This window comes from Petromyzon marinus, chromosome 46 (assembly GCF_048934315.1).
Source record: "Petromyzon marinus isolate PM22_M1 ecotype Great Lakes invasive population chromosome 46, UKy_Petmar_22M1.pri1.0, whole genome shotgun sequence".
Lineage (NCBI taxonomy): Eukaryota > Metazoa > Chordata > Hyperoartia > Petromyzontiformes > Petromyzontidae > Petromyzon > Petromyzon marinus.
The window spans coordinates 3419176-3491264 of record NC_133712.1 but is presented as its reverse complement, the minus strand read 5'-3'; the positions used below and the strand labels follow the sequence as shown (position 1 = coordinate 3491264).

The window sequence follows — 72089 nt, the reverse complement described above, 5'->3', positions numbered from 1 at the left end:
CACAATAAAGAGCGGAGTGCCGGGCGGCTAAAATGCAGCAAGTTGGCACAGTCGCGTGCACAGCTGGTGCATCTGCCCCAGTCATTGCAGTCAGTCAACCCATGGCACCTGGCTCTGTTCCGTGAGCTCCTGTTAACGAGCCTTCGACACTGCACGTGGCTTCGGAGTGCACCTGGCCTGAGACAACCGCCGTGGTGATGTCACCGCCACTTACTGGCATATGGCACCTGTTCTTGTTGTTGGTAATAGTGGTGGTGGCTGATGATTGTGCTGGTAGTAGTGAGAGTGGTAGTGATAGTGTTAATGGTGGTGCCACTCATAATGTTTTGATGTGGATGGTGATCTGGATGCTGGTGATGATATGGATATGGTGATAGTAGGTTGCATTGTGGTAATAGCATTGGTTAGTATGATCCTGATAATGACCAGGCTATATATACGTACGCCAGACAAGACAGGCTTTACGTAAGTATGCCAGCCTGAACACAATATACATACGTACGCCAGGATGAACAGGCTATACATACTCATTGGTTTTTTCGGTAAAGTCACGTATGTAGAAATACAATAAATAATATAATTTTATTGTATTTCTACATACGTGACTTTACCGAAAAAACCAATGAGTAATTTTATGCAGTCACGAAAGCTTTAATACTTTATTAGGCTATACATTCATAGACTTTCCTGAGCTGCCTATACGCACGTACGCCAGAATGAACAATATACTTATGTACACCAGCATGAATAGGATATATGTACGCCATCTTGAACGGATATGCTTTTGCCAGTATCAACGGCTATATGCACCCTAGTCCATGCCATTGCTGTTTGATGCAAGACAGAGAGGGAGTGCTGGCTTGTTGTAACGTTGTGCTGTTTCTGTGAGATTGTGTTGTTGCTGTGACGTGGTTTTGCCGTGATGTTGCATTGCTCTGGCGTTGTGTTGTGACGCGTGTCGCTGCTCTAACATGTTGACATCGTCGTTGCCGACGCAGGGAGCTGCAGGGCGTGCTCGCATGCTGCAATCCCGTGCCGCCCCTCTTGAGGCAGAACGCCAATGAGCTGTGGCAGCTCGTCAAGCAGGCACGCCTCGTCCCGCTCATCAAGGTGAGCGCAGAAGCGGAGGCGGCTCGGTGGAGCAGCGAGGGGTTCATAATGGACAGCCACGGTTGAGATACGGATGAAGGATAGATAGGGCAAGAGAGTCGGAGAACGAGAACAGAGACAAAAGAGTGGGAGACAGAGACTGAAAGTCATAGGGGGAGAGGGATAGCAAGTGGTCAGAGGCAGAATGTTCATAAATAAATATAATCAAACATTTAATATGATCTTGATTTGAAGCTTTCGTGACTGCGGGAATCCATACTCTTTGGTTCTTTCGGTAAAGTCACGTAGGTAGAAAAATATTAGATCACGACGTTTCGATCGCAACACAAGCAATCGTCATCAGGTGGGACAACCACACCAACTGCTGAAGACAGCAGTGGGACAACCACACCAACTGCTGTCTTCGGCAGTTGGTGTGGTTGTCCCACCTGATGACGATTGCTTGTGTTGTGATCGAAACGTCGTAATCTATTGTTTTTCTACCTACCTGACTTTACCGAAAGAACCAAAGAGTATGGATTTAATATAGGTGGTGACTGGGTGGCTCCTGGGGCCAATACTGGGTCAAACACAATGATCCGGCACTGTTTCAATAATATTTTTTTAACTTGTGACACACTGCACATTATTCGCTCACTCGAAGCGAGAGAACGACTCAGAGGCGTGAGGAGGAACCACAGACGAGCGGGAAAGGCTACCAGGGGGTGAGCCTGTGCCAAATTTCCCCCCAAACTTTGTGGTCGTCTATATATGAAGGTGTTATCAACCAATTAATGAGTGTTTACATATGCGAGGGAACCGGAGTTCCTGGAGAAAACCCACACATGCGAGGAGGCAACAGTCGATCCCATACAGAACGAATAGATGAAGTCAACCTTTGCTGTACCCCCTTCTAGCAGGCCATGCTATGACACCTGAAAAGCAACGGGAAGGGAGTTTAACAACATTTGTGTGATCCACCCACCCTTGTTGCCTCCATAGTGCTGGGTTACAGGACTTCGCCACCAACACCACCCGGCTAAGATCCTAGGTTTTGGATCTTGGGAGTTTCAGCCACCCGTGGTTAAACGACGTTCACAAATGTAGCGAGTTGATGGTCACAACCAGGCACAAGAGACTGCAAAAATAATGACTCGTTGCAGTAAAGGTTGCGTTTGTTTAATAATCTTTGCTGCTGTTCCCGCAGAGCGAAACGCCCATCAAGGCTCCATCGAGAACATTCATCACCTGGACAGAGGTGACCAGAGACAAAAACTCATCACACAAATGCCATCTTTACTTTCGATTATAAACTCGACATCTCATTTTCTCATCCGGCACAGAACTCTTCATTTGTGGTTCTTTTTTTTAATTCCACGTCCCCAAACCGTCGTGACAATGAGGAGCTCAGTTCATGTCCGTCCTTAGAGTGTGAATAATGTTACGATTGTCGTGTAGGTTGACACCCCTGTGTGATTTTGTTGGTTCATTGCCTGACCCTGACAGTACAATCTAGATGTTTCAATCCCCCAAAGGTGACATTAATGGTATCATTTGTATGCCCACCCTAGTGTGGCACTGATTGTTCAATCAATTTTCTTCTGTGTTTTGACAGCGATTGGAAAACCCTCTCTTGTGTCCTCACGATGGCTTATCATTGGACGACAGGCAGCCAATCACAAGGCACGGTACTGAAGGTAGCTCACACTTAGTTGTGCTGGTTATATCGGCAAAGCTCATGATATGGATTATATATTTTTTATTCGTGACCAGTGATGTGTACACCTAGCCTGTCACGAGTAAATTTCATTTTATTGACATGAAAAAATACCGTGCTGTTTTTTAATATCACACTTATAATTTGAGTAGTAATCATACAAATAATTGCCATGTTCTGCGTACAAATTAAACATAATTTAGTGAAATAAATAACAAGTAATGTCCTGACTGCATTTACAGTGGGGCACAAGCAAAATAACAAAATACTTTTCAGTAACATTGTCCTAAAAGTAAAACTTACATAATAGGTGATGTTTTAAGCAATGACCCTTCTTTGGCTGCTGCGTGTATGTGCGTATTATTTCTGTGACTATCTTTGCGTCTATGTCTGTGTTCAATTGCGTGCATTTCCATTCATATGTGTGTGTATTCATTCCTGTATCTCTGTTAACGTGTCTTTATTTGCCTGTCTGCATGCGTATGTCTTGTGTGTCAGCGGTTGCAACAGGTGTGTGGCCCTGTATATTATTGCTTGTGTGTGGGTGTGTGTGTTCACGTGTGTATTGTTCAGTCTGTATCTCTGTGCATCTTCTGTGCTAGCTTATGTCTGTATGTCACTAGAGAGCGGCTGTGCAGTGGTAGTGTGTAGTGGCACGATCCTGATGGCCTAAGTTCCATTCCCGGTCACGACGAACAGCAGTAGTTTAGCTGGTTAGCGTGCTGCACTATTAACCTGGCGACCCAAGTTCGATTGCTGCTTATGGCCAACACCGGTGACGAATATCTAAACCGGTCCTGGGGCTCCCTTAGATTAATTCAGCCTTAAATGAGTACTCAGTGCGTGTAAAGCATCAGCACTGGGGAGACAAAGGTGGCTGGGTGTAGTGTTGGTCCTCCCATCCCCTTCGTGTTCTGTGCTGACCTTCGTAGATGCTCGCTAACAGCACTTGCCCTAAAAGTATTTTCAAAGCTATATTGAGGATCTTTGACTTTTGTCTTTGTGTGGTGCAGTGGAGGGAGCACGGAGGGCGGTGCCTGCCACGCGCCCGGTCCTCACCCTGTTTGACGTGAGCCCAACATCCTCACACGACCACAACCAACCCATGTCTCATCTCCCACACCGCTGGCGAAAGCACTTTGTGTGTGATCTCGTGTGCTGTAGCTTTCTGTACCGTGCTGTGTTTGCTGTGTTAGCCATCATGTGCTGGGGCGTTCTGTGTGTTCTCTTGTGTGCTGTCGCATTCTGAGCTGTGCTGAAATTGCTGTCATGTTGCTGTAGTGCGCTGCGATGTGCTGTAGCGCTCTGCGCTCTGCTGTGGTGTGCAGGACAGCGAAGAGCAGCAGAACGAGGCTCGCACTGCTCAGAGCTCCACGTCCCAGATGAAGGCAGCGCGTGTCCTGCAGACGTTCGTCAACCCCTTTGGCATGGTGAGACATGGGGAGACAGGGACATGTGGAGGCACAGGGGTAGTTGAGTGGCATTGAGATACATGGACTTTGAGACACGGGAATTACAAGGACACCAAGACAATGCAGCGATACAAGCGACTTAGGGACGTGGGGAACACACAGGAGGCATGGTAAATGAGAGACAGATAGGAGGCATAGAGACACAATATTAGCACAGGGTCACACGTGACACGGGGTCACTTAGGATTTGGATAAAACGGTCTTTATTGACGCACAAATCCTGGAAACATGAAGACGTGGGGACTCGAGGAAGTGATTGAAAATAAAAAGTTCGCTTGTGCATCTGTTCATGTGCTTGTGCTTGCAGTATCTACCATCCAGTGACGGGAAATCTCTGCCATTTCAAGAAAAGAAATTGGATCCTAACTCAAAAGTGTTTGAGTTAACACGTGATTGTTGTGTGCTAACATCTTGCTCACATCTCCATCATCATTATCTCCATCATTCCATTTCACAAACCACTTGTGCGGATGGGTGCTGAGTGAGCAATTTTAGTGGTTTGGTGATTAATGTGGTTATTTGAGTGCATGTTTGAGCAGATGAGTGGGTGAATGAATGGTTGAGTGAGTGCTTGTGTAGGTGAGAGAGTGTAGTTGAGCGCATGAGTGGTTGGATCGTTGAACGAGTACCTGAGTGGCTGAGTAAGTGAATGAGTGTTTAAGTAGTTGACTGAGTGAGTGATGAGAACCCGTTGAGTGCTATCTCATCCGTCTCTGTAGATCTGTAGTCGCTGGAAACTGATGAAAGCGCCAGAGAAACCAAAGAAGAGCTCGGCACAGCCTGCAAAAGCCAAACACGGTGAAGGCACACACACACCATGAACACAGAGACATGCACTAATCCAGCAGTCGCAAACACTTGCACGTGCATGTGCACACACACACACATGCAGACACGTACAGAAGTCGAGGCGTTGCTCACAAACACACGACAAAAAAATCGTTTCACCTTTAACAGACTTGGGGCAAGTGCTGTTAGCAAGCGTCTCTGAAGATCCAGGATTACACGAGGGGTGGGTAGTCAACACCAGGCTCGGCTGCCTTTGTTTCCCCAGCACTGATGATTACACATCGTGCCCGGTACTCATTTAAGGCTCCGTCGACCTCGGGGAGGCCCAGGACTTGATCAAATATTTGCCATTGCTGTTGATCGCAAGCGGGAATTGAAATCAGGTGACTGGGTTTGCAGTGCATTAACCAGCACACTACTGCACGCACGCGCCATGAGTGACGGATCCCCGTGTCTGCAGCTAAGAAGAAGATGAAGGTGGAGCTCCCTCAAGAGGAGCCGGTCGCCGTACCGACTGTGCGAGACCACAATTATCTGAACCGGTCCTGGGCCTCCCCTAGTTTGACTCGGCCTCAATTGAGTACCTGGTGCGGTGTTTAAAAACATTGCCGCTTGGGAGACAAAGGCGGCCGGGCGTGGTGCTGGCCACCCAACCCCTCGTGTGCCGTTTCGGCTTTCATAGGTGCTCTCTAACAGCACTTGTCCCAACAGTCTGTTAAAGCTCTACGGGGGATCTGTGTTTGTTGTCTGGGTGAGTGCCAGCATGTGAGTGTGACATGTGTGGTCGTATAATATCGAGTTGTGATGTGCGGTTGGTTTGTTGGGTTGTGCCGTCTGTGTGCTTTCGTCCCGCTCGACCGCCTATCTGCCTCTTCTACTCTTGTTTGTCCGCCCACCGTTGAGCGGCTATTCCTGTGCGTGGCCCCGTAGCATCACTCATACCGTTCCTTCCTGGGCATCACCTGCCTCATGCAAATCTCGACGCGCGAAGAGGACTTCATTATCGACACTGATGCTGCGCGACGACCTGCACATCCTCAACGAGGCCTTCACCAACCCCAACATTGTCAAGGTGAGAGGCACGCGTGCACGTAGACATGCATAAACAAAATAATCGAGTGAGACAGCAAAACAAGGAGAGAGACATCCCTCTCCCTCGCCGACTTTGTAGCACGACGCCTGGGTCCCTCCAGCTTGCTGCCAATGTATCATTGCACTGCCTGCACACTCGATATGAATGCCATTGGGTGAATGTTTACAACAATACATTGCACTTGTATTGCACCTAAAGCGTAACAAACATCTCGGGGCGCAGAATTACACGGGGAGAACAGGGGGGAGCAGAATTTGTTATTTATTTAAAGCTTTCGTGACTGCAGGGATTCATATTCTTGGTTCTTTCGGTAAAGTCACCACGTAGAAGGGCAACAATAAAACAATTAAAATATAAAACGATACAATTCTTGCTGTGGTTTTCACACCTGATGATGATTGCTTGTGTTGCAGTCGAAACGTCGTGAGAATTGTATTGTTTTATATTTTTATTGTTTTATTGCTTCCCTTCTACGTGGTGGTGACTTTACCGAACGGACCAAAGAATAGGAGGGAGCAGGTCGGACCGAGCAAGGGAAATAGAGAAAGGAAGCAATTAAGGGGGGCTGGCTGCAGCCATGCCTTGTTGACAGCGGCGGCGACGATGGTTACTAGGGACGTTGTAACCATATCTTGAGCACCGGCCACGTGAGAGGCGTGGTGCTTGACGCGGCGACGCAGTGGCGCAGTGATTGCCACGGTGACGTGGTGATTGACGCTGCGGTGTGGCGGGGGCGCAGGTTTTCCACGGAGCGGACTCGGACATTGAGTGGCTGCAACGTGACCTGGGCCTGTACGTGGTGGGCCTGTTCGACACGCACCCAGCGGCGCGCTCCCTCGGCCTCGCCAGAAACTCGCTCGCCCACCTCCTCATGCACTACTGCAGCCTGTCTACCGACAAGCAGTACCAGCTGGCTGACTGGCGCATCCGGTACGCACGCCGCACTTGCTCGAACCTTTGCATACGCGCGCGCATGCACGGGCTAACTTGTACACACGTACAAAAACAAAGGCAAAGATCCCCTGTATAGCCTCAACTAATTGTTGGGGAAAGTGCTGTGAAGGAGGGGGTGGGTGGCCAGTACCATGCACGGCCGCCTTTGTCTCCCCAGTGGTGATGTTTACACACCGCTACACCAGGTACTCATTTGAGGCTGAGTCGAGCTCGTGGAGGCCCGGGGCCGGTTCAGATAATTGTCACAGGTGTTGGCCGTGAGTATAAATCGAACTCGTTTCACCAGGTTCATAGCACAGGGTGCTAGCCGCTACTCTAATGCTTACACATTCACATACAAGGACAAAGATCCCCCGTGTCGCCTGAATAGGCTGCTGAATCTAGTTGGCCAGGGTGAGGAATTGAAGTCCCATCACTGGGTTCATAGAACAGTACATATGAAGCACTTTCACCCCCCCTCCCCACTCAAGTTATCTTAGCGAGCCCCTATTAAGGCTGGCACAATGTTTGAGAGGGTAATGTGGTTAGCATCATGCCTGACCTCCTTTGTTTCCCCAGTGCTGATGTTCATATCTTATACTAGGTGCTCATTTAAGGCCCAGGTCCGATACTGGTTTTTATATCACTCCCAAATGATGTTAGCCTTCACCGGAAATGAAACATGGGTCAACAGATAAATGTTGCAGGACATTAACATCTGCGTCTCATACACACTCGCATGCACACACGCACAAACAAACACATACACACTCACAATTGCATACACACGCACACCAACACTTGCACACATCCACGTATGCACGCACACAGACACAGGCCTCTCCTGCCAGACATGCTGCACTATGTGCGTGCCGACACGCACTACCTGCTGTACGTGTACGACCGCGTCCGCGCCGACCTGCTCACCAAGGCGCTGGGCCGACCCAACCTCCTGCAGCTTGTGTGGGACCAGAGCCGAACTGTGGCACTCAAGGTGAGTGGTGCGTGGGCAATGGCTGAGCCAGGATTTTCAGGTGGAGGGGGGCAACCCCTCCAGCAATGAAAAAAGATAGTGTTAGTAAGTAAGGACTTGTTCCTTGGTTTTTATTTGACGCGTAGTGCGGCGATGGCGCAGCCATCGATCGAGGGTCGAGTTCGAACCGCGTTGTGTGATCGGCATTGCGCTCGCTGAAGGTGTTGATGCCTTCAGGGAAGTCGTGTCCTGTATACGCGACTGTGCACAATTCTGTGAGTCACTTATAACTGCTTTGCCGTTACTTATTGCCAATTATGGACTCCGACTATTGTCCTATCATCTCATCGAGTCCCTGGCACGTAATAATATGCTACACAGTGGCAGTGGGGGTCGCAAAATGCCGATTTATTACCAATAAACCCCAATGATCCGATCTAAATTAGGGATTTCGATCGGATCATTGGGGGGGCACGTGACACCCCACCCCCCACTGGCTCCACCAGTGAGCAAGTTACAAGCCTATCTTTGTAAGCAAATCCACCACTCTCACTCTTGATCGGGAAAGTTTTCCCACCCCTCCAAAAATATTGTTTATTCCCTTAAAAGGCCTCGAGCAATAATCAAAGAATATATTTATCTTTTTAACTAGATCAACGAAGTGATATGGTTCATGGTGTAATGTGTGTAGACTATTGTCCTATCATCTCGTAGAGTCCCTGGAACGTAATAATATGCTACACAGTGGCAGTGGAGGGGGTCGCAAAATGCCGATTTATGTTCAATGTGGTGACTCGGGCCCGCCGTACCGTTTTAATGTTCATGCATCCTAATTAGTGCATTCGCGATAAAAATTCCCACTGGAAACATTGGTTACCGACTTTCAGAACTGGTAATTGATGCTGAAAACAATTGCCAGTTAACCGATGATCGTTTTAACAACCCTGGTAATTATTGCTGCCGCTGTCACTACTTGCGTGGTTCCATCTCCCTCTCTCTCCCTGTGTGCGTGTGTGTGTGTCTCAGTGCTACCACAAGCCGGTGTTCACCGAAGACTCCTACCTGGAGCTGCTGCACAAGCACAAGCAGCCACTGGATGTGCAGCAGAGCAGCGCCGCCCGGCTCCTGTACGCCTGGCGCGACCGCACGGCACGCACCGAGGACGAGAGCACGGGGTGAGAGCGCCCGCGGCGCTGAAATAGCCGTGTACTGCACTGCATAGCATAGTGCAGCAAAGCACGGGACTTTCCGACAGCGTAGAATAACACAGCAAAGGGAACAACACCACAGCGTTCAAAATATTTATCTTGATTTAACAGAATATTTATTTAAACTGGAGGAATCCGATGAGCTATGAACTCTTTATCACAGATGTCCAGAGTAGCGAAAAATGTATGAATATAAAGCATATAAGTACAAATTGCATAATTACATTAATTACTGTAGATTTTTTAACACTCAATGCACTCTAGTGCATGGCAGCAAAACAACAACAAAAACGATCCAAGACCGCACCAAAACAACACACAGTCCAAATTTTTATTTAAAACTTTCGTGACTGCAGTAATTCATATTCTTTGCTCTTTTGGTAAAGTCACATTGAAGGGAAACAATAAATAATAAAATATATATAAAACAATAAAAATTATCACGATGTTTCGACCATAACACATTAAAATGGAAATATCGATACACGGGTGTTTTATAATATAGCACAGTAAAACACTGGGGTGTACGACGCAGCACTTTTTAATTTACCTGATCGCGATCCTGAACCAGTTGTAGAAACTGCACATTCCAGTGCCGTAGGTCAATGGTTGCGTAGTACGATTACTGTAGCTGTTGCGTTGTTGGGCTTGTACGGCCTGTGTGATTATTGTTATTGCTGCGACGTGCATAGTGCCCTGGCCTGACCGGTGTGTGTTGTGCTCCTGCTGTCACAGATACGTCCTCCCAAACCACATGCTCATGAAGATCGCAGAGGAGATGCCTCGGTAAGCCGCGCACGGTGGTGGTGGGGCCGGTGGTGGCAGGGACAGTTGGGATTGTGGTGCGAGTGATACCCATGATGGTATTGACAGTGGTGGTAATATTCGCCCTCCAATAACAACGAAGGGCAGAGGAGCGATGCTCACAATACAGAGCGGAGTGCCGGGCGGCTAAAATGCAGCAAGTTGGCACAGTCGCGTGCACAGCTGGTGCATCTGCCCCAGTCATTGCAGTCAGTCAACCCATGGCACCTGGCTCTGTTCCGTGAGCTCCTGTTAGCGAGCCTTCGACACTGCACGTGGCTTCGGAGTGCACCTGGTCTGGGACAACCGCCGTTGTGATGTCACCACCACTTATTGGCATATGGCGCCTGTTCTTGTTGTTGGTAATAGTGGTGGTGGCTTATGATTGTGCTGGTAGTGAGAGTGGTAGTAATAGTGTTGATGGTGGTGCCACTCATAATGTTTTGATATGGATGGTGATCTGGATGCTGGTGATGATATGGATATGGTGATAATATGATGGTGATGATGAAGGTTGCATTGTGGTAATAGCATTGGTTAGTATGATTCTGATAATGACCAGGCTATATATACGTGCGCCAGACAAGACAGGCTTTACGTACGTATCCCAGCCTGAACACAATATACATACGTACGCCAGGATGAACAGGCTATACATACATAGAGTAACCTGAGCTGCCTATATGCACGTACGCCAGAATGAACAATATGCGTATGTACACCAGCATGAATAGGATATATGTACGCCATCTTGAACGGATATGCTTTTGCCAGTATCAACGGTTATATGCACCCTAGTCCACGCCATTGCTGTTTGATGCAAGACAGAGAGGGAGTGCTGGCTTGTTGTAACGTTGTGCTGTTTCTGTGAGATTGTGTTGTTGCTGTGACGTGGTTTTGCCGTGATGTTGCATTGCTCTGGCGCTGTGTTGTGACGTGTGTCGCTGCTCTAACATGTTGACATCGTCGTTGCCGACGCAGGGAGCTGCAGGGCGTGCTCGCGTGCTGCAATCCGGTGCCGCCCCTCGTGAGGCAGAACGCCAATGAGCTGTGGCAGCTCGTCAAGCAGGCACGCCTCGTCCCGCTCATCAAGGTGAGCGCAGAAGCGGAGGCGGCTCGGTGGAGCAGCGAGGGGTTCATAATGGACGGCCAGGGTTGAGATACGGATGAAGGATAGATAGGGCAAGAGAGTCGGAGAACGAGAACAGAGACAAAAGAGAGTGGGAGACAGAGACTGAAAGTCATAGGGGGAGAGGGATAGCGAGTGGTCAGAGGCAGAATGTTCATATATAAATATAATCAAACATTTAATATAATCTTGATTTGAAGCTTTCGTGACTGCAGGAATCCATACTCTTTTGGTTCTTTCGGTAAAGTCACGTAGGTAGAAAAATAATAGATCACGACGTTTCGATCGCAACACAAGTAATTGTCATCAGGTGGGACAACCACACCAACTGCTGAAGACAGCAGTGGGACAACCTCACCAACTGCTGAAGACAGCAGTTGGTGTGGTTCTCCCACCTGATGACGATTGCTTGTGTTGCGATCGAAACGTCGTGATCTATTGTTTTTCTACCTACCTGACTTTACCGAAAGAACCAAAGAGTATGGATTTAATATAGGTGGTGACTGGATGGCTCCTGGGGCCAATACTGGGTCAAACACATTGATCCTGCACTGCTTCAATAATATTTTTTTTACTTGTGACACACTGCACATTATTCGCTCACTCGAAGCGAGAGAACGACTCAGAGGCGTGAGGAGGAACCACAGACGAGCGGGAAAGGCTACCAGGTGGTGAGCCCGTGCCAAATTTCCCCCCAAGCTTTGTGGTCGTCTATATATGAAGGTGTTATAAACCAATTAATGAGTGTTTACATATGGAAGGGAACCGGGGTTCCTGGAGAAAACCCAACAGTCGATCCCATACAGAACGAACAGATGAAGTCAACCTTTGCTGTACCCCCTTCTGGCAGGCCATGCTATGACACTTGAAAAGCAACGGGAAGGGAGTTTAACAACATTTGTGTGATCCACCCACCCTTGTTGCCTCCATAGCGCTGGGTTACAGGACTTCGCCACCAACACCACCCGGCTAAGATCCTAGGTTTTGGATCTTGGGAGTTTCAGCCACCCGTGGTTAAACGACGTTCACAAATGTAGCGAGTTGATGGTCACAACCAGGCACAAGTGACTGCAAAAATAATGACTCGTTGCAGTAAATGTTGCGTTTGTTTAATAATCTTTGCTGCTGTTCCCGCAGAGCGAAACGCCCATCAAGGCTCCATCGAGAACATTCATCACCCGGACAGAGGTGACCAGAGACCAAAACTCATCACACAAATGCCCTCTTTACTTGCGATTATAAACTCTACATCTCATTTTCTCATCCGGCACAGAACTCTCATTTGTGGTTCTTTTTTTTTATTCCACGTCCCCAAACCGTCGTGACAATGAGGAGCTCAGTTCATGTCCATCCTTAGTGTGAATAATGTTCCAATTGTTGTGTAGGTTGACACCCCTGTGTGATTTTGTTGGTTCATGGCCTGACCCTGAAAGTACAATCTAGATGTTTCAATCCCTCAAAGGTGACATTAATGGTATCATTTGTATGCCCACCCTAGTGTGGCACTGATTGTTCAATCAATTTTCTTCTGTGTTTTGACAGCGATTGGAAAATCCTCTCTTCTGTCCTCATGATGGCTTATCATTGGACGATAGGCAGCCAATCACAAGGCACGGTACTGAAGGTAGCTCACACTTATTTGTGCTGGTTATATCGGCAAAGCTCATGATATGGATTATATATTTTTTATTTGTGACAGTGATGAGTACACCTAGCCTGTCACGAGTAGATTTCATTTTATTGACATGAAAAATACTGTGCTGTTTTTTTTAATATCATACTCATAATTTGAGTAGTAATCATACGAATAATTGCCATGTTCTGTGTACAAATTAAACATAATTTAGTGAAATAAATAACAAATAATGTCCTGACTGCATTTACAGTGGGGCACAAGCAAAAATAACAAAATACTTTTCAGTAACATTGTCCTAAAAGTAAAACTTACATAATAGGTGATTTTTAAGCAATGACCCTTCTTTGGCTGCCGCTTGTATGTGCGTATTATTTCTGTGACTATCTTTGTGTCTATGTGTTCAATTGCGTGCATTTCCATTCATGTGTGTGTATGCATTCCTGTATCTCTGTTAACGTGTCTTTATTTGCCTGTCTGCATGCGTATGTCTTGTGTATCAGCGGTTGCAACAGGTGTGTGGCCCTGTATATTATTGCGCGTGTGTGGGTGTGTGTGTTCACGTGTGTATTGTTCAGTCTGTATCTCTGTGCATCTTCTGTGCTAGCGTATGTCTGTATGTCACTAGAGAGCGGTTGTGCAGTGGTAGTGTGTAGTGGCACGATCCTGATGGCCTAAGTTCCATTCCCGGTCACGACGAACAGCAGTAGTTTAGCTGGTTAGCGTGCTGCACTATTAACCTGGCGACCCAAGTTCGATTGCTGCTTATGGCCAACACCGGTGACGAATATCTAAACCGGTCCTGGGGCTCCCTTAGATTAATTCAGCCTTAAATGAGTACTCAGTGCGTGTAAAGCATCAGCACTGGGGAGACAAAGGTGGCTGGGTGTAGTGTTGGTCCTCCCATCCCCTTCGTGTTCTGTGCTGACCTTCGTAGATGCTCACTAACAGCACTTGCCCTAAAAGTCTTTTCAAGGCTATATTGAGGATCTTTGACTTTTGTCTTTGTGTGGTGCAGTGGAGGGAGCACGGAGGGCGGTGCCTGCCACGCGCCCGGTCCTCACCCTGTTTGACGTGAGCCCAACATCCTCACACGACCACAACCAACCCATGTCTCATCTCCCACACCGCTGGCGAAAGCACTGTGTGTGATCTCGTGTGCTGTAGCTTTCTGTACCGTGCTGTGTTTGCTGTGTTAGCCATCATGTGCTGGGGCGTTCTGTGCGTTCTCTTGTGTGCTGTCGCATTCTGAGCTGTGCTGAAATTGCTGTCATGTTGCTGGAGACACAATATTAGCACAGGGTCACACGTGACACGGGGTCACTTAGGATTTGGATAAAACGGTTTTCATTGACACACAAATCCTGGAAACATGAAACGTGGGGACTTGAAGTGGTTGTAAATAAAAAGTTCGCTTGTGCATCTGTTCATGTGCTTGTGCTTGCAGTATCTACCATCCAGTGACGGGAAATCTCTGCCATTTCAAGAAAAGAAATTGGATCCTAACTCAAAAGTGTTTGAGGTAACACGTGATTGTTGTGTGCCTACATCTTGCTCACATCATCATCTCCATCATCATCATCATCATCTCCATCATTCCATTTCACAAACCACTTGTGCGGATGGGTGCTGAGTGAGGAATTTTAGTGGTTTGGTGATTAATGTGGTTATTTGAGTGCATGTTTGAGCAGATGAGTGGGTGAATGAATGGTTGAGTGAGTGCTTGGGTAGGTGAGAGAGTGTAGTTGAGTGCATGAGTGGTTGAATCGTTGAACGAGTACCTGAGTGGCTGAATAAGTGAATGAGTGTTTAAGTAGTTGACTGAGTGAGTGATAAGAACCCGTTGAGTGCTATCTCATCCGTCTCTGTAGATCTGTAGTCGCTGGAAACTGATGAAAACGCCAGAGAAACCAAAGAAGAGCTCTGCACAGCCTGCAAAAGCCAAACACGGTGAAGGCACACACACACACACACCATGAACACAGAGACATGCACTAATCCAGCAGTCGCAAACACTTGCACGTGCATGTGCACACACACACATGCAGACACGTACAGAAGTCGAGGCGTGGCTCACAAACACACGACAAAAACAAAAATCGCATCACCTTTAACAGACTTGGGGCAAGTGCTGTTAGCAAGCGTCTCTGAAGATCCAGGATTACACGAGGGGTGGGTAGTCAACACCAGGCTCGGCTGCCTTTGTTTCCCCAGCACTGATGATTACACATCGTGCCCGGTACTCATTTAAGGCTCCGTCGACCTCGGGGAGGCCCAGGACTTTATCAAATATTTGCCATTGCTGTTGATCACAAGCGGGAATTGAAATCAGGTCACTGGGTTTGCAGTGCATTAACCAGCACACTACTGCACGCACGCGCCATGAGTGACGGATCCCCGTGTCTGCAGCGGAGAAGAAGATGAAGGTGGAGCGCCCTCAAGAGGAGCCGGTCGCCGTACCGACTGTGCGAGAGCACAATTATCTGAACCGGTCCTGGGCCTCCCCTAGTTTGACTCGGCCTCAATTGAGTACCTGGTGCGATGTTTAAAAACATTGCCGCTTGGGAGACAAAGGCGGCCGGGCGTGGTGCTGGCCACCCAACCCCTCGTGTGCCGTTTCGGCCTTCATAGGTGCTCTCTAACAGCACTTGCCCCAACAGTCTGTTAAAGCTCTACGGGGGATCTGTGTTTGTTGTCTGGGTGCGTGCCAGCATGTGTGTGTGACGTGTGTGGTCGTATAATATCGAGTTGTGATGTGCGGTTGGTTTGTTGGGTTGTGCCGTCTGTGTGCTTTCGTCCCGCTCGACCGCCTATCTGCCTCTTCTACTCTTGTTTGTCCGCCCACCGTTGAGCGGCTATTCCTGTGCGTGGCCCCGTAGCATCACTCATACCGTTCCTTCCTGGGCATCACCTGCCTCATGCAAATCTCGACGCGCGAAGAGGACTTCATTATCGACACACTGATGCTGCGCGACGACCTGCACATCCTCAACGAGGCCTTCACCAACCCCAACATTGTCAAGGTGAGAGGCACGCGTGCACGTAGACATGCATAAACAAAATAATCGAGTGAGACAGCAAAACAAGGAGAGAGACATCCCTCTCCCTCGCCGACTTTGTAGCACGACGCCTGGGTCCCTCCAGCTTGCTGCCAATGTATCATTGCACTGCCTGCACACTCGATATGAATGCCATTGGGTGAATGTTTACAACAATAAATTGCACTTGTATTGCACCTAAAGCGTAACAAACATCTCGGGGCGCAGAATTACACGGGGAGAACAGGAGGGAGCAGAATTTTTATTTTTATTTAAAGCTTTCGTGACTGCAGGGATTGATATTCTTGGTTCTTTCGGTAAAGTCACGTAGAAGGGCAACAATTAAATAATAAAAATATAAAACAATAAATTTCTTGCTGTGGTTTTCACACCTGATGATGATTGCTTCTGTTGCAGTCGAAACGTCGTGATAATTTAATTGTTTTATATTTTTATTATTTTATTGCTTCCCTTCTACGTGGTGGTGACTTTACCGAAAGGACCAAAGAATAGGAGGGCGCAGGTCGGAGCGAGCAAGGGAAATAGAGAAAGGAAGCAATTAAGGGGGGCTGGCTGCAGCCATGCCTTGTTGACAGCGGCGGCGACGATGGTTACTTGGGACGTTGTAACCATATCTTGAGCACCGGCCACGTGAGAGGCGTGGTGCTTGACGCGGCAACGCAGTGGCGCAGTGATTGCCACGGTGACGTGGTGATTGACGCTGCGGTGTGGCGGGGGCGCAGGTTTTCCACGGAGCGGACTCGGACATTCAGTGGCTGCAACGTGACCTGGGCCTGTACGTGGTGGGCCTGTTCGACACGCACCCAGCGGCGCGCTCCCTCGGCCTCGCCAGAAACTCGCTCGCCCACCTCCTCATGCACTACTGCAGCCTGTCTACCGACAAGCAGTACCAGCTGGCTGACTGGCGCATCCGGTACGCACGCCGCACTTGCTCGAACCTCTGCATACGCGCGCGCATGCACGGGCTAACTTGTACACACGTACAAAAACAAAGGCAAAGATCCCCTGTATAGCCTCAACTAATTGTTGGGGAAAGTGCTGTGAAGGAGGGGGTGGGTGGCCAGTAGCATGCACGGCCGCCTTTGTCTCCCCAGTGGTGATGTTTACACACCGCTACACCAGGTACTCATTTGAGGCTGAGTCGAGCTAGTGGAGGGCCGGGACCGGTTCAGATAATTGTCACAGGTGTTGGCCGTGAGTAGAAATCGAACTCGTTTCACCAGGTTCATAGCACAGGGTGCTAGCCGATACTCTACTGCTTACACATTCACACACAAGGACAAAGATCCCCCGTGTCGCCTGAATAGACTGCTGAATCTAGTTGGCCAGGGTGAGGAATTGAAGTCCCATCACTGGGTTCATAGAACAGTACATATGAAGCACTTTCACCCCCCCCCCCTCCTCAAGTTATCTAAGCGAGCCCCTATTAAGGCTGTCACAATGTTTGAGAGGGTAATGTGGTAAGCATCATGCCTGACCTCCTTTGTTTCCCCAGTGCTGATGTTCATATCTTATACTAGGTACTCATTTAAGGCCCAGTCAGTCTTGGGGGAGATCCAATACTGGTTACTATATCACTCCCAAATGATGTTAGCCTTCACCGGAAATGAAACATGGGTCAACAGATAAATGTTGCGGTACTTTAATATCTGCGTCTCATACACACTCGCATGCACACACTCACACACAAACACATACACACTCACAATTGCATACACACGCACACAAACACTTGCACACTTCCACGTATGCACGCCACACACACACAGGCCTCTCCTGCCAGACATGCTGCACTATGCGCGTGCCGACACGCACTACCTGCTGTACGTGTACGACCGCGTCCGCGCCGACCTGCTCACCAAGGCGCTGGGCCGACCCAACCTCCTGCAGCTTGTGGTGGGACCAGAGCCGAACTGTGGCCCTCAAGGTGAGTGGCGCGTGGGCAATGGCTGAGCCAGGATTTTCAGGTGGGGGGGGGGGGGCAACCCCTCCAGCAATGAAAAAAGTTAGTGTTAGTAAGTAAGGACTTGTCCTTTGGTCTTTATTTGACGCGTGTGCGGCGATGGCGCAGCCATCGATCGAGGGTCGAGTTCGAACCGCGTTGTGTGATCGGCTTCGCGCTCGCTGAAGGTGTTGATGCCTTCAGGGAAGTCGTGTCCTGTATACGCAACTGCGCACAATTCTGTGAGTCACTTATAACTGCTTTGCCGTTACTTATTACCAATTATGGACTCGGACTATTGTCCTATCATCTCATAGAGTCCCTGACACGTAATAATATGCTACAAAGTGGCAGTGAAGGTCGCAAAATGCCGATCGGATCATTGGGGGGGCACGTGCCACCCCACCCCCCACTGGCTCCACCAGTGAGCAAGTTGCAAGCCTATCTTTGTAAGCAAATCCACCATTCTCACTCTCGATCGGGACAGTTTTCCCACCTCTCCAAAAATATTGTTTATTCCGTTACAAGTCCTCAAGCAATAAATAAAGAATATATTTATCTTTTTTACTAGATCAACGAAGTGATATAGTTCATGGTGTAATGTGTGTAGACTATTGTCCTATCATCTCGTAGAGTCCCTGGAACGTAATAATATGCTACACAGTGGCAGTGGAGGGGGTCTCAAAATGCCGATTTATGTTCAATGTGGTGACTCGGGCCCGCCGTACCGTTTTAATGTTCATGCATCCTAATTAGTGCATTCGCGATAAAAATTCCCACAGGAAACATTGGTTACCAACTTTCAGAACTGGTAATTGATGCTGAAAACAATTACCAGTTAACCGATGATCGTTTTAACAACCCTGGTAATTATTGCTGCCGCTGTCACTACTTGCGTGGTTCCATCTCCCTCTCTCTCCCTGTGTGCGTCTGTGTGTGTGTCTCAGCGCTACCACAAGCCGGTGTTCACCGAGGACTCCTACCTGGAGCTGCTGCACAAGCACAAACAGCCACTGGATGTGCAGCAGAGCAGCGCCGCCCGGCTCCTGTACGCCTGGCGCGACCGCACGGCACGCGCCGAGGACGAGAGCACGGGGTGAGAGCGCACGCGGCGCTGAAATAGCCGTGTACTGCACTGCATAGCATAGTGCAGCAAAGCATGGGACTTTCCAACAGCGTAGAATAACACAGCAAACGGAACAACACCACAGTGTTCAACATTTTTAACTTGATTTATCAGAATATTTATTTAGACTGGAGGAATCCGATGAGCTATGAACTCTTTATCACAGATGTCCAGAGTAGCGACAAATGTATGAATATAAAGTATATAAGTGCAAATTGCATAATTACATTAATTACTGTAGATTTTTTAACACTCAATGCACTTTAGGGCAAGGCAGCAAAACAACAACAAAAACGATCCAAGACCGCACCAAAACAACACACAGTCTAAATTTTGATTTAAAACTTTCGTGACTGCAGTAATTCATATTCTTAGCTCTTTCGGTAAAGTCACGTTGAAGGGAAACAATAAATAATAAAATATTTATAAAACAATAAAAATTATCACGACGTTTCGACCATAACACATTAAAATGGAAATATCGATACACGGGTGTTTATAATATAGCACAGTCAAACACTGGGGTGTACGACGCAGCACTTTTTAATTTACCTGATCGTGATCCTGAACCAGTTGTAGAAACTTCACATTCCAGTGCCGTAGGTCAATGGTTGTGTTGTACGATTACTGTCGCTGTTGCGTTGTTGGGCCTGTACGGCCTGTGTGATTATTGTTATTGCTGAGATGTGCATTGTGCCCTGGCCTGACCGGTGTGTGTTGTGCTGTTGCTGTCACAGATAAGTCCTCCCAAACCACATGCTCATGAAGATCGCAGAGGAGATGCCTCGGTAAGCCGCGCACGGTGGTGGTGGGGCCGGTGGTGGCAGGGACAGTTGGGATGGTGGTGCGAGTGATACCCATGATGGTATTGACAGCGGTGGTAATATTCGCCCTCCAACAACAACGAAAGTCAGAAGAGTGATGCTCACAATAAAGAGCGGAGTGCCGGGCGGCTAAAATGCAGCAAGTTGGCACAGTCGCGTGCACAGCTGGTGCATCTGCCCCAGTCATTGCAGTCAGTCAACCCATGGCACCTGGCTCTGTTCCGTGAGCTCCTGTTAACGAGCCTTCGACACTGCACGTGGCTTCGGAGTGCACCTGGCCTGAGACAACCGCCGTGGTGATGTCACCGCCACTTATTGGCATATGGCGCCTGTTCTTGTTGTTGGTAATAGTGGTGGTGGCTGATGATTGTGCTGGTAGTAGTGAGAGTGGTAGTGATAGTGTTGATGGTGGTGCCACTCATAATGTTTTGATGTGGATGGTGATCTGGATGCTGGTGATGATATGGATATGGTGATAGTATGATGGTGATGATGAAGGTTGCATTGTGGTAATAGCATTGGTTAGTATGATCCTGATAATGACCAGGCTATATATACGTACGCCAGACAAGACGGGCTTTACGTACGTATGCCAGCCTGAACACAATATACATACGTACGCCAGGATGAACAGGCTATACATACTCATTGGTTTTTTCGGTAAAGTCACGTATGTAGAAATACAATAAATAATATAATTTTATTGTATTTCTACATACGTGACTTTACCGAAAAAACCAATGAGTAATTTTATGCAGTCACGAAAGCTTTAATACTTTATTAGGCTATACATTCATAGACTTTCCTGAGCTGCCTATACGCACGTACGCCAGAATGAACAATATACGTATGTACACCAGCATGAATAGGATATATGTACGCCATCTTGAACGGATATGCTTTTGCCAGTATCAACGGCTATATGCACCCTAGTCCATGCCATTGCTGTTTGAAGCAAGACAGAGAGGGAGTGCTGGCTTGTTGTAACGTTGTGCTGTTTCTGTGAGATTGTGTTGTTGCTGTGACGTGGTTTTGCCGTGATGTTGCATTGCTCTGGCGTGTTGTGACGCGTGTCGCTGCTCTAACATGTTGACATCGTCGTTGCCGACGCAGGGAGCTGCAGGGCGTGCTCGCGTGCTGCAATCCGGTGCCGCCCCTCTTGAGGCAGAACGCCAATGAGCTGTGGCAGCTCGTCAAGCAGGCACGCCTCGTCCCGCTCATCAAGGTGAGCGCAGAAGCGGAGGCGGCTCGGTGGAGCAGCGAGGGGTTCATAATGGACAGCCACGGTTGAGATACGGATGAAGGATAGATAGGGCAAGAGAGTCGGAGAACGAGAACAGAGACAAAAGAGTGGGAGACAGAGACTGAAAGTCATAGGGGGAGAGGGATAGCGAGCGGTCAGAGGCAGAATGTTCATAAATAAATATAATCAAACATTTAATATAATCTTGATTTGAAGCTTTCGTGACTGCGGGAATCCATACTCTTTGGTTCTTTCGGTAAAGTCACGTAGGTATAAAATATTAGATCACGACGTTTCGATCGCAACACAAGCAATCGTCATCAGGTGGGACAACCACACCAACTGCTGAAGACAGCAGTGGGACAACCACACCAACTGCTGTCTTCAGCAGTTGGTGTGGTTGTCCCACCTGATGACGATTGCTTGTGTTGCCATCGAAACGTCGTAATCTATTGTTTTTCTACCTACCTGACTTTACCGAAAGAACCAAAGAGTATGGATTTAATATAGGTGGTGACTGGGTGGCTCCTGGGGCCAATACTGGGTCAAGCACAATGATCCGGCACTGCTTCAATAATATTTTTTTAACTTGTGACACACTGCACATTATTCGCTCACTCGAAGCGAGAGAACGACTCAGAGGCGTGAGGAGGAACCACAGACGAGCGGGAAAGGCTACCAGGTGGTGAGCCTGTGCCAAATTTCCCCCCAAACTTTGTGGTCGTCTATATATGCAGGTGTTATCAACCAATTAATGAGTGTTTACATATGGGAGGGAACCGGAGTTCCTGGAGAAAACCCACACATGCGAGGAGGAAACAGTCGATCCCATACAGAACGAATAGATGAAGTCAACCTTTGCTGTACCCCCTTCTAGCAGGCCATGCTATGACACCAGAAAAGCAACGGGAAGGGAGTTTAACAACATTTGTGTGATCCACCCGCCCTTGTTGCCTCCATAGTGCTGGGTTACAGGACTTCGCCACCAACACCACCCGGCTAAGATCCTAGGTTTTGGATCTTGGGAGTTTCAGCCACCCGTGGTTAAACGACGTTCACAAATGTAGCGAGTTGATGGTCACAACCAGGCACAAGTGACTGCAAAAATAATGACTCGTTGCAGTAAAGGTTGCGTTTGTTTAATAATCTTTGCTGCTGTTCCCGCAGAGCGAAACGCCCATCAAGGCTCCATCGAGAACATTCATCACCTGGACAGAGGTGACCAGAGACCAAAACTCATCACACAAATGCCATCTTTACTTGCGATTATAAACTCGACATCTCATTTTCTCATCCGGCACAGAACTCTTCATTTGTGGTTCTTTTTTTTAATTCCACGTCCCAAAACCGTCGTGACAATGAGGAGCTCAGTTCATGTCCGTCCTTAGAGTGTGAATAATGTTACGATTGTCGTGTAGGTTGACACCCCTGTGTGATTTTGTTGGTTCATTGCCTGACCCTGAAAGTACAATCTAGATGTTTCAATCCCTCAAAGGTGACATTAATGGTATCATTTGTATGCCCACCCTAGTGTGGCACTGATTGTTCAATCAATTTTCTTCTGTGTTTTGACAGCGATTGGAAAACCCTCTCTTGTGTCCTCACGATGGCTTATCATTGGACGACAGGCAGCCAATCACAAGGCACGGTACTGAAGGTAGCTCACACTTAGTTGTGCTGGTTATATCGGCAAAGCTCATGATATGGATTATATATTTTTTATTCGTGACCAGTGATGTGTACACCTAGCCTGTCACGAGTAAATTTCATTTTATTGACATGAAAAAATACCGTGCTGTTTTTTAATATCACACTTATAATTTGAGTAGTAATCATACAAATAATTGCCATGTTCTGCGTACAAATTAAACATAATTTAGTGAAATAAATAACAAGTAATGTCCTCTTCTTTGGTTCTTTCGGTAAAGTCACGTAGAATGAGAATAAAATAATAAATTGATAAAATAAAATAACAATAATATTCTCACGACGTTTCGGCCACAACACAAGCGCTGTCCTACCAGACAGTCTCGCTCCCTTCACCTGATGAAGGCCGCTTGTGTTGTGGCCGAAACGTCGTGAGAATATTATTGTGTTATTTTATTTTATCAATTTATTTTTTTATTCTCATTCTACGTGACTTTACCGAAAGAACCAAAGAAGATGAATCATTGCAGTCACGAAAGCTTTAAATCGAAAAGTAATGTCCTGACTGCATTTACAGTGGGGCACAAGCAAAATAACAAAATACTTTTCAGTAACATTGTCCTAAAAGTAAAACTTACATAATAGGTGATGTTTTAAGCAATGACCCTTCTTTGGCTGCTGCGTGTATGTGCGTATTATTTATTTCACTATCTTTGTGTCTATGTCTGTGTTCAATTGCGTGCATTTCCATTCATATGTGTGTGTATTCATTCCTGTATCTCTGTTAACGTGTCTTTATTTGCCTGTCTGCATGTGTACGTTTTGTGTGTCAGCGGTTGCAACAGGTGTGTGGCCCTGTATATTATTGCTTGTGTGTGGGTGTGTGTTCACGTGTGTATTGTTCAGTCTGTATCTCTGTGCATCTTCTGTGCTAGCTTATGTCTGTATGTCACTAGAGAGCGGCTGTGCAGTGGTAGTGTGTAGTGGCACAATCCTGATGGCCTAAGTTCCATTCCCGGTCACGACGAACAGCAGTAGTTTAGCTGGTTAGCGTGCTGCACTATTAACCTGGCGACCCAAGTTCGATAGCTGCTTATGGCCAACACCGGTGACGAATATCTAAACCGGTCCTGGGGCTCCCTTAGATTAATTCAGCCTTAAATGAGTACTCAGTGCGTGTAAAGCATCAGCACTGGGGAGACAAAGGTGGCTGGGTGTAGTGTTGGTCCTCCCATCCCCTTCGTGTTCTGTGCTGACCTTCGTAGATGCTCGCTAACAGCACTTGCCCTAAAAGTCTTTTCAAAGCTATATTGAGGATCTTTGACTTTTGTCTTTGTGTGGTGCAGTGGAGGGAGCACGGAGGGCGGTGCCTGCCACGCGCCCGGTCCTCACCCTGTTTGACGTGAGCCCAACATCCTCACACGACCACAACCAACCCATGTCTCATCTCCCACACCGCTGGCGAAAGCACTTTGTGCGTGATCTCGTGTGCTGTAGCTTTCTGTACCGTGCTGTGTTTGCTGTGTTAGCCATCATGTGCTGGGGCGTTCTGTGTGTTCTCTTGTGTGCTGTCGCATTCTGAGCTGTGCTGAAATTGCTGTCATGTTGCTGTAGTGCGCTGCGATGTGCTGTAGCGCTCTGCGCTCTGCTGTGGTGTGCAGGACAGCGAAGAGCAGCAGAACGAGGCTCGCACTGCTCAGAGCTCCACGTCCCAGATGAAGGCAGCGCGTGTCCTGCAGACGTTCGTCAACCCCTTTGGCATGGTGAGACATGGGGAGACAGGGACATGTGGAGGCACAGGGGTAGTTGAGTGGCATTGAGATACATGGACTTTGAGACACGGGAATTACAAGGACACCAAGACAATGCAGCGATACAAGCGACTTAGGGACGTGGGGAACACACAGGAGGCATGGTAAATGAGAGACAGATAGGAGGCATAGAGACACAATATTAGCACAGGGTCACACGTGACACGGGGTCACTTAGGATTTGGATAAAACGGTCTTTATTGACGCACAAATCCTGGAAACATGAAGACGTGGGGACTCGAGGAAGTGATTGAAAATAAAAAGTTCGCTTGTGCATCTGTTCATGTGCTTGTGCTTGCAGTATCTACCATCCAGTGACGGGAAATCTCTGCCATTTCAAGAAAAGAAATTGGATCCTAACTCAAAAGTGTTTGAGTTAACACGTGATTGTTGTGTGCTAACATCTTGCTCACATCTCCATCATCATTATCTCCATCATTCCATTTCACAAACCACTTGTGCGGATGGGTGCTGAGTGAGCAATTTTAGTGGTTTGGTGATTAATGTGGTTATCTGAGTGCATGTTTGAGCAGATGAGTGGGTGAATGAATGGTTGAGTGAGTGCTTGGGTAGGTGAGAGAGTGTAGTTGAGTGCATGAGTGGTTGGATCGTTGAACGAGTACCTGAGTGGCTGAGTAAGTGAATGAGTGTTTAAGTAGTTGACTGAGTGAGTGATGAGAACCCGTTGAGTGCTATCTCATCCGTCTCTGTAGATCTGTAGTCGCTGGAAACTGATGAAAGCGCCAGAGAAACCAAAGAAGAGCTCGGCACAGCCTGCAAAAGCCAAACACGGTGAAGGCACACACACACCATGAACACAGAGACATGCACTAATCCAGCAGTCGCAAACACTTGCACGTGCATGTGCACACACACACACATGCAGACACGTACAGAAGTCGAGGCGTTGCTCACAAACACACGACAAAAAAATCGTTTCACCTTTAACAGACTTGGGGCAAGTGCTGTTAGCAAGCATCTCTGAAGATCCAGGATTACACGAGGGGTGGGTAGTCAACACCAGGCTCGGCTGCCTTTGTTTCCCCAGCACTGATGATTACACATCGTGCCCGGTACTCATTTAAGGCTCCGTCGACCTCGGGGAGGCCCAGGACTTGATAAAATATTTGCCATTGCTGTTGATCGGAAGCGGGAATTGAAATCAGGTCACTGGGTTTGCAGTGCATTAACCAGCACACTACTGCACGCACGCGCCATGAGTGACGGATCCCCGTGTCTGCAGCGGAGAAGAAGATGAAGGTGGAGCGCCCTCAAGAGGAGCCGGTCGCCGTACCGACTGTGCGAGAGCAGAAACAGGTGCGCCCCGCTCACTCGCGCTCCGCTGTTTCCACGGCCAATGGGGGAACTGGGAACCTAGATTTAAAGCTTTCGTGACTGCAAGGATCCATACTCTTTGGTTCTATTCGGTAAAGTCACGTAGGTAAAAAATAAAACAAATCACGACGTTTCGGCCGCTTGTGTTGTGGCCGAAACGTCGTGATTTTTGTTATTTTATTTTTTACCTACGTGACTTTACCGAATAGAACCAAAGAGTATGAACTGGGAACCTGTTGCAGGACCTGCACCCCCGGGCCTTGCGTTTGTGACTGGGCTTCGTGGGACCCGGCCCCTCCTGGTGCCCTTAAGTCCCCACCCACCCACCCCCTCCCCACTCACTGCTGCCCTTTCCCATTCCATCTGAACACCAGCCTGTGTTGGGGTAAGACATTGCTTACAAAATTGCATACGAATTCAGATACGTTATTCTTGTGAACATTCTGCATGTGTTTGAGCGAATTACTTCGTGGCGTGCAAATTTTGGCCATCAATAAAGTAGGCATCGGTGCGCATCACAGCGGAATGGGAATGGTACATGGGCATAGAGCAATAAAAATGTAAAAAGAAACCCGTCGCGAACTCGGCGGCTTACACCGACTGAGCAAAATAAATTGCAACCGCATGAAAAAAAGTGCACAGGGAATCGCATAAGAAAGGTAAGGAGTAAATAATAATGAAATAAACTGTTTTTTCTTTCCCTGGTGCGGTGGTGATAACTCGACGAGGGTTAACGAATCGGTACCCTATCCTGTGACTCGTGACTTGATGCTGGTAGCATCGTGGGGATAACATTGGGGGAAAAGACAAAAATCCGACACAAACCAGAATACCTCCCCACTGCCGCTCTCCCCTCCCCACCCCCTCCCACTGTGTTGCCTTCATTCTCTCTCGTTCGGCCTCTCCCTTACCCCTTTCCGTGGGCAGGGTGCCACACGTAGAGAGGCACCGGGGGCAGCCGAGGTCACGGAGGTCGGAGGGAAAAGGCAGCGTGCGGACTCGGACTCATCGCCAGCGCCACCACTCGTGCCAGGTGACTTCACCCCCCACGAGTACACGGAGACCGACGCTCACATCTTCACAGGTACACACACATCTTCACAATTACATACGTGCACATCCACATCTTCACAGGTACACAGACACGCGCACATGTACATCATCATGGGAAAAACGCACATCTTCACAGGTAAGGTCAATAACACAACCATCACCCCTACAACTAAAGTATTATCTCCACTACTTTTAACACCATCACCGCTACCATGATCACTGTCATAACCACCATATTCATCACCATCACCGTTACCGTCACCATCAACACCATTACCATCATCTCTGTAACCAGTGTTGCCTTCACCTTTAACGTCATTAACACCATCATTAATGCCGTCACCACCATCATAACCACATTCATTGGTACCACTGTCAACATCATCTTCATTCCCACCACCATTACCACGATACACGTCGTGTAGTGCATTGTGCAGTGTGTTGAATCTTTGTGCTCCGCGTGCTTTTTGTGTCGTGTGCGTGGTGTCTGTTGTGCGCATGAATGCACATTGTGTGGTGTGTGTTTGATGTTGAGTACACATTTGCATGTATCCGTTGTGTGTTTGTGCAGCATAAGTTGTGCGGGCGGGGGCAAGGTGGTCGTACAGTCTTCAGAGGATCGGCACGGGGCATGACGTACATGCAGGGACACAGTGGCCGGTTGGAGATCCCTCTCCCATCACCTACGTCGCCCTACGTGCATTCACGTGTCTTTTGTGTCCGCGTCGGACCTTGCATATCTAAATGTTTACCCCACGTGTCCTTGTGTGTCCCTGTGGGTCGCCGCATGTCTAAATGTGTACCCACATGTCTCTGTAATGTCCCACCTTCTCTCGGTTAGTTCCCCGCATGTCCCCATGTCCCTCCGTGTCACTACGCATGCTGCGTCTTCCTTTAGATCATAGATCACGGTTCCGTGCATTTTCACGTGTGTTCCTGTGTATACGTATGCCTTTGTGTCTGCACATGCATCTGCTTGCCTTTGTGTGTCTCAGTGTCAACGGTGTCAACAGTGTTGCTTTGTGTCAGTGGTACTTCGTGTCTGCTTGTGTCTTCACGTGCCCCCCTGTAGCATTGTTACCGTGCGTGTCGGTGTGTCACCGATGCGTTATAGCACATGTCATCACACAGGGTTCTCCCACTGGCACATCTGGCCCGTGAAGGCTTTTGTAGTGGCCTGCCGAGGTATAAATACAGGTTTCCCTCACTTTATGCGGTGGATACGTTCCAAAAAAAAGGGCACACAAAGTAAAACCGCACAAGACAGCGTCCTGCCGAGTAGTATATACGTACACATGCAATGTTGTGTCACATCTGACCGCAAATTGGCATATAGAGTGAGTTCAAAAGACATGTAGCGAATTTTGTGGAGAAATAGGTAAGTCGCATATACGTGAAATCGCACAAACCAAACCTGAATCAACTGTGGAAACCTGTAGATACAGGTTAGTGAGATGAAAAGTGATATACAAGAGATAGGGATGAGAGTTGGAGACAAACTATGGTGATTAGCTGTCACATAGCTGACATTATGACGTAAATAAGTCATGTGACGTAACATGTACGCGTGGCACGTGATATTACATCGCTAACTTTTTGTAGCCCGCCAGATAATATTTCTGAAGAACCATTCGTTTTCATGTGCCTCTGTGCCAAGCACATGTCTGCATATCTCCATGTGGGTGATTTTGTGTTCCATAATCTCAAAATGCACCTAACCTGGCACAGCTGCTACGGTCACATCACTCAATGGCGGCTGTTCTCTTAATTTATTCACTGGTCACTATCTGTGTCCTCAAATCCTGATGCTTGCATTTCCATGTGTGTGTGTCCCTCCACATCTTAAAAATAATAATATTCTGCATGTATTTAGCATCTTGCATGAAAATTCCATCTATAAACGTGGTAGAATTTGTAACACATGCAGTTTTCGCGTGGAGGCATGATAATACACAGACAAGCGGGGTAAATAGCCAGAACCAGTGCCAACAATTGCTCAAGCTCTGTGGTCCTATATTGAGCGGCCGGCATGTGGGTCGGGAGTGTTCCACTTTTCATCCCAGTGCGACCCGCGGTTGCTCACTTCTCCGTGATGCAGGGGAGGCTTCCGGCAGGCGTGGCCGAAAAAATGAAGATGTAAAGAGAGGCGGTGAGAGTCCTGGAGGGGAGTGAACTGGCATTGGTGCAGGGCGGACAACAAACGTCTCCCATTGATACGAGGCGACATCAACAACAAACGCAATTAACAGCAACATCCAGGATCAACTGGCGAATTCGAACAACACGCAGTTAACAGCAACACCGAGTCAACTGGAGTATCTAACAATACATGGGAGTTGATAGCGACATCTGTTCGGCCAGTAAATTCTAACAACACAGTTCACAGCAACTCCTAAAGTCTACCAGAGTACAAATAAGACGCGTAGTTTATACCAACTGCTCGAGTCACACAGGGTCTCCTGTAACTGCGACGTTAACAACACACGGATACAAGTACCCTGTGTGGCCAGTAACACCCAGACTCAACGGCAACACCCCAAAACACACCCAGTGTCACCAACATCATCTCACATTATCATTAACAGCTGATAATACCAGCTACAGCTAGCTACATTGAGCATCACCAGCAAAATGAGTGATAAACCAGCTTTAATACTTTCCATCAAATAATGAGAAACTCATGTCCTGCGCGTGTAAATAATAAGTTTTCACACGTGCAATGCCCATGCACTCTAACAGAATCACATGAACATAGATGTTAGCACTCACATGTGCACACATAAGCGCAAGCTTTTTTGATAACCCTGCACCCCCTGCATTACCAGTTTAATGACTTGTTCCCACATGGATGTTGTGGTGCTGACAAGTAGACCGCAAAGAAATGATGTAAAAATAAATTTGGTTTCACGTTTTTAAGCCTTCTCACCTGCAGGAGGGACTTTGTCAAACGTGTCTTTTGTCGCTGTGTGTGTAGGTGTTTAAGGTGGGGAGTGGTAATGAATGTTGAACTTTTTTCTTCATGCTTTTGGAGTCCCTGACTGCTCACAATCATTATGCTGATGATCTAGTGATTGCTGTTCACTTAGAAGAAGTTGGAAGCGCTGCTGCTAGACCTGGAGCGTGCTATAAACTTACCATCAGCCCCACCAAAACTAAGCACCTGGCTGGGTATTTTGTGCCATCAAACACTCCACCCCCTCAACTCCCGATTGGTGATGGGGCAGTTGTCGAGAGAGTGGAGAGTTTTCCATACCTGGGCAGTGTGCTTATGACCAGCTCCGATTTGATACCAAAGTCTCCGAATCAGTCGAGTGGCATCTGTTCATCGGCTGGGTAAAGCTGTGTGGAAGCTTCCTGGTCTGTTGCTCCACATGAAGCCTCGGGTATTCACGGCCACCGTCATGCCCTGTATTCTTGCGGAAAAGCGGACCCCCCCCCCCAATGGAACATCTTCGCCAGTAAGACACATTCAGGCTGGCATGCCTACGATCCATCCTGGGTTTAGCCAGGCTGGATTGTGTGAGGACCTCACAAATCCTTGAAAGAGCTCGACAAAGTTAATCGGTGAGCTCCGGCAGGCAAGGCTGCGTTGGCTGGGTTATAGAGCCTGCATGTACAGCCACCGCATGCCTAAATAGCTTTTGTTTAGCCAGATAGAGGGGGCCAAATGGACGTGGCAGGGGCTCGAGAAGAGATGTAATCATGTGGTACAAGAGGATGTAGAGCTAAGTGTGCTTTCCGATGACTGGTACCAGCGGTGTCAAGATCGGCCTCTGTGGAGGAGGCTTGTGAAGGACGCTACTGGGTAGTTGGAGGCAGTTGCCCTTCAGCATGAACGGAGGGCTATGGAGCGACGCTCACCAACCCGAGCAAGCGCCAGGTGGCTAAACATAGTAGGTGGGCACAGTTGGGTGCACAGGTGGTGCATCGGCCAGTCGCCTCACTTTAAAGTGCACTTCGCCTGGCATAATCACCGTGGTGATGTCACCGCCACGGAGTGACGAATGGAGGTTGTTGTTGAACTTATTTCGCACCGTCTGCATTCAACCGTGCTAATTGGAGATGCGGGGGAAGGACAAACTAAACACAATTTTTTTATAAGTTAGTTTTTAATCTAGATTTAAAAGTGCATATCACCAGTGGTTTCCTAATATCGTAAAGAAAGCATTTCAGACGGCCGAATAGGACTCGAAATGTCATTCTATTGTTTATTTTATTTTCTTTCTACGTGACTTTACCGAAAGAACCAAAGAGTCATTCCTGCAGTCACGAAAGCTTCAAATCAAGTTTGGATCGTAATTAGGTTACAAAATTAAGGTATGGAAAAGTTGAACAAGATACAGGGGTGTCTATCGATGTGTAAAGAATGAACGATTCGTTGATTGGGTTTGACGTTTAGGCTCACCAGGTGAGAAGAGCGCAAGACCTGGGTCACCAACATGACAAAAGCGATAGAGTGAAAACATGTACATGTACAACGGTGCAGAAAATAGAAATTATAGCAAAAACAGCCAAACAAAAACGAACACGAAACAAAACTCAACACACTCGCCATTAACACCGCTGAAAAGGAAAACGGATAGTCTGCGAAATGGCCCTTCTTCATATCGCATATAATTTCGATCAATTATCGCTGGTATAACTCTAACACAATAATAAAAACATTCGCAAAAAAGTTATATTATCATTACATATTTTTAAAATATAACTGACGCTGTTAGCAGGGATATACATATTAATAGCTATATTTCATAATCTTAGCTCTTTCGGTAAAGTCACGTTGAAGGGAAACAATAAAATAATAAAATATATATAAAACAATAAAAATTCTCACGTTTCGACCATAACACAAAAGCTATATTTCAGTTCACACTGCATTCACTGAATTAAATACATTAAAATCGATGTTCAGAAATGTTTCACTCCGTGTATATATTTACAAATGTACAGAGTTGGGGAAATATATTTATACAGAACGCGGGCGTCTATGTACAGAAGCCGTGACAGTGGGAGAGACATAGGGGCGGGGCCGTGTTGGGAGAGTGGCGTGGGAGGGCGGGGCCACAGTTTGGAGGGGGCGTGGCTACGCCGGAAGGGGGAGGGGCTGGGCAGCGTAGCGTCATTACGTGGGCGGGGCGACTTCACTTCTACGCGATTGGGCTCCCACGACGGCCGCGAGCAGCAGAATCGCGTCTCCAAACTTCAAGATATTTTTGTTTTTCTCAACGCAAGGTAAGAATCTATTTTATACTGGTAGGAACGAAGTTGTAAACTGAGTGTACCAGCCTGCAATAGATTAATGTGTCCGTCCGTCCCCTTTCAATACTTTAACGAAGTGAAATCTCGTGCTGTTCTTAAACATTTACTTATCTTAAACATCGACTTATCTTAATCATTGACTTATCTTAAACATCTACTTATCTTAAACATCGATTTATCTTAAACATCGACTTTTCTTAAAAAATTACTTATCTTGAACATCGACTTATCTTAAACATCGACTTATCTTGAACATCGACTTATCTTAACATCGACTGATCTTAATCATTGACTTATCTAATACATCGACTTGTCTTAAACATCGACTTATCTTAAACATCGACTTATCTTAAACATTTACTTATCTTTAACATCGACTTATCTTAAACATCCACTTATCTTAAACATTTACTTATCTTAAACATTGACTTAAACATCGACTTATCTTAAACATCGACTTATCTTATCTTAAACATCCACTTAAACATCGACTTATCTTAAACATTTACTTATCTTTAACATCGACTTATCTTAAACATCGACTTATCTTAAACATTTACTTATCTTAAACATCCACTTAAACATCGACTTATCTTAAACATCGATTTATTCTTAACCATCGACTTATCTTAAACATCGACTTATTTTAAGCATCGATTCATCTTAAACATCGACATCCCTCCTAGCCACGTGTCCTACCCAAGCGCACTTTTCTTCATAGTTTGGATGCTACAATTTACCTACACTACACTATACACTACACTATACACTACACACTACACTATACGTTATCTGATACTGGTAGGAACGAAGTTGTAAACTGAGTGTACCAGCCTGCAATAGATTAATGTGTCCGTCCGTCCCCTTTCAATACTTTAACGAAGTGAAATCTCGTGCTGTTGGGTGTAATAAAATTGCGCAAAATTCCAATGTTCCTACCAGCCCACCCTGCAGGGACCTGTTTTATTTATTAAGGAAGACATAAAGCTGTTATATAGACCAAAATTACTAGTTTCGAACTGTTTCGGTCGCAACACAAGCGGCCGTCTTCAGGTGAGAATAATTATCTGCTGTTGCGGTTTTATATAGGCACGGGGGGGGGGGGGGAGTTTGGCTGTTGCGTTTTTATATAGGCACGGGGGGGGGGGGGAGTTTGGCTGTTGCGTTTTTATATAGGCACGGGGGGGGGGGGGAGTTTGGCTGTTGCGTTTTTATATAGGCACGGGGGGGGGGGGAGTTTGGCTGTTGCGTTAGGCACGGGGGGGGGGGGGGAGTTTGCCTGTAGGGTTAGGCACGGGGGGGGGGGAGTTTGCCTGTAGGGTTAGGCACGGGGGGGGGGGGGAGTTTGGCTGTAGGGTTAGGCACGGGGGGGGGGGGGTTTGCCTGTAGGGTTAGGCACGGGGGGGGGGGAGTTTGCCTGTAGGGGTTAGGCACGGGGGGGGGGAGTTTGGCTGTAGGGGTTAGGCACGGGGGGGGGGGGGGAGGAGGAGTTCGGCTGTAGAGGTTCACAGGGGAGAGGGGGAGGGTTTGTGGTGTGCATGGACGGGTGGGGCTGGAGAAATTAGCAAGTAAATTGACTTTCAGTAATCGGACAACAAGACACACGGGTGGGTGAGTGAAAATCATAGCAGTTAAAATATAACGTAGTTGATCACATCCTTCCAATGATTGCTCAATCTGAATCCATCTTCTCTGATTTTCACTCACCCACCCGTGTGTCTTGTTGTCCGATGACTACAAGTCAATTTACTTGCTAATTTCTACAGCCCTACACGTCCATGCACACCACAAACCCTCCCCCTCTCTACAGCCAAACTCCTCCTCCCCGTGCCTATATAAAACCACAACAGCAGATAATTTTTCTCACCTGAAGACGGCCGCTTGTGTTGCGACCGAAACGTCGTGATTTCTTTCATTATTTTTTTTACTATCTACATGACTTTTACCGAAAGAACCAGAGAGTATGGATTCCTGCAGTAACGAAAGCTTCAAATCAAAGATATCAGAATCTTTATTTATGCTGGAGAAATCCGGTGAGCTATGAAGCTCTTTTTCCTGTCTGTACTGCATACCTATGCCTGTGATTTAGCTTTATCACGTGTGTATCACACCTACATAGGTGATGCAGAGAGATGAAATTAGGACACAAACAAGACAAAGACATGTAGGGATATGATATGAGATACGGACAAAATTAAGTCGTACAATTAGATAAAACTAGATACAAATAAGATTTAGAGGTGTAAGGAGTTGTAGCCAAGAGACATAGTATGAATGAGATATATAGGCAAGAAATAACTATAAAAGAGAGTTCACAAAATATCCAAACTTAAGATACCTATTTAGCGATATGAGAGGAGTAGATAAGGGAGAGAAATGTTGTGAACTTGCTGAATGTATGCAAGCAGGAAATAAAGGCTATCATCAAACATGATCAATTCATTGGTGGATGAAGGCCTGATAAGCCTTTACCATCTCCCACAAGTCCTTTGATGCAACAATCCATCTAGTATCTAAAAACGAGCTGATTTCATTGCTCCATCTCCACGGATGTACTCCTCTTGGGTGTATTTAATGTTCACCCAGAAGTGAAAATGTTACACCACAGGTGGTAGTTTGGCAGCAAGTCGTGTGTGATGTGGTCGAGTGTGGCGACTCCCACCTCTATCAATACGTCTCATTAGGGGGAAAGAGCAGATAGACTACTCTATAGAGATCCTTCTCGTGGAGGCCCTTTCACCATAAGCTGTATGAGCAAGCAATTGCAGGGCTGTACTTACTTACATTTGAAGAGACTGGGTGCAACAATTGTCCAGCACCGTTTGAGCGACTGAAAAAGTCGAACCTATTTAATGAACCCAAGGGGCATGCCGGGTTGAGTTAACCCCATGTGGATTTTTTTATTGAAACTAATTTCAATTTAAAGAGTAATGAGGAGTTAGGAAACTACTGTCAAAACGGCCACTTGTACTGATTGCTTGCACTCTTCTGCACCACTCCCTCTTGACCAGATGGCGACAAATCTCCTCAACAATCGCTATGCGGTTTTGGAAAAACTGGGTGAAGGAACATTTGGCCAGGTGTTCAGATGCTGGGACCACAGGAACCACAAGGAGATGGCCCTCAAGATGATTGACTCCACATTAAGGTGAGAGACCAAGTCATGATTGTGCATCACAATCTTCACTGAAAAGTTTTCCTGCAACACAAACTCACGTGTGCCTACCTCGACATGAAGCATTCTATTTTAATGATGATCCTATTTTCGACATTCTCAAAAGTGTTTGTATTTCTTCACGCAGCGTCACGGACGCGGAAGGATATAACGAGGCTGGCTTCCTCAAGATGTTGAGACACGAAAGCATCATCCGGCTTGAGGAAAACTTCGTCGTGGGAGATTACCATTATCTCGTGTTGGACTACATCAAGTAAGAACACTAAGTCCATTACAAGCGTGACACTTACAGGATGTGTAAAACTACAAGCTTGGCAGCTGCTTCATCTCGATCAGTGCTCAATCCTTAGCTATGCTACACTGCATTGTTAAGAAGCAGATGCATTAACCATTTCGTAACCAGTTTGCAAAAAAGAAAACAACTATCTGCAGTCAGCACGTATTCCATGCATTGTTACACCTCGAATGTCTTACCTCACCTTTAGTGTTCTAGGACTTGCCGTGCATGTGTGGATGTGCTGGTGCCTTTGTGCTTGATGCTGTGTTTAATTAACCATCCTGCACTCTGTGTTGTGCGTTTTCCGTTGTCAGCGCGGGCAGCCTCTTAGACGTGGTGAAATCGAACGGAGCATTTACTCTGTCCTCCGTCAAGAGATACGCCCGATCCCTGATGGAAGTGCTGGCCTTCCTGAAGAAGAACGGCGTAGTCCATGGGGACCTCAAGCTGGTAAGGGTTTATCATTACATTTCTTTTAGAGGAATTAAGCAGGTCTAAGGAACGCTGCCATGGTGTCATGGGTAGCACACTAGACTTTAAACCCAGAGGGAATCAATTCAATTTGATCTCCCGGCTTGGCAATTGCAACAGTGGACAGGTTCTGAAATCCCAACTCTCCAACCACCCACCCACCCACCACCTCTATACACCCAGAAGTATAAATAAGTACAACACAGTTCATCACAACGTCACAAGTGGTGGCGTAAAGTGTGGGTACTCCGACCACTTTTGAGACATTTGGCTGTGTATACGAGTATCCCAAAACCATTTAAGTAGCTCTCTCGACCTACTCAATGATGGAGGCCTTTCTGGAAGTAGAGGGGTGAGCAAATAATTGCAGGCCTGCACCTTTACGGTGATCTTTTAAACATATCGAGCAGTGTATGCGCCTCATGCACCTGTAGCTCTTTGCCACGTGGTGGCCAGTTGAATTCCCATCACAGCTGCCTCATATAGAAGAGCTCTTATCCGTGATCATATTACCTATGACTCCCATTATCCATGGCAGCTGTAGAGTCCACAGAAACACCAATTATCCGTGACCCTATTTTCATTCTTGTACGTAATTATTCAGGTTTTTCTTTTTTTACCATCCTGAATTGCGGAACAACTCGGTTCGCGCCGATGAGAAGAGTCGCCATGTCAATTCTTCCCATTATAAGTGTTTTGTTTTCATGACCAACTTCAGTACAAGATGTTGTATTGGATCATCTTTACGATAATTTTTGATCCCCCTGCTTCCGACTCGAGAAATAATTCATTTACACTTATAACGTTAGATGTACAGTGCACAAAATGAACGCCATTCTTCCATACAGACAGGAATCATCTTAATGGACTCTCATTTGGTTAAATACAATACAAATAATGCATCCGTTTTCTTAATTTTTTCAGGAAAACATCTTGGTGAAAGATCACCACACGGCAGCCATCCGATTGGCCGACTTCGGAGGAAGTTTTTTTGAATCTGAATTTCGTAAGTTACACTTTATATACATTTATACACATCATCGCATTTCTAAATATTCCTACAGATCCTGTTATCTGGAATAATTTTGTGTTTTATATATCGTCGTTCATGCAAATTGCGTGAACGATGCTGATGTGAAATTAATATAGCAGATATCACAAGAGCTCACGCAGTGATGCCTGCGCATGGTAGCTCCACACGAGGTATTAAGGAATGCTCACAACTCCTTAGAACCTCCAATTCACAACCGTGCATTGGGAATGTCCACTTCCGTGTAAAATCACGTCCTGTCATATTTTGTTTGTTGCGGTTGCACCCGACTTAAGAGCCGCATGGCTCACAGGGCTATACCTAATAAATGAAAACTTGAAACTTGAAAACTATCACATATCATGCAGGACAGGGTGCGAACACATTGGGGATTCTTTTAGTGAAACTATGACTCCTACAGGCCACCTAAGCAATATTGTATTTTTTTATTTTTCTCCAGCCGGTTATTCCTTTGGGACGCACGGATACAACGCTCCCGAAGTCTTGCTGGGCCAGCCGTTTGGAACATCAATTGACATGTGGGCTGCCGGGTGCATACTAGCTGAGATATCTGTCGGCAAACGACTGATGTCAATAAGCAGCAAGATTCAGGCGATCGCTGGCCTCACAAAGGTAACATTAATTGTATAATTTTGTATATTTATTAGCGAAAGATTGTGGGTTCAAATCTGGTTGGGGTTTATTCAGCCCTACAGTGTTGATAAAATGAGTACTATTTTTTAGGGAAGTCGACATTGGTTGTCATAGAGATATATTCACCTGTGACGTATGAATGGAGTTTTACCACTGACTCAGGGCTGCAGCCAGGCTATGATCACTGCCTCAATGCTCATTTGACTTTGAGTACAAATTCAATTTTAAACAGCTTCATATTACGTGAAATCAAGTGATTACTCAATAATGAATAATTCAATCAATAGGATACACACCATGTATGTAAGTACGTACAGAAAACGCCTCTTAACTCGCCAGTGACATAAGAGCAAATGTATCGTTTATTTTCAGATTGTGGGAACACCACCCTTTGAGATGCTGCACGCTGCACCAGACGGTCCTCGGTATTTCAGTGAGTACTGCAAATTTTAATTTTAATATGCGATTAGGTGTTATAACATCACTCGTCTGGCTGCACAATGACGTGAAAGTTGGGTTGTTTCCCCACGTCCTTCACAGCCTTCGTTGTACATCACAGCCTTGTGCACATTAATAATATTTTAATGCATGACATCGTTTGCGATTGTACCCACTGCAGACTTCTTTGGGCAACTGACCAAGGAATGTCTGCAGGAGACCCCTAAGTGTTGCCGACTCAAGAAGTTTCTGAAAACGAGAGACCCATTGTTCCTGGACTTCATCAGCTCCATCCTATGGTGAGTGTCCCACTCTTTAAGTTTCCCTCAACTGTAACAAAATTCCAGTCAATTTCTATATCACAAGGGAATATGCATCCCCTTTGCAATGTACAGCTATCTTGCATATCTCTGCAGAAGAAACTAGGTAAAGAATGAAAGGGCAAATGCAGTACTGTATCCTCATTTAACGCGCTAGTAGATGTTCTGTATTAAGAAAAAATGCATTTAGTGAGGAATTACCGTTTACACATTACAGAGATAAACAAATAAAAACCATGCACATTTGCACATTTTCACTATAAAATTAGCTTGCAGTCATCCCATGGCGAGAAAAAAAACTGTGATGAGGGTACGCCACCACGTACTATATCATTATATTATTCCGCGCATATACCTAGAATTCCTATACTGCTCAGCCATGCAGCTGAATAAAGTTGTTTGTCATGAACCGCTCAGAAAGCCCGTTCCCGAATGGAAGAACTTTACTTTAGCGATAACACGTTGTGTACGCACACTTTGAGCGTGGACTTACCATACCTATATTCACATACCTGCAAACCCTTAGATACTTTATCAAGTGGATGTAAGTTTATTGTATCACTATAATGTGTCATTTGGGTATGTATATTTTGCTGATCTTCTCATCGGTACTTGTCTCTTTGTTTTCAGCTGGAACCCAAATGACCGTCTAACTCTGAAAAGTGCTCTCAAGCACCCATGGATGAGTGCAGCTCCAGCTCCACCACCTGGACTTCACCAGGCACCAGCATGCAAGATCAACTCCCATCTGGCTCCTGCAACCAAGACCTTCCCTATTCTGGACCCCTACAACATCCCTTCCAAGACAATGGACCCCTACCAATTATGCTGGCTGGATTCGGACCCCAACAACTTCTTCATCCCGGCTCCAGCACCTTGCCACCTTCCCTCAATTCCACAACTTACTTCTCCTGGCCAAATTCCAGTCGAATCAGTTTGCTGCAGCTCTTCCGGAGTGGCAATTCCCATTTTGGCCACTAAGGTGTCCACTGCCACTTTCCTTCCATCTCCAGCCGCCGTTGCAGTCCCCTTAATTGAGCCAAGGACTGACGCCTTCCTGGCTTCTGCTTCTGTTGCATTAAGCGCCGGAACCATTTTGGATGTGGAGATGCCTACAGCCACTAGCTCAACATCCACCACAAAATGCAGCATTCAGGTGGTAGATGTGAACACTGCTGTGTCTTCGACAGCATCAATTGCTGACCCCCTCCCAGAGTCGGAGACCAGAATTGATGCGGACATCAAGCCTCTGGATATTGAGGAATTTCATATTTCAATTGAGGCAGTCGATGAGGCGACCCAAAATGGAGCCGAGACGAGCATGGGCTCCATATTGTCTCTGCCTATAAACGCAGACGACACTGTTAACCCTCTCCTGGAGTCCGAGAGCACGGTTAAGGCAGACTCTAAGCCTCACGATGCTGAACAAATGAAAGCCATGGTACAGAGTGACATGGACAGTGCAGAAAAAAATATCGAGGTCCCCAAATCCCAATCACCAACCATCCGCAAGAGATGGCATCGGTTCGGACGCGCTCTTATTAAGTTCGTCTGTTGTTGTGGGGGAAGTGGTGAGGGGGATTAAATGTTTTAATATTGTCAAATATATGGGCAGCCCTCGACTTATCACCTGTTCATAAGTCGAACGGTTTATAAGACGTTTTTAAAAGGGAAACATTGTTAAACTCATACAAAATATTGAACATTTGCATTTTATACTGTAATAAATACTATATTATACATAACATACCAAATAAATGTTGGTAAATAGAAAGAAAAATCAGTTTTAACTTCACTTGCCTTGATTCCCGATGATGCTGGCTTGTTTGTCGGAAGGCGCATAATGGATCCCAACAATTTCACACACAAGGGGGCATGTAAGCGCACTCACACAAAACATACACGACAACGATCCCCTGTATAGCCTGCCTTCACAGCGTTTATGAAGGTCGCCTTTGACTCAACAGTAGCGATGTTTACACACACCGCACCAGGTACTCATTTGAGGCCGAGTTGACCTAGGAGAGGCCCAGGACATATTCAGATTATCATCACTGATGTTGGTTGTGAGTGGGAATTAAATGTTTTAATATTGTTAAGTATACTCTGGTTCCTTCGATAAAGTCACGTTGGTAAAAAGTAAAAAAACAATGAAAACAACTAAATCAAATCACGACGTTTCGGAGGCAACACAAGCTTCCGTCATCAGGATGAACAGCCACAGTAAAATATACTGTGGTGAGTAGAGAGAGCTATTTGTGACAAGCGATTATATATGGTAAGAAGGGGGGAGGAGCCAGGGAGGACGGATGCAGGGTAGGGAGGGGGGTGAGTGTTGGGGGACGGAGATTATTGAAGCTCCTGGGCATGGTACTCATGTACAACGGATTAGGGGGGGGCAGCGGGGGGCGGGGGAGAGTGGGATGGGGGACAATTTTGCACGATTGAAACGTTGCACGTCAAATTTCCTAGTGATGGTAGTGTGTAAGGCTGGGAGTAAAAGACCGGAGATATGGATATGAATATAAACTCTAAAGCAGCTAAAGTTTTACTTGATTAATAACATCCTTCCAATGAATGCTCAATTTTAAACCATCCTCTTGGTTGAAGTTACGACTATGTTTGTATATCTGGATGGATTCATGGACAAATCTTTGGTGGTATCCAGATGGCTTGCAGAGTACTTTGGTAGCAATGATCAGCCACGGCAGAAGAATTTGTCCTATCGTGTTTCAAATCTGACTTGTGCTCGTGAATGCGGTCAGATACGTTGCTTCGTTTCCCCAATATAACAATCACCACAAATGCAACTCAGTTTGTAGACACCAGGGTACTGTAAGTCAGGAATGACATTCTTTACGGATGGGATTAGATCACGTATTTTGTGTATTGTACTGAATCGGACCTGGATCTTGTGTTTGTTTAGAATTTTGGAAACCTTTTTGGTAACGCCTGCTATGTATGGTAACGTGATGGTTTTGATCGGAATCTCAGGGGGTTGTTTCTCCATGGTAGGAGAAACAACTCTGCGGATAGTACGGTCCAAATATCCATTCATCTTAAGGGCCAGGTGTACATGTTCTAATTCATTGGCCAGGTGGTGTTTGTCAGAGATGCAGTGGGCCCTATGGTGTAGTGTTTTGATGAGGGAATTCTTCTGTGCCGGACGGTGGTGGGAATCAGGTTTCAGATAGGAGTCTGTGTGGGTGGCCTTCCTGTAGACAGAATGTCCCAAAGAGCCATTGGACTCCCTCTCAAACAGAACATCCAATAATTTTAGCTTGCCATCCTTCTCCACTTCCATGGTGAATTTGATGGATAGGTGTATGGAGTTAATGTGGTCGAGAAATTGGTTCAATGCTGGAAGGCCATGTGGCCAAATGACGAAAGTGTCATCCACATATCTCTTCCACAGGGAAGGACACAGGGTGGATGTCTGGATGGCGTCTGTTTGAAATTTCTCCATGAAAACATTGGCTATCACTGGTGACAAGGGGTAACCCATGGGGGTACCCTCATTTTGATTGAAGAAAGTACCATTCCAGGTGAAGTACGTGTTGGTGAGGCAATGCCTAACCAGCGCAGGGATATCAGGGTTCAATCCATGTTGGACTAAGTCTTAAAATATTGTTATGGTGTCAGGCACTGGAACCTTGGTGAATAGAGAGACCACATCAAAGCTGACGAGGACATCATCAGGGGACAGTGAAATGTCCTTAATTAGATAGACCAAGTGAGTTGAATTAAGAACTGCTGAAGTGGTCTTGCCAGTAAAGGGAAGCAAAGTATCTGACAGAAAATGGGCTAGTTTGTAGGTAGGTGAGTTGATCGTGGACACGATGGGCCGCAGTGGGGTACCTTCTTTATGGATCTTGTGAAGACCATAGAATCTGGGTGGTCTAGGAGCTGAGGGTTTTAGGGAGAGCCGTTTGACTGGTTTTATTTGGGAAGTCGAACTGGTAATGATCTTGTTAGTTTTAGTAGTTAGACTGTTAATCGGATCTCTATTGATTTTGGAGTAACTGCTATCATTGAGTAGGTCCTGGATTTTGTTGTTGTATGTGGTTTTATCCATGATCACAGTGGCATTTCCCTTGTCGGCCGAGAGGATGACTATGTCATCCCTCTTTTTCAAATTTGCGAGTTCAGAGCGCTCATTTTTGCTAATGTTGCTAATGGGTTTCTTAGCATTTTTGAGGACAGTGGCAATCTCAGCTCTAGCAACATCTGTTTGGATGTGTCCCAAGCCTTTGAGGGCTACATCGACCTGGGAGATCATATCCTCCACTGGAGTATGTTTAGGGGTAACTGCGAAATTCAGCCCTTTAGCTTGTACCGATTTTAGATTGTCAGAAATTGGGATGCTACTCTGATTGATAACAATTTTGTTGACATCTAACTTTTTAATGTGTGGTTCTGTTTTTTCTTTGATAGGAGGTTGAATTTAACGATCAAGTTAGCTTTACATTTGGTTGACAATTAATTATCAGAGGTTGTTGTCATGTTGTCAACAGGGTCCCAATCCATCCTCCCTGGCTCCTCCCCCCTTCTTACCCTATATAATCTCTTGTCACAAAAAGCTGTCTCTACTCACCACAGTAATTTTGCTGTGGCTGTTCCACCTGATGACGGAAGCTTGTGTTGCCTCTGAAACGTTGTGGTTTATTTAGTTGTTTTAATTTTTTGTTTCATTTTTAATTAATTTTTTACCTACGTGACTTTACCGAAAGAACCAAAGAGTATGGATCCTTGCAGTCACGAAAACTTCAAATCTAGAATTGTTAAGTATGTAGTTGAACGACTCTGGAGACATAAACTGCAGAGGCTTCTCCTTTATTTCCTCACACTCACACGACTACGACTCGGTAGCACGGAATAAAACGCTAACAGTCTAGCTTTATGGCGCCCATTTGACTAGAGAGCTGGCTGACTATCTAGCGACGATGAAGACGAAGCGATGACAGCGACGACGAAGATGACAGCGACAATGACCAGGACTCCGACCCCTCACGATAGCCCAGAACCCAGTTCCTCGCTCGCTTATATCTTCCCAGCGTGGCTGTGGCTCAACCCTGGCCACGCCCCCTTTCTCAAACTCTCCAGCTGGTTCTGGGAACTCCCAGATGGATCCCCTCTCTGACCCTTGGCCCAGATATTCCCCCTTGTGGTCGCTCCCATGTATCTGTCTTTCGTTCTGCCCATACTGTTCTCACACCCGCAATTTCCACTTCTGGTCGCTAGTCAGCACACTATCTCTAAGTCACCCCCCCCCCCCATTAAAAAGATAGTCGTCCCGGCTAATACTTTTTAAAAATCAACTACGTGATACGGGAAGAACAACAATCCGCAATGAGAGGAGTTATTTTTTTTAAATAACCCGACGTACGACGATCATGATCCCGATGCAGTTAGCACAACAACGCACTGCAGGTGGTCCGAACCAACTCGATGGATAACGACAATTACCAATACATTGCCGAAGGCATAGCCCGATGCACACCTCCCCCACACACGACTCTGATATTAATTACACAACATGGGATCTCCGATATCAAAATTTTGCACATTTTGACCAGGTTCTTGACGCCGGTCCACTGCCTTGGGCGGCATCTTGCACCTCTTCGGACATTGGGGCATTGCACAAAAGCCTAGAAGGGGTAGGCTCATCCCTGGACTCTTTGGAAGAATTTGACCTGGCTCCAGCCGGCAGTCTTTCCCACATGGCGGATTCTGCTGATTCCCCGGACTTCAGTGGACGGCACAACACTTTTTCTCTGAGGCACAACTTTCGTGGCCGACTGCCTCGGCTCGCCGGACACACCAGACACTGGCCGAACAGGACTTGGGCATGAGTCGTCTATCTGGAGATGAACATATGGCTTCAGGCGCGAGGGGTGAACAAACCAACAGCGACGTCCTGCCTGTATCCATACACACTGTGGCCGTTTGATTTTTACCACCTCTACAGGACCTTGCCATGGCTGATGCAACTTGGGGGACGTCCACAGCGGTACTTGTGGGGAGTGTAGCCATGCCCCGTCCCCGATTCCCATGGAAGCACGTGCTCACACCGCTCCGCGATCTTTTCATAAGCAGCTTGCACCTTGGCAGTGCGTTCCTTAGCTGATTCTGACATGCATCCCAACGTAACCTGCAGATGTGCGGGGATGGCTGCCTCCTTTTTCCCCGAGGTCATATCCAGCTGAGTGTCTATGGGGGGGGGGTTCGTTTTCCCGCCCGAACATAAGGAAAATTAGGAAAATCCCATAGAGGCATGTGGGGCCATCCTGTATGCTGCCAAGACCCTTGGCACGTGCAAATCCAAATCAGTTTGTGCCTCATTCACCACCTGACAGAGCATTGATGTCAAAGTCCTATGGAGGCATTCTACCATACCATCTGTTTGAGGATGGTATGGGGTTGTTTTAATCTTCGTAGTGCCGAGTGCATCAATACATGTCGCGCAGCAGCTTGGACGAAACATTTCGATCCTGGTCTGTAAGAAGCTGCTCAGGGGCTCCCTTATCCATTACGTAGTCGTGCAAAAATGCATCAGCAATGGATACATGTATTTCCTTTTATCGTAGCTGCAAAAGGTCCCAGAATGTCAAGCGCAACCAATTCATTAAAACACTGTGATGGACTGCAACGGGTGCTGGGCTTTTCTCAACGGGGGTTTTCGGTGTGCACAATCAGTGCAGCCCTTTACCAGATGATATACATCATTCGATATTCCCGGCCAATAGAAATCTCACTGCAGAGATAGCAACGTTTTTGGAACCCTGAGGTGTAACAATTTATTTTCGTGTACTACCCGCATCAACCGACCCTGCAGGCAAGTGGGAACCACCATGCCGTGACGCTGCAGCCCCTCGTCCCACCTCATCAAAAGTCCTTCTGAGGGACTACCTGCGAAGTCCCCAATGAGCAGGGTCTTTGCGATTCAACTCAGCGCGGCGCCGCAAGCTCAACAATGGCACATCCTCTACCTGCAGCCGTCCCCACTCGGCCTGCGTGAGACCCAACGTGTTGTTCCCAGGTGTGACCACCTTGGCCGGTTCTGCGTCACTCAACGTCACCCCGAGCTTTGGTGACACTGCCAAGGGTGGTCTACATCGGCCCGTGCCCGATGAACATGCACAATGTTCACTCAGCGGCAAGCGGGACAATGCGTCGGCATTAGAGTGCCACAGACCTTTTCAGTAAATTACCCGGAATGAGTACTCTTGGAGTATTTCCAGCCAGTGTGAAAGCTGGCCGGAAGGCTGGTCAATTTTCAAAGAGAACTGGAGGGCTGCATGGTGCGTGCGGACTACAAAGTCCCTGCCATGAAGATAAGGCCTAAATTTCTGTATAAAGTACACCATAGCCAAAGTTTCCTTCAGGTCACACAGTATCGTTGCTATGCATTGGACAGGACGTGGCTCCCATACGCAACCACTCTTTCCACCCTCTTCTTTATCTGTGATAGGACAGTCCCTATGCCTGTGTCACGAGCATCTGTGTCCAATTTGAATAGCAGGGAGAAATATGGATAGTCAAGGGGAGGCGCATTGGAAAGGAGATCACGCAGCGCAACGAACGCATCTTCTTCCTCCTCCCCCTTCTCAACTTATGGTTCTTAGCGGTCAAAGCACGGAGCGGTTTTGCAATTGTCACAAACTGTGGAATGAACTGTCGGTAATAGGACACAAACTCGACAAAACTGCGCAATTCACCCACCAACTTTCGGGGGTTGGCCAATCGTGTACACACGCTGTTTTGTCCGGGACCATGGCTATTCTGGAAGTGCTCATTGTTGTATCTAGGCCCCTTTTCCATCTTAATGTTAACAGGTAATTTTCCGATACATATAGATACATGTTTCTATTGTTTTTTTATAATAAATAAAAACACCAAACCAGGCCTCCGCATGGCATGTGGAGGTTATCTTTACCATGACCCACTAACACGATTTTGACATTAAGAGCCCTCCCAGGGTCAGAGGGAGCAGATAGAGAGCAGAGCACAGCGGATTGCAAGGGGCTGACATAAACACCAAGCCAGGGTCACTGGGAGTTTGCGTTAGCCTAGATATAGTTCAGTCAAAAAGCTGATTGGTTCTACATTACTATTAAAGTAACTGGAAGTCGGAATTTAACGACAGGGTAGGCTAAAGTTATTGATCTTCACACCCGCTTCAATTGAACCCTGCCACCAGCTACGTCAATGTAACCATCACCCGTCTATTGGTTTAATATTAAATCTATTTTCATATTTTAATAATTTCTATACGACTTGACCCAAAGCCTATAACAACCAGGTTTTCCGAAGTCAACATGAATGTCTAACCCAGACATGAGCGAATAATGAGCAGAGTGGATATAAGGTTGGAGAGGAAAGAAAAATAAGCGCAGCAAACTGCAAACGTAGGCAAAAAGCCAGGAACAACCAACCAACCTAACAACAGCAAACCGGGGCTAGACAGGCCATCAAATTAGATAAATCCCGGGGTCAGAGGTCACAGACCAAGTGCTGAGAGGCAGACGAAAACCAGAACTGACTCCAAGGCTAACCCGCCCTCACCTACACGGAGTGACGGAAATTAATGAGGCCTTGAATTGGCGGCGTCAGCGAAAACAGCGGCCACCACGCGCTAGAGAGAGTGAGGGCCAAAGAGTGTAGAGAGACTGAAGAGAGAATAAGGGCGGGACCTTAGAGTGTCAACGCATTTCAGCGAAAACACCAGGCTTAATAAAAATTCACAGTGCATTATTTCCTACATAACATTCGTGTTGGCACCATTCACCGAGGCTTATACAAAACATAAACTGCATAATGACTTGGGCGGTGTTTTACCCAAGGTTGGAGAGAAAGGGAGATTCCGGCCGTCTTTGTATCCCCGCAGCACGGGGTAGGAGTGGGTATACGCTTGGGAAAAAACCTTCCCTTGACATTAAGTACAATACCACAACGGAAGCTAACCCAGAACTTGGGTTACATACAGAGAATAACTGTGAAACTGTGAGGCATAAATGTTAACTTTACAAACCTTAACCATTTCTTTGTGCGTCGGTGAAAGTCGGAGGGAATATCGCCCCTCCCTCCAGGTTGTGCACCCAGACAGGGAGGCGCCTTCGAGACAATTTATAACATTTGATTGTTTTACTTGTGGGTTTTATGGTAGGAGTATGACAACGGAATATACCGTGGGTGATCCACACAAGAACACACACTGACACACGTACGGACACACACACGGACGCAGATACATACGGACAAATCCTGACACAGCAAAAATCGAAAGAAACCCCGCCTTGTGGGCAGGATCCGAGTGAAGGGATTTTTGGGCATAAAAAGAGGATCCTGAGCATTGAAACCTCAGTTCGACCAGGGGGTCGACTCAGGAGCGAGCTGCGACCAGCGGGTCGGCTCGACTCGTCCGCAGTTCATCGGAACTCAGATGAGTTCGATCGGCTCCCCGGAGCCGGCCATCGGGGGCTCGACTCATCGGAGCGGCTCCCCATCTCATCTGCAGGCGGGCAAGACCCGCTTGACAGCTCAACTCGCCCTGCGTGGGTCAGCCTCTGCCGACGCGGAGGTCTCTGCTGCCGCCGGGGTGGTGAGGGTCGCTGTTTGGCGACGAGGCTGCGTGCACACCGTGCATCGCCAGCCGAGTGCGCACCCGGGTCAACACTCAACCACCGTGCACGCTGCGAGCGAGCTGTGGGCGCCATCTACCGACCGCGTTCTGAACTGCAGCAGCCTATCGACGACATCCGAATCCGTTCAACACGGTGACCGCCGAATCGACTTATACGTTTGACGCGCACCGCCCCCTCACCACACGACAAGCAGGCGTCTGTTTGACACAAAGATCGACTCCGAACACTGACTATTCAAAACAATTCATGTCACTCAAACATACACGGGTCCTTAACCAGAAGCCAACACTCAAGTCTATCAGCCATCAGTGGCTGTGAAGGCGTCACATCGAGACCGAGTGACAACCACCCGTCGTTATAAGTATATCCATAGTTGTCCTCTTTACAATTTAGTGGGCTGTACTCTCAATCGCATAAATATTCAACAGATCCATCAATACGAATTGATTTTTGACACCTTCTTCCATAGAGCCACGCTCTTGTGGGGAAGGGTGTGTCCCACCAGATCCTCATTAGGCGATCTGGTCCACAATCAATTAAAACTTGGTATCAGGTAAGATCTTCAGGGGAAAGGAGCACACCATCGCATGCCCTTACTCCAAGCCATTATGTAGTCAGATAATATGCCGATGTATCTGTTGAGATTTGTGCCTTTAAGAATAATAACTGTTTTAATTGTTTTTCTTACCGCCGTATAATCTTTAAAGTACCTTTCGTTCGTAATCGCCGCACATACATGCGTACTCTACAGAATAATCACCTGTTCTGTGACCCAGTGTGCTAACAACGTGATAAGGGTTGCATATGATCTATGATCAATAACGAGTGCGATACTGCGGGGACGATTCAAGTATAGCATTTGGATGTTCTAATAACTCTCTTTCACTAACAACCATCGCTTTATGCGGGGTCCATGTGTTATCAAAGTGAAATCGTACAGTCGTTGATGATACTGTCTTGATACCGTGTGGATACCGTGTTGAAGTTCTGAGATTGAGAGTTCACATACATATTATAGTTAAGGTTTAATTAGAAAATAAATAGATTAATACAGTAGTGTTCGTGTGATTCTTTCCTGAAATTTTTGCATAAGATCTGTTTCCTGCGATGAGATATGAACTCGGGAACCTAAACTATAAACACACCAATCCACACTCATTAAACTTTAAAGCGAATGATATGAACTTGGGACCTAAAATATGAAGACTCGGGGAGTGTTAAAGCGAGAATCATTCTATTATGCTGATCAATAATACGAAGTTAGACAACGAGGCCGAATTGACACTAGCGTAACTGCACACGATTGATTGCGTTATCCTGATTGATAACCCCACCTCGTCAACGAGGCGGGACCTGATTATCATAAAGGCTATCATTAACACAACCACACCCACTCGTATAATTAATACGATTACCTCTCTAATTAGCATAGTTACATGCATAATTACACGAATTAACATAATTTTGGATTAAGTATGCAAATTTCGAATTTCATTTAATTTTCATTATTTTTCATCAATTTTCACACACCCACATATACAACAAATTGGGGTCTCGTCCGGGATCTCTCGCAGACAGGTTATGCTTAAATTAAGGAACGAATCACTGTTGTATTAATCAAGGTTTTGTGAACTAACATTGCCCTGTGACGGTAAACGGTGTAAAACAAACAAAAAACGCACTCTGAAGAAAATACCAGAGTAGCAGTGTATAACAAAGACAGTGGGAGTAAGATTATTTGCTCAAATCGAACCAACATATTCTGTGATGCAAATGTTTTTATGTGCGCTCTGAGGGGAATTCCAGAGTAACTCACGCCACACATGAGAGGCTAGAGTTAAGATACACTCTTAAGTCTATTAACTACACTACATAATAGAGATGGCACATGACCCGCAACGTTCTGAGGGTGACATCCCAACGCATAACACTGATACAGAGTGGACCTCCGAGGAGGAGATAGAATCGATGGAAAAACAATATCGTGAATTTGTGTTAAAACGTACTGGACGGACTGCTAGAGAGCAGACAGAGCAGAAAGACATATGGGAGGGGAGACATATAGAAGATGTTAAGGCACATAGGAGGAAACTACTTAAGGATGTGATGAAATGTAGCAAAGCCAAACGTGACTTAAAAATTGCAGAAATAGCAAGGTTAGACTCGTATCTCCTCACACAGACAGACAGAGGAGAAAGATTATGGACTGGGGAAAAATTTGACAGGGAAAGGAAGGAGAAACTGTCCCTAATAGAGGAGGTAGAGCGTCTGCACGCCCTCGTGAGAGAAAAAGAGTCGGCGCTGAATGCACCAGCGGGACCCCCAGACGTCGGTACACAGAACACATACGGGAGTAACAGTTTACCACACTCCGAGCCATGCGGACGTAGCCCAGGGCCAGATCCCACACAAAGTATGGCTACCATGCAAAACGATTTTGATAAAGAAACCCCCTCGCAAATCGAGGAGAGGGAAGGGGAAATACGGACACAAACAGGAAAACAGGAGGCCGACCACCCCGAGGTTAGAGAGAGGCAAAATATTAACCCTAAGTCACCAGGGTATTCTGTACTGATAGAGCGACAAAGGGCGGAGCTGGGGCGAAACGAGCAACATGACATAGACAACTCACCAGAAAGACGCACGCTACCCAAGTACGACCGACATGATGCAGATGACAGAGACGGCTCACTTGGTAGACTCCTTCCACGCAGGCACGACCGACGTGGAATCTATGGCAGGGACTACTCTCCGGAGAAGCGCACCTCGCGCAAACATGACCAACCAGTTCCAGATAGCTCAGTCAGCTCACCAGAAAGACGCACGCTACGCAAGTGCGACCGACATGGTGCAGATGACAGAGACAGCTCACTTGGAAAACGCACCTCACGTAAGCATGACCGACGTGGAACCTACAGCAGGGATCACTTTCCAGGAAGGCGTACATCACGCCAACATGACCCATCAGATGCAGATAGCTCAGACAGCTCACCAGAGAAACGCACCTCAAGCAAACATGACCAACATAACACGGGTACAAGGGACAGCTCACCAGAGAAACGCACGACACATTAAAATTACCAACGCAAAACCACCCGCACCACAGATGACAAACACAGGAATCCCGACAACCATGTAGCACCAGACAAACATAAACACAGCACATCACCTAGCAGCCACCACGCACGTAGTAGACGGCGTGAAGGTCAAGGACAAAAACACTCACCACATAGACACAGCTCAAGGAGATCACGCACACCAACCCACAGGCATGGATCACAAGACCCACATAAGAGAAATAAGGGACACAAGCCACGGGACAGATACGAATCCTCGGACAGAGGGAGACCACGACACAGACACGGGAAACATGACAGTAGTGATAGCGAAGGCAGGGACAGCTCGAGTGACAAATCCTCTGAATCTGACGCCTCTGACGACGATCAACTGTCCGAATACTCATTCAGTAGTAAGACTCTGAAATTGATGGACAAAGCGCTCGTCAGAATTCCCTATTTCGATCCACACAACAAAACCAGGGATATACACAACCACATAGCTACAGTAGGACAGGAGGCTAAGATCCGGGGTCTGGGTAAATCAGCAGAAAAAGCATGTTTATTGTCAAGGAGCTTACATGAAACCGCCAGACCATGGGTAACATCCCTGCCAAATAGGGTCAAGAGCGATTTTAAGCAATTAAGCCGAGCAATAGTTAATAGATTTGGGGAATACTCCACACTATCTGAAGGATTGAACGCGGCAAAATTGATGACTCAGCGTGCGGACGAAGACCCACGAGATTATCTCCTACGCCTCAAGAGAGCAAATTCCGCAGGTGACGTGGACAACGCCCAGGAAGAAGGGAAGATATTAAAAGTTATGTTCTTCCAATCACTAAGACCTGAAATAGTGAAGATAGTAGGAACGATGCTAGACCCCGAGACTGCCTCCTTGCGCCAGATTGAAAGCAAGGCCCACACGGCCTGGGTGAACGGATGGAGAACCACTAGCACAGCTAAAACACACATCATCACCAAAGACAAAGATCGTCTCAATCTGGAGGGAAACGAGTCTCCAGGGAATAATAACAGAACCACCCGGAACGAACATGAAACACCCCAGGAGAGGGCGCCAAATCCACGAGGATCAAAACTCAGCAGCAACACGCCGGACAACTGGTCACGGGGGACCTGGCACCCACGGCCCCCACGGCCCTGGAATATAGAAGAGGGCTGATCTTGGAACTATGGAGGATGGAGAGCGAATGACGGATCATACCTACCCCGCGGAGGCCGACGCCCACCGAACCAATCCCCATATCGTCTCCCACTGCCGCCTCCGCTAGCAATGGGGCATAGACCACAGGCAGCCAACAGGAGTCGATACGCTCACTATATTCGGATGGAAAGAGAACATCAAGAGAGTATAAAGACTCCCATGCGAACAGCCAAGAAAAGAATACCAACAGAACACACACAGGAAGTGGACGCACCCAACGCAAAGATAGCCCAAGAGAACATAAGAAACTCAAGAAACCCCAAAGCAGTCACCGAGGTGGTACCAGAGGGTAAAGGGTACCATCTGGGGGAATTAATTCCCGTAGGACCGGTCGGACGAGTCCACGTGGAAGTAATACTGCAAGACACCCTGACCAGCCAGGGCCTTTGTGATACGGGAGCAGAAATATCCATGATATCCAGAGACATGTTTGATGAACTCCAGACTGCCGTCCAGAGGAAGAATGAAACGTTACAGATGATGCCAAGTAGGCTCACCTACTCAGGATGCGAAGGGACCCACATGCGGCCATTGGGCAAGGTCATGATGAAGCTCACGTTCAACAAAGTCAACATGAGCCATCCACTATATGTCGTGCAGAACCCAGGAAAAGAGCTGATCATTGGGATCGAACTACTGAATCGCCTTAAACCCGTCATGAACCTTGAATCCCGACAAATATGGGCACAGTCAATGCCGGAGCAGCATAGGGATCCAGAAGATGAAGAAGTTGAAGACTTTACAGGAATTCAAATGATAACAGAAGAACTCAACGACCTGTCACGGACAATCAAGAACGAAACCAAGCGTCCAGCAGAAATATGGACCACTCAACTACTGACCAACAGACTGGGAAAGGACCTTGAGGAAACCAACCTACGACCAGTAGTTCCAAAGGACTGTCCCTTAGCGGAGTATATACCGCCCACTAGTGGTCAAACAGGTGTTAACGTGTCTTTATTTGCCTGTCTGCATGCGTATGTCTTGTGTGTCAGCGGTTGCAACAGGTGTGTGGCCCTGTATATTATTGCGCGTGTGTGGGTGTGTGTGTTCACGTGTGTATTGTTCAGTCTGTATCTCTGTGCATCTTCTGTGCTAGCGTATGTCTGTATGTCACTAGAGAGCGGTTGTGCAGTGGTAGTGTGTAGTGGCACGATCCTGATGGCCTAAGTTCCATTCCTGGTCACGACGAACAGCAGTAGTTTAGCTGGTTAGCGTGCTGCACTATTAACCTGGCGACCCAAGTTCGATAGCTGCTTATGGCCAACACCGGTGACGAATATCTAAACCGGTCCTGGGGCTCCCTTAGATTAATTCAGCCTTAAATGAGTACTCAGTGCGTGTAAAGCATCAGCACTGGGGAGACAAAGGTGGCTGGGTGTAGTGTTGGTCCTCCCATCCCCTTCGTGTTCTGTGCTGACCTTCGTAGATGCTCGCTAACAGCACTTGCCCTAAAAGTCTTTTCAAGGCTATATTGAGGATCTTTGACTTTTGTCTTTGTGTGGTGCAGTGGAGGGAGCACGGAGGGCGGTGCCTGCCACGCGCCCGGTCCTCACCCTGTTTGACGTGAGCCCAACATCCTCACACGACCACAACCAACCCATGTCTCATCTCCCAAACCGCTGGCGAAAGCACTGTGTGTGTGATCTCGTGTGCTGTAGCTTTCTGTACCGTGCTGTGTTTGCTGTGTTAACCATCATGTGCTGGGGCGTTCTGTGCGTTCTCTTGTGTGCTGTCGCATTCTGAGCTGTGCTGAAATTGCTGTCATGTTGCTGTAGTGCGCTGCGATGTGCTGTAGCGCTCTGCGCTCTGCTGTGGTGTGCAGGACAGCGAAGAGCAGCAGAACGAGGCTCGCACTGCTCAGAGCTCCACGTCCCAGATGAAGGCAGCGCGTGTCCTGCAGACGTTCGTCAACCCCTTTGGCATGGTGAGACATGGGGAGACAGGGACATGTGGAGGCACAGGGGTAGTTGAGTGCCAAGGAGATACATGGACTTTGAGACATGGGAATTTCAAGGACACCAAGACAATGCAGCGATACAAGCGACTTAGGGACGTGGGGAACACACAGGAGGCATGGTAAATGAGAGACAGATAGGAGGCATAGAGACACAATATTAGCACAGGGTCACACGTGACACGGGGTCACTTAGGATTTGGATAAAACGGTCTTCATTGACACAGAAATCCTGGAAACATGAAGACGTGGGGACTCGAGGAAGTGATTGAAAATAAAAAGTTCGCTTGTGCATCTGTTCATGTGCTTGTGCTTGCAGTATCTACCATCCAGTGACGGGAAATCTCTGCCATTTCAAGAAAAGAAATTGGATCCTAACTCAAAAGTGTTTGAGGTAACACGGGATTGTTGTGTGCTAACATCTTGCTCACATCATCATCTCCATCATCATCATTATCTCCATCATTCCATTTCACAAACCACTTGTGCGGATGGGTGCTGAGTGAGGAATTTTAGTGGTTTGGTGATTAATGTGGTTATTTGAGTGCATGTTTGAGCAGATGAGTGGGTGAATGAATGGTTGAGTGAGTGCTTGGGTAGGTGAGAGAGTGTAGTTGAGTGCATGAGTGGTTGGATCGTTGAACGAGTACCTGAGTGGCTGAGTAAGTGAATGAGTGTTTAAGTGGTTGACTGAGTGAGTGATGAGAACCCGTTGAGTGCCATCTCACCCGTTTCTGTAGATTTGTAGTCGCTGGAAACTGATGAAAGCGCCAGAGAAACCAAAGAAGAGCTCTGCACAGTCTGCAAAAGCCAAACACGGTGAAGGCACACACACACACACCATGAACACAGAGACATGCACTAATCCAGCAGTCACAAACACTTGCACGTGCATGTGCACACACACACACATGCAGACACGTACAGAAGTCGAGGCGTTGCTCACGCACACACACACGACAAAAACAAAAATCGTATCACCTTTAACAGACTTGGGGCAAGTGCTGTTAGCAAGCGTCTCTGAAGATCCAGGATTACACGAGGGGTGGGTAGTTAACACCAGGCTCGGCTGCCTTTGTTTCCCCAGCACTGATGATTACACATCGTGCCCGGTACTCATTTAAGGCTCCGTCGACCTCGGGGAGGCCCAGGACTTGATCAAATATTTGCCATTGCTGTTGATCGCAAGCTGGAATTGAAATCAGGTGACTGGGTTTGCAGTGCATTAACCAGCACACTACTGCACGCACGCGCCATGAGTGACGGATCCCCGTGTCTGCAGCGGAGAAGAAGATGAAGGTGGAGCGCCCTCAAGAGGAGCCGGTCGCCGTACCGACTGTGCGAGAGCAGAAACAGGTGCGCCCCGCTCACTCGCGCTCCGCTGTTTTCACGGCCAATGGGGGAACTGGGAACCTAGATTTAAAGCTTTCGTGACTGCAAGGATCCATACTCTTTGGTTCTATTCGGTAGTCACGTAGGTAAAAAATAAAACAAAAATCACGACGTTTCGGCCGCTTGTGTTGTGGCTGAAACGTCGTGATTTTTGTTGTTTTATTTTTTACCTACGTGACTTTACCGAATAGAACCAAAGAGTATGAACTGGGAACCTGTTGCAGGACCTGCACCCCCGGGCCTTGCGTTTGTGACTGGGCTTCGTGGGACCCGGCCCCTCCTGGTGCCCTTAAGTCCCCACCCACCCACCCCCTCCCCACTCACTGCTGCCCTTTCCCATTCCATCTGAACACCAGCCTGTGTTGGGGTAAGACATTGCTTACAAAATTGCATACGAATTCAGATGCGTTATTCTTGTGAACATTCTGCATGTGCTTGAGCGAATTACGTCGTGGCGTGCAAATTTTTGCCGTCAAAAAAGTAGGCATCGGTGCGCATCACAGCGGAATGGGAATGGTACATGGGCATAGAGCAATAAAAATGTAAAAAGAAACCCGTCGCGAACTCGGCGGCTTACACCGACTGAGCAAAATAAATTGCAACCGCATGAAAAAAAGTGCACAGGGAATCGCATAAGGTAAGGAGTAAATAATAATGAAATAAACTGTTTTTTCTTTCCCTGGTGCGCTGGTGATAACTCGACGAGGGTTAACGAATCGGTACCCTATCCTGTGACTCGTGACTTGATGCTGGTAGCATCGTGGGGATAACATTGGGGGAAAAGACAAAAATCCGACACAAACCAGAATACCTCCCCACTGCCGCTCTCCCCTCCCCACCCCCTCCCACTGTGTTGCCTTCATTCTCTCTCGTTCGGCCTCTCCCTTACCCCTTTCCATGGGCAGGGTGCCACACGTAGAGAGGCACCGGGGGCAGCCGAGGTCACGGAGGTCGGAGGGAAAAGGCAGCGCGCGGACTCGGACTCATCGCCAGAGCCACCACTCGTGCCAGATGACTTCACCCCCCACGAGTACACGGAGGCCGACGCTCACATCTTCACAGGTACACACACATCTTCACAAGTACATACGTGCACATCCACATCTTCACAGATACGCACACACACACACATCTTCACAGGTAAGGTCAATGTGTGAATGTGAGGGTGGGTATGTGAAGGTCAATGTGAGCGAGTTTGAGTGGGCGAGTGAGCGAGTTGTTCTCTGTTCCAGCCGGGTGCTCTCGAGGAAGAGATCAGAACAGACACACGACTCGGCAGGACAAGGTGCGTACGTACTTCACATCACCGCTATCATCATCGTCGCCGTCATAACCACCACTACCATTGTCATCACACCATCACCACCCCTAATATTACAGTTTTATCACCATCACCACTACCATCAACACCATTACAGCTACTATCATCACCATCATGAAAATCACTGCTACCAACATCACTATCATAACTCCCATATTCATCACCATCATCACCACTATCATTGTCATCACCATCACCATCAATATCACAACCATCACCCCTACAACTAAAGTATTATCTCCACTACTTTTAACACCATCACCGCTACCATGATCACTGTCATAACCACCATATTCATCACCATCACCGTTACCGTCACCATCAACACCATTACCATCATCTCTGTAACCAGTGTTGCCTTCACCTTTAACGTCATTAACACCATCATTAATGCCGTCACCACCATCATAACCACATTCATTGGTACCACTGTCAACATCATCTTCATTCCCACCACCATTACCACGATACACGTCGTGTAGTGCATTGCGCATTGTGTTAAATCTTTGTGCTCCGCGTGCTTTTTGTGTCGTGTGCATGGTGTCTGTTGTGCGCATAAACGCGCATTGTGTGTGGTGTGTGTTTGATGTTGAGTACACATTTGCTTGTATCCGTTGTGTGTTTGTGCAGCATAAGTTGTGCGGGCGGGGGCAAGGTGGTCGTACAGTCTTCAGAGGATCGGCACGGGGCATGACGTACATGCAGGGACACAGTGGCCGGTAGAAGATCCCTCTCCCATCACCTATGTCGCCCTACGTGCATTCACGTGTCTTTTGTGTCCGCGTCGGACCTTGCATATCTAAATGTTTACCCCACGTGTCCTTGTGTGTCCCTGTGGGTCGCCACATGTCTAAATGTGTACCCACACGTCTCTGTAATGTCCCACCTTCTCTCGGTTAGTTCCCCGCATGTCGCCATGTCCCTCCGTGTCACTACGCATGCTGCGTCTTCCTTTAGATCATAGATCACGGTTCCGTGCATTTTCACGTGTGTTCCTGTGTATACGTATGCCTTTGTGTCTGCACATGCATCTGCTTGCCTTTGTGTGTCTCAGTGTCAACGGTGTCAACAGTGTTGCTTTGTGTCAGTGGTACTTCGTGTCTGCTTGTGTCTTCACGTGCCCCCCTGTAGCATTGTTACCATGCGTGTCGGTGTGTCACCGATGCGTTATAGCACATGTCATCACACAGGGTTCTCCCACTGGCACATCTGGCCCGTGAAGGCTTTTGTAGTGGCCTGCCGAGGTATAAATACAGGTTTCCCTCACTTTATGCGGTGGATACGTTCCAAAAAAAGGGCACACAAAGTGAAACCGCACAAGACAGCGTCCTGCCGAGTAGTATATACGTACACATGCAATGTTGTGTCACATCTGACCGCAAAGTGGCATATAGAGTGAGTTCAAAAGACATTTAGCGAATTTTGTGGAGAAATAGGTAAGCCGCATATACGTGAAATCGCACAAACCAAACCTGAATAAACTGTGGAAACCTGTAGATACAGGTTAGGGAGATGAAAAGTGATATACAAGAGATAGGGATGAGAGTTGGAGACAAACTATGGTGGTTAGCTGTCACATAGCTGACGTTATGACGTAAATAAGTCATGTGATGTAACATGTACGCGTGGCACGTGATATTACGTCGCTAACTTGTTGTAGCCCGCCAGATAATATTTCTGAAGAACCATTCGTTTTCATGTGCCTCTGTGCCAAGCACATGTCTGCATATCTCCATGTGGGTGACTTTGTGTTCCATAATCTCAAAATGCACCTAGCCTGGCACAGCTGCTACGGTCACATCACTCAATGGCGGCTGTTCTCTTAATTTATTCACTGGTCACTATCTGTGTCCTCAAATCCTGATGCTTGCATTTCCACGTGTGTGTGTGTCCCTCCACATCTTAAAAATAATATTCTGCATATATTTAGCATTTTGCATGAAAATTCCATCTATAAACGTGGTAGAATTTGTAACACATGCAGTTTTCGCGTGGAGGCATGATAATACACAGACAAGCGGGGTAAATAGCCAGAACCAGTGCCAACAATTGCTCAAGCTCTGTGGTCCTATATTGAGCGGCCGGCATGTGGGTCAGGAGTGTTCCACTTTTCATCCCAGTGCGACCCGCGGTTGCTCACTTCTCCGTGATGCAGGGGAGGCTCCCGGCAGGCGTGGCCGAAAAAATGAAGATGTGAAGAGAGGCGGTGAGAGTCCTGGAGGGGAGTGAACTGGCATTGGTGCAGGGTGGACAACAAACGTCTCCCATTGATACGAGGCGACATCAACAACAAACGCAATTAACAGCAACATCCAGGATCAACTGGCGAATTCGAACAACACGCAGTTAACAGCAACACCGAGTCAACCGGAGTATCTAACAATACATGGGAGTTGATAGCGACATCTGTTCGGCCAGTAAATTCTAACAACACAGTTCACAGCAACTCCTAAAGTCTTCCAGAGTACAAATAAGACGCGTAGTTTATACCAACTGCTCGAGTCACACAGGGTCTCCTGTAACTGCGACGTTAACAACACACGGATACAAGTACCCTGTGTGGCCAGTAACACCCAGACTGAACGGCAACACCCCAAAACACACCCAGTGTCACCAACATCATCTCACATTATCATTAACAGCTGATAATACCAGCTACAGCCAGCTACATTGAGCATCACCAGCAAAGTGAGTGATAAACCAGCTTTAATACTTTCCATAAAATAATGAGAAACTCATGTCCTGCGCGTGTAAATAATAAGTATTCACACGTGCAATGCATATGCACTCTCACACAATCACATGAACATAGATGTTAGAACTCACATGTGCACACATAAGCGCAAGCTTTTTTGAAACCCTGCACCCCCTGCATTACCAGTTTAATGACTTGTTTCCACATGGATGTTGTGGTGCTGACAAGTAGACCACAAAGAAATGATGTAAAAATAAATATGGTGTCACGTTTATAAGCCTTCTCTCCTGCAGGAGGGACTTTGTCAAACGTGTCTTTTGTCGCTGTGTGTAGGTGTTTAAGGTGGGGAGTGGTAATAAATGTTGAACTTTTTTCTTCATGCTTTTGGAGTCCCTGACTGCTCACAATCATTAAGGACCTTGATGATGGTGGGTAGGCCCGAGTAAAGCTACGTGGCTGGGAGTCAGAGCCATTCCCTGTTCACCTTTGGGTGCGACAGGGATGTGCTGTGGCTCCAACATTATTTAACATCTTTTTCGACAACGTAGTTCGAGAAGCCTTCCTTGGCTGTACTGGCAGAATCTCCATCTGGTACAGATACAGTGGGAGGCTGATCAATATGGTCGAGGGATAGCTCCCTATTGGTCAACCATTTATATATGCTGATGATCTGGTGATTGCTGTTCACTTAGAAGAAGTTGGAAGTGCTGCTGCCAGACCTGGAGCATGCTACAAACTTACCATCAGCCCCACCAAAACTAAGCAACTGGCTGGGTATTTTGTGCCATCAAACACTCAACTCCCGATTGGTGATGGGGTAGTTGTCGAGAGAGTGAAGAGTTTTCCATACCTGGGCATTGTGCTTATGACCAGCTCCGATTTGATAGCAGAAGTCTCACTCCGAATCAGTCGAGTGGCATCTGTTCATCGGCTGGGTAAAGCTGTGTGCAAGCTTCCTGGTCTGTTGCTCCACATGAAGCCTCGGGTATTCACGGCCACCGTCATGCCCTCCTGTATTCTTGCGGAAAAGCGGACCCCCCCACCCCCCATGGAACATCTTCGCCAGTAAGACACATTCAGGCTGGCATGCCTACGATCCATCCTAGGTTTAGCCAGGCTGGATTGTGTGAGGACCTCACAAATCCTTGAAAGAGCTCGACAAAGTTAATCGGTGAGCTCCGGCAGGCAAGGCTGCGTTGGCTGGGTTATAGAGCCTGCATGTACAGCCACCACATGCCTAAATAGCTTTTGTTCAGCCAGATAGAGGGGGCCAAATGGACGTGGCAGGGGCTCGAGAAGCGATGTAATCATGTGGTACAAGAGGATGTAGAGCTAAGTGTGCTTTCCGATGACTGGTACCAGCGGTGTCAAGATCGGCCTCTGTGGAGGAGGCTTGTGAAGGACGCTACTGGGTAGTTGGAGGCAGTCGCCCTTCAGCATGAACAGAGGGCTATGGAGCAGTTAAAATATAACGTAGTTGATCACATCCTTCCAATGATTGCTCAATCTGAATCCATCTTCTCTGATTTTCACTCACCCACCCGTGTGTCTTGTTGTCCGATGACTACAAGTCAATTTACTTGCTAATTTCTACAGCCCTACACGTCCATGCACATCACAAACCCTCCCCCTCTCCCCTGTGAACCTCTACAGCCAAACTCCTCCTTCCCGTGCCTAACCCCTACAGCCAAACTCCTCCTCCCCGTGCCTATATAAAACCACAACAGCAGATAATTTTTCTCACCTGAAGACGGCCGCTTGTGTTGCGACCGAAACGTCGTGATTTCTTTCATTATTTTGTTTTACTATCTACATGACTTTTACCGAAAGAACCAGAGAGTATGGATTCCTGCAGTAACGAAAGCTTCAAATCAAATATATCAGAATCTTTATTTATGCTGGAGAAATCCGGTGAGCTATGGAGCTCTTTTTCCTGTCTGTACTGCATACCTATGCCTGTGAATTAGCTTCATCACGTGTGTATCACACCTACATAGGTGATGCAGAGAGATGAAATTAGGACACAAACAAGACAAAGACATGTAGGGATATGATATGAGATACGGACAAAATTAAGTCGTACAATTAGATAAAACTAGATACAAATAAGATTTAGAGGTGTAAGGAGTTGTAGAGAAGAGATAGTATGAATGAGATATATAGGCAAGAAATAACTATGAAAGAGAGTTGACAAAATATCCAAACTTAAGATACCTATTCAGCGATATGAGAGGAGTAAATAAGGTAGAGAAATGTTGTGAACTTGCTGAATGTATGCAAGCAGGAAATAAAGGCTATCATCAGACATGATCAATTCATTGGTGGATGAAGGCCTGATAAACCTTTACCATCTCCCACAAGTCCTTCGATGCAACAATCCATCTAGTATCTAAAAACGAGCTGATTTCATTGCTCCATCTCCACGGATGTCCTCCTCTTGGGTGTATTTATTGTTCACCCCGAAGTGAAAATGTTACACCACAGGTGGTAGTTTGGCAGCAAGTCGTGTGTGATGTGGTCGAGTGTGGCGACTCCCACCTCTATCAATACGTCTCATTAGGGGGAAAGAGCAGATAGACTACTCTATAGAGATCCCTCTCGTGGAGGCCCTTTCACCATAAGCTGTATGAGCAAGCAATTGCAGGGCTGTACTTGCTTACAATTGAAGAGACTGGGTGCAACAATTGTCCAGCACCGTTTGAGCACTTATTTGGCCAATTTAAAGTCATAACCCGTTAATGAGCCTTGATTCATGTAAATCATCAAAGTGTCTGTTCACACAAAACCACAAAACCTCCACTGGTGGCCTTTAGCAAGTTTACTCAAATCCATGTTTCTCTGGCCATGACCAGTTATCTCCATGAGACAACCTCTGTAGACTGTAAAAGTCGAACCTATTTAATGAACCCAAGGGGCATGCCGGGTTAAGTTAACCCCATGTGGATTTTTTTTATTGAAACTAATTTCAATTTAAAGAGTAATGAGGAGTTAGGAAACTACTGTCAAAACGGCCACTTGTACTGATTGCTTGCACTCTTCTGCACCACTCCCTCTTGACCAGATGGCGACAAATCTCCTCAACAATCGCTATGCGGTTTTGGAAAAACTGGGTGAAGGAACATTTGGCCAGGTGTTCAGATGCTGGGACCACAGGAACCACAAGGAGATGGCCCTCAAGATGATTGACTCCACATTAAGGTGAGAGACCAAGTCATGATTGTGCATCACAATCTTCACTGAAAAGTTTTCCTGCAACACAAACTCACGTGTGCCTACCTCGACATGAAGCATTCTATTTTAATGATCCTATTTTCGACATTCTCAGAAGTGTTTGTATTTCTTCACGCAGCGTCACGGACGCAGAAGTATATAACGAGGCTGGCTTCCTGAAGATGTTGAGACACAAAAGCATCATCCGGCTTGAGGAAAACTTCGTCGTGGGAGATTACCATTATCTCGTGTTGGACTACATCAAGTAAGAACACTAAGTCCATTACAAGCGTGACACTTACAGGATGTGTAAAACTACAAGCTTGGCAGCTGCTTCATCTCGATCAGTGCTCAATCCTTAGCTATGCTACACTGCATTGTTAAGAAGCAGATGCATTAACCATTTCGTAACCAGTTTGCAAAAAAGAAAACAACTATCTGCAGTCAGCACGTATTCCATGCATTGTTACACCTCGAATGTCTTACCTCACCTTTAGTGTTCTAGGACTTGCCGTGCATGTGTGGATGTGCTGGTGCCTTTGTGCTTGATGCTGTGTTTAATTAACCATCCTGCACTCTGTGTGTTGTGCGTTTTCCGTTGTCAGCGCGGGCAGCCTCTTTGACGTGGTGAACTCGAACGGAGCATTTACTCTGTCCTCCGTCAAGAGATACGCCCGTTCTATGATGGAAGTGCTGGCCTTCCTGAAGAAGAACGGCGTAGTCCATGGGGACCTCAAGCTGGTAAGGGTTTATCATTACATTTCTTTTAGAGGAATTAAGCAGGTCTAAGGGACGCTGCCATGGTGTCATGGGTAGCACACTAGACTTTAAACCCAGAGGGAATCGATTCAATTTGATCTCCCGGCTTGGCAATTGCAACAGTGGACAGGTTCTGAAATCCCAACTCTCCAACCACCCACCCACCCACCACCTCTATACACCCAGAAGGATAAATAAGTACAACACAGTTCATCACAAAGTCACAAGTGGTGGCGTAAAGTGTGGGTACTCCGACCACTTTTGAGACATTTGGCTGTGTATACGAGTAGCCCAAAACCATTTAAGTAGCTCTCTCGACCTACTCAATGATGGAGGCCTTTCTGGAAGTAGAGGGGTGAGCAAATAATTGCAGGCCTGCACCTTTACGGTGATCTTTTAAACATATCGAGCAATGTATGCGCCTCATGCACCTGTAGCTCTTTGCCACGTGGTGGCCAGTTGAATTCCCATCACAGCTGCCTCATACAGAAGAGCTCTTATCCGTGATCATATTACCTATGACTCCCATTATCCATGGCAGCTGTAGAGTCCACAGAAACACCAATTATCCGTGACCCTATTTTCATTCTTGTACGTAATTATTCAGGTTTTTCTTTTTTTACCATCCTGAATTGCGGAACAACTCCGTTCGCGCCGATGAGAAGAGTCGCCATGTCAATTCTTCCCATTATAAGTTTTGTTTTCATGACCAACTTCAGTACAAGATGTTGTATTGGATCATCTTTACGATAATTTTTGATCCCCCTGCTTCCGACTCGAGAAATAATTCATTTACACTTATAACGTTAGATGTACAGTGCACAAAATGAACGCCATTCTTCCATACAGACAGGAATCATCTTAATGGACTCTCATTTGGTTAAATACAATACAAATAATGCATCCGTTTTCTTAATTTTTTCAGGAAAACATCTTGGTGAAAGATCACCACACGGCAGCCATCCGATTGGCCGACTTCGGAGGAAGTTTTTTTGAATCTGAATTTCGTAAGTTACACTTTATATACATTTATACACATCATCGCATTTCTAAATATTCCTACAGATCCTGTTATCTGGAATAATTTTGTGTTTTATATAGCGTCGTTCATGCAAATTGCGTGAACGATGCTGATGTGAACAGGCATCACGCAGTGATGCCTGTTCACATCAGCATCGTGATGCCTGCGCATGGTAGCTCCACACGAGGTATTAAGGGAATGCTCACAACTCCTTACGATCTCCAATTCACAACCGTGCATTGGGAATGTCCACTTCCGTGTAAAATCACGTCCTGTCATATTCTGTTTGTTGCGGTTGCACCCGACTTAAGAGCCGCATGGCTCACAGGGCTATACCTAATAAATTAAAACTTGAAACTTGAAAACTGTCACATATCATGCAGGACAGGGTGCGAACACATTGGGGATTCTTTTAGTGAAACTATGACTCCTACAGGCCACCTAAGCAATATTGTATTTTTTATTTTTCTACAGCCGATGATTTATTTGGGACGCCCGGGTACAACGCTCCCGAAGTCTTGCTGGGCCAGCCGTTTGGAACATCAATTGACATGTGGGCTGCCGGGTGCATACTAGCTGAGATATCTGTCGGCAAACGACTGATGTCAATGAGCAGCGAGAGTCAGGAGATCGCTGGCATCACAAAGGTAACATTGATTTTATAATTTTGTATATTTATTAGCGAAAGATTGTGGGTTTAAATCTGGTTGGGGTTTATTCAGCCCTACAGTGTCGATAAAATGAGTACTACTTTTTAGGGAAGTCGACATTGGTTGTCATGGAGATAATTCACCTGTGACGTATGAATGGAGTTTTACCACTGACTCAGGGCTGCAGCCAGGCTATGATCACTGCCTCAATGCTCATTTGACTTTGAGTACAAATTCAATTTTAAACAGCTTCATGTTACCTGAAATCAAGTGATTACTCAATAATGAATAATTTAATCAATATGATACGAACCATGTATGTAAGTACGTACAGAAAACGCCTCTTAACTTGCCAGTGACATGAGATCAAATGTATCGTTTATTTTCAGATTGTGGGAACACCACCCTTTGAGATGCTGCACGCTGCACCAGACGGTCCTCGGTATTTCAGTGAGTACTGCAAATTTTATTTTTAATATGCGATTAGGTGTTATAACATCACTCATCTGGCTGCACAATGACGTGAAAGTTGGGTTGTTTCCCCACGTCCTTCACAGCCTTCATTGTACATCACAGCCTTGTGCACATGAATAATATTTTAATGCATGACATCGTTTGCGATTGTACCCACTGCAGACTTCTTTGGGCAACTGACCAAGGAATGTCTGCAGGAGACCCCTCAGTGTTGCCCGCTCAAGGAGTTTCTGAAAACGAGAGACCCATTGTTCCTGGACTTCATCAGCTCCATCCTATGGTGAGTGTCCCACTCTTTGAGTTTCCCTCAACTGTAACAAAATTCCAGTAAATTTCTATATCATAAGGGAATATGCATCCCCTTTGCAATGTACAGCTATCTTGCATCTCTCTGCAGAAGAAACTAGGTAAAGAATGAAAGGGCAAATGCAGTACTGTATCCTCATTTAACGCGCTAATAGATGTTCTGTATTAAGAAAAAATGCATTTAGTGAGGAATTACCGTTTACACATTACAGAGATAAACAAATAAAAACCATGCACATTTGCACATTTTCACTATAAAATTAGCTTGCAGTCATCCCATGGCGAGAAAAAAAACTGTGATAAGGGTACGCCACCACGTACTATTATATTATTCCGCGCATATACCTAGAATTCCTATACTGCTCAGCCATGCAGCTGAATAAAGTTGTTTGTCATGAACCGCTCAGAAAGCCCATACCCGAATGGAAGAACTTTACTTTAGCGATAACACGTTGTGTACGCACACTTTGAGCGTGGACTTACCATACCTATCTTCACATACCTGCAAACCCTTAGATACTTTATCAAGTAGATGTAAGCTTATTGTATCACTATAATGTGTCATTTGGGTATGTATATTTTGCTGATCTTCTCATCGGTACTTGTCTCTCTGTTTTCAGCTGGAACCCAAATGACCGTCTAACTCCGAAAAGTGCTCTCAAGCACCCATGGATGAGTGCAGCTCCAGCTCCACCACCTGGACTTCACCAGGCACCAGCATGCAAGATCAACTCCCATCTGGCTCCTGCAACCAAGACCTTCCCTATTCTGGACCCCTACAACATCCCTTCCAAGACAATGGACCCCTACCAATTATGCTGGCTGGATTCGGACCCCAACAACTTCCTCATCCCGGCTCCAGCACCTTGCCACCTTCCCTCAATTCCACAACTTACTTCTCCTGGCCAAATTCCAGTCGAATCATTTTGCTGCAGCTCTTCCGGAGTGGCAATTCCCATTTTGGCCACTAAGGTGTCCACTGCCACTTTCCTTCCATCTCCAGCCGCCGTTGCAGTCCCCTTAATTTAGCCAAGGACTGACGCCTTCCTGGCTTCTGCTTCTGTTGCATTAAGCGCCGGAACCATTTTGGATGTGGAGATGCCTACAGCCACTAGCTCAACATCCACCACAAAATGCAGCGTTCAGGTGGAAGATGTGAACACTGCTGTGTCTTCGACAGCATCAATTGCTGACCCCCTCCCAGAGTCGGAGACCAGAATTGATGCGGACATCAAGCCTCTGGATATTGAGGAATTTCATATTTCAATTGAGGCAGTCGATGAGGCGACCCAAAATGGAGCCGAGACGAGCATGGGCTCCATATTGTCTCTGCCTATAAACGCAGACGACACTGTTAACCCTCTCCTGGAGTCCGAGAGCACGGTTAAGGCAGACTCTAAGCCTCACGATGCTGAACAAATGAAAGCCATGGTACAGAGTGACATGGACAGTGCAGAAAAAATTATTGAGGTCCCCAAATCCCAATCACCAACCATCCGCAAGAGATTGCATCAGTTCGGACGCGCTCTTATTAAGTTCGTCTGTTGTTGTGGGGGAAGTGGTGAGGGGGATTAAATGTTTTAATATTGTCAAATATATGGGCAGCCCTCGACTTATCACCTGTTCATAAGTCGAACGGTTTATAAGACGGTCGTCAAAAATGTATTATATTTAAATGCACATAACTCATTGCTATAAATTGTTTTATCATTTTTAAAAGGGAAACATTGTTAAACACATAAAAAATATTGTACATTTGCATTTTATACTGTAATAAATACTATATTATACATAACATACCAAATAAATGTTGGTAAATAGAAAGAAAAATCAGTTTTAACTTAACTTGCCTTGATTCCCGATGATGCTGGCTTGTTTGTCGGAAGGCGCATAATGGATCCCAACAATTTCACACACAAGGGGGCATGTAAGCGCACTCACACAAAAACATACACGACAACGATCCCCTGTATGGCCTGCCTTCACAGCGTTTATGAAGGTCGCCTTTGACTCAACAGTAGCGATGTTTACACACACCGCACCGGGTACTCATTTGAGGCCGAGTTGACCTAGGAGAGGCCCAGGACCCATTCAGATTATCATCACTGATGTTGGTTGTGAGTGGGAATTAAATGTTTTAATATTGTTAAGTATACTCTGGTTCCTTCGGTAAAGTCACGTTGGTAAAAAGTAAAAAAAACAATGAAAACAACTAAATCAAATCACGACGTTTCGGAGGCAACACAAGCTTCCGTCATCAGGTGGAACAGCCACAGTAAAAAATACTATGGTGAGTAGAGAGAGCTATTTGTGACAAGCGATTATAAATGGTAAGAAGGGGGGAGGAGCCAGGGAGGACGGATGCAGGGTAGGGAGGGGGGTGAGTGTTGGGGGACGGAGATTATTGAAGCTCCTGGCCATGGTACTCATGTACAACGGATGGGGGGGGGGGGCGGCGGGGGGCGGCGGGGGGCGGGGGAGAGTGGGATGGGGGACAAATTTGCACGATTGAAACATTGCACGTCAAATTTCCTAGTGATGGTAGTGTGTAAGGCTGGGAGTAAAAGACCGGAGATATGGATATGAATATAAACTCTAAAGAAGCTAAAGTTTTACTTGATTAATAACATCCTTCCAATGAATGCTCAATTTTAAACCATCCTCTTGGTTGAAGTTACGACTATGTTTGTATATCTGGATGGATTCATGGACAAATCTTTGGTGGTATCCAGATGGCTTGCAGAGTACTTTGGTAGCAATGATCAGCCACAGCAGAAGAATTTGTCCTATCGTGTTTCAAATCTGACTTGTGCTCGTGAATGCGGTCAGATACATTGCTTCGTTTCCCCAATATAGCAATCACCACAAATGCAACTCAGTTTGTAGACACCAGGGTACTGTAAGTCAGGAATGACATCCTTTACGGATGGGATCAGATCACGTATTTTGTGTATTGTACTGAATCGGACCTGGATCTTGTGTTTGTTTAGAATTTTGGAAATATTTTTGGTAACGCCTGCTATGTATGGTAACGTGATGGTTTTGATCAGAATCTCAGGGGGTTGTTTCTCCATGGTAGGAGAAACAACTCTGGAAGGTAACCCAGAACTTGGGTTACATACAGAGCATAACTGTGAAACTGTGAGGCATAAATGTTAACTTTACAAACCGTAACCGTTTCTTTCTGCGTCGGTGAAAGTCGGAGGGAATATCGCCCCTCCCTCCAGGTTGTGCACCCAGACAGGGAGGCGCATTCGAGACAATTTATAACATTTGATTGTTTTACTTGTGGGTTTTATGGTAGGAGTATGACAACGGAATATACCGTGGGTGATCCACACAAGGACACACACTGACACACGTACGGACACACACACGGACGCAGATACATACGGACAAATCCTGACACAGCAAAAATCGAAAGAAACCCCGCCTTGTGGGCAGGATCCGAGTGAAGGGATTTTTGGGCATAAAAAGAGGATCCTGAGCATGGAAACCTCAGTTCGACCAGGGGGTCGACTCAGGAGCGATCTGCGACCAGCGGGTCGGCTCGACTCGTCCGCAGTTCATCGGAACTCAGATGAGTTCGATCGGCTCACCGGAGCCGGCCATCGGGGGCTCGACTCATCGGAGCGGCTCCCAATCTCATCTGCAGGCGGGCAAGACCCGCTTGACAGCTCAACTCGCCCCTGCGTGGGTCAGCCTCTGCCGACGCGGAGGTCTCTGCTGCCGCCGGGGTGGTGAGGGTCGCTGTTTGGCGACGAGGCTGCGTGCACACCGTGCATCGCCAGCCGAGTGCGCACCCGGGTCAACACTTAACCACCGTGCACGCTGCGAGCGAGCTGTGGCCGCCATCTACCGACCGCGTTCTGAACTGCAGCAGCCTATCGACGACATCCGAATCCGTTCAACACGGTGACCGCCGAATTGACTTATACGTATGACGCGCACCGCCCCCTCACCACACGACAAGCAGGCGTCTGTTTTACACAAAGATCGACTCCGAACACTGACTATTCAAAACAATTCATGTCACTCAAACATACACGGGTCCTTAACCAGAAGCCAACACTCAAGTCTATCGGCCATCAGTGGCTGTGAAGGCGTCACATCGAGACCGAGTGACAACCACCCGTCGTTATAAGTATATCCATAGTTGTCCTCTTTACTATTTAGTGGGCTGTACTCTTAATCGCATGAATATTCAACAGATCCATCAATACGAATTGATTTTTGACACCTTCTTCCGTAGAGCCACGCTCTTGTGGGGAAGGGTGTGTCCCACCAGATCCTCATCAGGCGATCTGGTCCACAATCAATTAAAACTTGGTATCAGGTAAGATCTTCAGGGGAAAGGAGCACACCATCGCATGCCCTTACTCCAAGCCATTATGTAGTCAGATAATCTGCCGATGTATCTGTTGAGATTTGTGCCTTTAAGAATAATAACTGTTTTTATTGTTTTTCTTACCGCCGTATAATCTTTAAAGTACCTTTCGTTCGAAATCGCCGCACGTATTCGCGTACTCTACAGAATAATCACCTGTTCTGTGACCCAGTGTGCTAACAACGTGATAAGGGTTGCATATGATCTATGATCAATGAGTACGATACTGCGGGGACAATTCAATATAATCATTCATTATAAAGTTAAGGTTTTTGTTTAGTATAGCATTTGCATGTTCTAATAACTCTCTTTCACTAACAACCATCGCTTAATGCGGGGTCCATGTGTTTTCAAAGTGAAATCGTACAGTCGTTGATGATACTGTCTTGATACCGTGTGGATACCGTGTTGAAGTTCTGAGATTGAGAGTTCACATTCATGTTATAGTTAAGGTTTAATAGAAAATAAATTGATTAATACAGAAGTGGTCGTGTGATTCTTTCCTGAAATTTTTGCGTAAGATCTGTTTCCTGCGATGCGATATGAACTCGGGAACCTAAACTATAAACACACCAATCCACACTCATTAAACTTTAAAGCGAATGATATGAACTTGGGACCTAAAATATGAAGACTCGGGGAGTGTTAAAGCGAGAATCATTGTATTATGCTGATCAATAATACGAAGTTAGACAACGAGGCCGAATTGACACTAGCGTAACTGCACACGATTGATTGCGTTATCCTGATTGATAACCCCACCTCGTCAACGAGGCGGGACCTGATTATCATAAAGGCTTTCATCATTAACACAACCACACCCACTCGTATAATTAATACGATTACCTCTCTAATTAGCATAGTTATACGCATAATTACACGAATTAACATAATTTTGGATTAATTATGCAAATTTCGAATTTCATTTAATTTTCATTATTTTTCATCAATTTTCACACACCCACATACAGAACAAATTGGGGTCTCGTCCGGGATCTCTCGCAGACAGGTTATGCTTAAATGAAGGAACGAATCACTGTTGTACAAATCAAGGTTTTGTGAACTAACATTGCGCTGTGACGGTAAACGGTGTAAAACAAACAAAAAACGCACTCTGAAGAAAATACCAGAGTAGCAGTGTATAACAAAGACAGTGGGAGTAAGATTATTTGCTCAAATTGAACCAACATATTCTGTGATACAAATGTTTTTATGTGCGCTCTGAGGGGAATTCCAGGGTAACTCACGCCACACATGAGAGGCTAGAGTTAAGATACACTCTTAAGTCTATTAACTACACTACATAATAGAGATGGCACATGACCCGCAACGTTCTGAGGGTGACATCCCAACGCATAACACTGATACAGAGTGGCCCTCCGAGGAGGAGATAGAATCTATGGAAAAACAATATCGTGAATTTGTGTTAAAACGTACTGGACGGACTGCTAGAGAGCAGACAGAGCAGAAAGACATATGGGAGGGGAG

At 46.6% G+C, this 72089-nt stretch overlaps 1 long non-coding RNA gene across 1 annotated transcript; it reads left to right on the top strand.

The window, feature by feature from the left end:
• Positions 1-36618: 36618 nt before the first annotated feature.
• LOC142930977 (uncharacterized) lies at positions 36619-40603 on the top strand. Its single transcript, XR_012946972.1, has 4 exons — positions 36619-37068; positions 37553-37725; positions 38119-38483; positions 39135-40603. It is a non-coding gene; the product is annotated as an uncharacterized LOC142930977 (long non-coding RNA).
• Positions 40604-72089: the final 31486 nt, after the last annotated feature.